Genomic DNA, 70,661 nt, shown 5'->3' with positions numbered 1-70,661 from the left:
GTTTGGACTCAATTTCCCATTAATTTTTCTGCCAAGCACCTTAATAAAAATGGATTAATTTAAAGCTGTGTGGAGAAAATATATATAGACTTTTACAGGAGCCCTTTCTTTAGCTGGACTTGTGTGCATGTTTGAATCATTAGAATAGCAATAAAAAGACCTGGTAATTACATTGCCTGTAAAAAGTCATTAGACAGGAATGGAAATACATAAACCCCCACAATTAATGGTAGATGAGTCCATGCACACACATACACAGATGGGCTTGGAAAAATATGAATATAAAGATGGGATAATATGGGCAGGGAAGGAGACTGGTCTGAGGTTTAAATGAGTGATCTTCTAAGTTTGTGGGTTCTAACAGTCCTGAGGAGCCTCATGCATAGAGTGGCTGGAGAGCAGCCAGGCAGAGGGACCTGGGGGGACTGAGGGACAGGAAGCTCAACAGGAGCCAACAGTGTGCCCAGGTGGCCAAGAAGGCCAATGGGATCCTGGCCTGGATCCAAACTAGCGTGGCCAGCAGGCCCAGGGCAGTGACCCTTCCCCTGGACTCTGCCTTGGGGAGGCCACACCTTGAGTGTTGTGTTCAGTTCTGGGGCCCTCAGTTGAGGCAAGAGATTGAGGGGCTGGAGCCGGGCCAGAGAGAGCAACGAGGCTGGAGAAGGGACTGGATGTGGCACTGAGTGTCCTCTTAAACACCTCCAGGGACAGAGAATCCCACATGTCTTGATCCAACCCCACTGTGATCACCAGCCCAGGGCACTGTGTGATCCCAGTGGGATTGGATCAAGGGTTGGACTTGATGATCTCAGAGGTCTCTTCCAACCCAACTGAGAAGAGCAACGAGGCTGGAGAAGGGACTGGAGCACAAGTGCTGTGGGGAGAGGCTGAGGGAGCTGGGGGTGTTCAGCCTGGAGAAGAGGAGGCTCAGAGGTGACCTCAGCACTGTCTGGAACTGCCTGAAGGGAAGTTCTGGCCAGGTGGGGGTTGGTCTCTTCTCCCAGGCACTCAGCAATGGGACAAGGGGGCACGATGGGCTCAAGCTCTGCCAGGGGAAATTGAAGTTGGAGAGCAGAAAGAAATTCTTTACAGAGAGAGTGCTCAGGCATTGGAATGGGCTGCCCAGAGAGGGGGTGGATTCCCCATCCCTGGAGGTTTTTCAACTGAGCTTGGCCGTGGCACTGAGTGCCATGATCTGGTAAAGGGACTGGAGTTGGCCCAAGGGTTGGACTTGATGATCTTAGAGGGCTTTTCCAACCCAATCCATTCTATGATTCTGTGATTCCTTAACAATGAAATTCCTGCAGTACTTGCTGGCTGGGAATACCCACACCCACAGCAGATCCCAAAAGCTGGATGAGGACTCCAGATGAGGAGGGGCTGCAGCATTTCTGTATCCAGACATAACACCAACTGCCCTCATTTCTCAAACAAGCTTTGTCCAAAGCGATGAATGCCAGGGCTTGACCTCTCCTGTCCACAGTCCCAAGCGCTGTGTCGAGTCAGGGACAGCAAATAAACAACCTGAGTGTGCCTCCCTGGGAGTATTTATGGGCCCAGACAGGCAGAAATCATCCTAGGGGTAATCTGGGAGCAAACACAGCCCCAGAGAGGCTTTTTTAGGCTGAGGAAAATGCAGTGAAACTCTGCTGACCCCTCGGGACTCCTCCACAGTGATGCTGCAGTTGGGTCTCACTGAGCCCCAGTTCCTGCCCTGCCAAGGGGTGTTGCTGGAATCCTGCACGTGCAGATGATGGAAAACCACACTGGGGGGGATTTAGTTGCAGTTAAGGGGTGGTGGGGCTGGAGGAACCACCCTCTGCCATGGGAGAGGAAGGTGGGAATTAAGCTACAGAAGAATCAGTGTCACCTCTGTTTAAACACTCAGCTTCAACCTCTCCAGAGGAACATGCTCAGGAAAGACAGGGATATATATTTCAAACTGGGGTCTTGTCACCTGGGAGCAAAGCAGGGAGACCTCCCAGTTCCACCACACAGAGGTGGTCCAGGCTGGGCTTGCTGAATGCATGGGAAACAAAAAGAAAAGGCCAAGGGAGAAAATCATCCCTCTCTCACTCAACCATCACAGGACAAAAGGATTATTCTTAAACCTCTGCTTTGAAAGCATTGTCAATCCTTGAGGTCAGTTACTGAATTTTAAAAGGAGCAGCAGCAGATGCTCCAAAGTGGAACAAGGGGGATCATTTACATGCTCAATTCAAAGAAAATGTAACGAAAAAAGAAAATCAAACTACAAGAAAAATAACCTGAAAGAAGTGAGATTTTCTTGCTGAAGTCATTGAAAGGATATTTTTCCCTCCTATCAGCTGCTCTTGTATCCAAGGTCAACGTTCTTTTCCCCCTTTTCAGGAGAGCTTTGGACTGACATTTGTTTATAATATCTTCTTAGAATTTACTAAAATATTTCCAATATAAGACCCGTGGCATCAACTCATCTTTCCTCACCGAAGCAACGAGCACAAGGCGTTGGGTTTCCTGTTTACATGGCAGGGCAGGGCAGGCTCATTCCTCCCGTGGATTCATCTCCCCTTTTCCCACATAATCCATAAATGAAGCCCAGATGGAAAGAATTAGCTTGAAATCTCTCCCTCCTCCTGACCACCCCCAGAAAAAAAAAAAAAACTGCTGGGAGAGGGGTTTTGGTAGCACTGATTACGCTGCAAAATTGTTCAGTGATTCTTTACATTCTTAAGGATGTTGCAATCTCCCCAAAGAAATGGAGGATTATAATGCTGGTGTGATATGTGATATCAGCACATGATATATTATGGTTTCTACATTATTCCTCTGCTTGCAAGACCAGGGATATTAAAAAGAAGCCACTGAAAATGGATGAAGCAAGTAGCTAGAGACTAACAGACACTAATCCAAGCTTAGGGAATTCAGTGAAGAGACTTCCCAACAAAAACATGGGATTAAACCTCTCAAAGTCTTCCAAAGCTCAGCTTGGTGTAGATGATAAGCTTTGACATTGTTTACATGCTTTTGACAGTGGTCTTGCTGGATAGAAGATTATGCTCTCTATTCCTTCTTTTGCAAGGGAAAAGCTTTCCTTGAGATGCCTTTTAGAGAGAGAAAGTTTGGGATGGCTGTTCCTTCCAGGACCTTGGCCAGGTATCAAACCATCAGATCACTGTTAGCAGATGGATTTCCATCCCACTGGCATTGCAGGGAATTTATACAATATCCACCACCTTCCAGGCTTCACAGGCATGTCTGGATCTCTTAGGACAGGGAAAAGTGGCCCCAAAGTTATGCCAACAGTGTTTCAGGATGGACAAGGGATTAGACCCCTCAGTTCAGAAAGGACATTGAGGGGCTGGAGCGGGGCCAGAGAAGAGCAACAAGGCTGGAGAAGGGACTGGAGCACAAGTGCTGTGGGGAGAGGCTGAGGGAGCTGGGGGTGTTCAGCCTGGAGAAGAGGAGGCTCAGAGGTGACCTCAGCACTGTCTGGAACTGCCTGAAGGGAAGTTCTGGCCAGGTGGGGGTTGGTCTCTTCTCCCAGGCACTCAGCAATAGGACAAGGGGGCACGATGGGCTCAAGCTCTGCCAGGGGAAATTGAAGTTGGAGAGCAGAAAAAACTTCTTTGCAGAGAGAGTGCTCAGGGATTGGAATGGGCTGCCCAGAGAGGGGGTGGATTCCCCATCCCTGGAGGTTTTTCAGCTGAGCTTGGCCGTGGCACTGAGTGCCATGATCTGGTAAAGGGACTGGAGTTGGACCAAGGGTTGGACTCGATGATCTGGGAGGTCTTTTCCAACCCAATCCATTCTGTGATTCTATGAAAAGTTCTGTCACTGAGAGAGTTGAGCATCAGCACAGGTTCCCCAGGGAAGTGTTGGAGTCACCATCCATGGAATGTTCAAACAATGAGTAGACATGGCTCTTGGCATCCCAGTTTAGTGGGAATGGTGGCATTCCTTTGCAGGTTGGACTTGATGATCCTGGAGATCTTTTGCAATCTTGATTCTGTGATTTTATCCTTCTTGATACTCTTTTCCCCACTTGGTCTTCTCCAGCCCCAGGGACGTCGTGTTGGTCAGACCTTTAACAGTGGGGATATCTCACAACATCAATTTTTCTGCAACCATAACTATGTCATGGCCAATTCCTGAGCATCCTGTTGGGAAGAGCTGAGCCTCCAGTGGGGCTGTGCTTCCACAAAGGCTTCCCAAACTGCCTGTGGATCCTCCCTGGCTCGTGCACACCACGGGAAAAACTCATCAAAGGCAGTTAATTAACTAGTCCAGCTACACCTTCATCCCATCCCTGTGGAAGTAAAACCTCAGCTACATCCTTTTAATCCTCAATTATTAAATTGTTTTAAGGACTTGACTGCACTGGAGAGCTCTGAAGTTGCCACATGCCCTGAACTGCTCCTGAATTCCTTCCCAAAAAACAGGTCATGCAGCAGGAGTTGGAATCCCAAGGGGAAGAAATTCATGTGCCAGGGGTTGAGGTGAGAGGAATATCAGCCAAAAAGGCACCTCTTGTTTGGTTTACACCATCACATTCCTTCCTGCTGAAGGTGGGAAATTCCATGGAGAAATGACTCTTTTTTTTCAGTGGATAATAAATAGGAAAAGCTGGAAGATCAGCATTAATTTTCAGGCAAATTCCATCAATTTTTAAAGGTTTTTATATGGGTGACTTTGGAGTTCTTTGGATTTTTTTAAATCTTATTTTATGAGCATTGCAATAGAAACAATTTTAAAATTTTTTTTGCAATACAGTTTTTTACTCTGAGAAATTCCCTTCTCAGAGAGGAAAGGGAGAAATTTGTGTGGGCAACAAGGAAAATGGACCCAAACTGACAAGAAAATGACAAATGAGACCAGAAATGAGGAAATGAAAATTACCAAAAATAGAGACATAAAAACAATGTAATAATTATCAATGGACTTCAAGAAGGGGGGAAATAGTCAGAAAAATCAAAATATTTGCAGGAAAACTTGCAATAAAAACACTCATCTCCACCCCACTAATCACTGAGGTAGGACCCAATGGAGGATTTTATTTCCCAGCCACAAATGCTCTGAAAAAAAACCCCTCAAAACTAATTTAAAAAAAGTTATGCAACTTTAGTCTGAGCAGTTAATTGGTCGAGGAAACAGAGTTTCCTCCAAGACTGATAAATACCAGAGGCTCTTTCAAACAACTGAGCAGTAAATCAAAGAGAAGTCCTGGTCCATTATACAATGAAATCAAAGTGATTTGCAGAACCCTCAATGTTTCTTCATTACCCTTAATCCTATCCCATTAAAGATGTGGGGAACTCTGATAAGCTTTTTCAGACAGGAAAATGATGGGCATTTTTATTTCCAGCATTTTCTCTTAGTGCTTTTGGTTTAAAATACAATGAAATATTGTAAATAATTTTATGAGGCTGTAATAAAACCCCCTGTAAATGAACCTAAAACTGTGAGCTTTGTCAAAAGTCGAGAGCAGGACCGAGTCATGAGGATATCCTGGATCAGAAAAACAAACAAATAAAGGAATATTTTATATGTTAGTGTGAATTTTGCATGCAGAATATTTAAAGAATAATGAGCCATCCGTGTTCAGTGGCACAGGGAACATATTTAGAATGTGGAGAACTAAAAATTAGTTTTTAATCAGTATAGAGAAGGGAATAATGAGTTATTTCCTTAAATCACAGATGCCATTCATAGTTTTGGCACAATATATAATAAAAACAGAGGGTACACTAAACCTCTATCATTTATAAACATATAAAGAATGACTTACAATGCAGTGCCAGGATAAAGATCATCCCTCTTTTGACACAACCCAATTGTGTGTGTGCATGACATGGAAATTCAGGCTGTGTTGTGTTCACTTTATGCCACAGAATAAATAACATCTGAATTGATATTTGCATCTACAGAGAACCACAGAATCCCAGAATGGTTTGGGTTGAAGGGACCTTAAAGATCATCTTGTTCCACCCCCTGGGCAGGGACACCTCCCACCAGCCCAGGTTGCTCCAAGCCCCGTCCAACCTGGCCTTGGACACTCCCAGGGATGGGGCAGCCACAGCTTCTCTGGGCACCTGTGCCAGGGCCTGCCCACCCTCACAGCCAAGAATCCCTTCCCAATATCCCATCTAACCCACCCTCTGGCAGTGGGAAGCCATTCCCTGTGTGTTCTGGCACTCCATGCCCTTCCAAAAAGTCCCTCTCCTGTCTGTATTTTTCTGCTGACACACAGAGGGGCATGGAAAGAAATCCAGAGCACCAGGCACTTTTCTCAGGAAGCTCTGTGGCTTCATTCTGGGATTTATCAGCTCCTGGAAGATTTTCACAGCAGGGAAAACCTGATTTTCTACATCAAATCAAAATGGGGCTGCATTGGAAGGGGCTGGCCAGGAGGTTTGGAGTCCCCATCCCTGTAGGTGCCCAAGGCATGGCAGGGTGTGGCACTCAGTGCTCTGGCCTGGCTGATAAGGTGGTGATGGGTCACAGGTTGACCTGGATGATCTTGGAGGCCTTTTCCAACCTTAAGGATTTTGGGACTGCCTGTAAGGTCTGAGCATCTCCTCCATCCACAGCACGAGGAGATCGCCAGCAAACCCTTTGACCTCAATGTGGACAGTTTATAAACCCTCACACTTCCCAATGTGGGGAATTGGGCTTTGGTTCTCCTGAGCTGGATGAAAAGGACCATGTGCTGCTGGAGGGGTGGCTGTGAAGCAGCTGCTGGACACAACAGAGCCATAACTCACTGCTACCAGTGGGCCTTCTGCTATTTATTTATTTATTGAGTTCAGCCAACAGACTTCGAAGTGATTTAGATGTTCCTCAAGATAAAACCAGCGTAGTAGTCAGAGTTTGTTACAAATCCAGACTGACATCAGCAAGGGAGGGCAGGGAGGGGGGAATGGCTTGGGTGGAAATGGGCACAGTTTAGTCTTTCTGCTCATCAGTGTTAGCAAAGACCAGGAGGTTTTGCTGCTCCTCAGACACAACTTTTATTTGGGTTGGTAGAGAAAAACAGGCAATAATTGTATGAAGGGATGGAGGGGCACAGGAGTGGAATGGGGACAGTTGTCTGAGATGCCAAGTAAAAAGAAAAGTAATAAATGACACAAGTCAAAACAAGGGAGGCTCAGGGGAGAGGGAGAAAATCAATTACTAAAGGGAATGAAAAGGTCACTGTCAGAGGGTGACAGGAATTCCTGCTAGAAGGGATTTAGCACTGAAGGACAGATTGCCCTTTTTCTTAGAGGCAAAATACATGTTAACTCTGACGAGCATTTTTGAACTCTGAACTCTCTGACCTTTAAAGCCTCCAAAATAAATCCTGACCAACTCCAAAGAAACAGCAGTAAACAGCCCAGTCAGTCCCTCAGGTGCCTTTGGTCACATCCCCATGGCATTGTTTGGCTGCACCCAGCACCACCCTGGTGGCTCCTGCAGACAGACACACAGACAGACAGACAGACAGTGACCAAGCCCTGCTCCTGCATCCCAGCCTCCAGCTGGGGTCACCTGGCTGATTTTTCCAGGATTATAGAATCATAGAATCATAGAATGGATTGGGTTGGAAAAGACCTCTGAGATCATCAAGTCCAGCCCTTGGTCCAACTCCAGTCCCTTTACCAGATCATGGCACTCAGTGCCACGGCCAAGCTCAGGTTAAAAACCTCCAGGGATGGGGAATCCACCCCCTCTCTGGGCAGCCCATTCCAATCCCTGAGCACTCTCTCTGTAAAGAATTTTTTCTGCTCTCCAACTTCAATTTCCCCTGGCAGAGCTTGAGCCCATCGTGCCCCCTTGTCCTATTCCTGAGTGCCTGGGAGAAGAGACCAACCCCCACCTGGCCAGAATTTCCCTTCAGGCAGTTCCAGACAGTGCTGAGGTCACCCCTGAGCCTCCTCTTCTCCAGGCTAAACACCCCCAGCTCCCTCAGCCTCTCCCCACAGCACTTGTGCTCCAGTCCCTTCTCCAGCCTCGTTGCTCTTCTCTGGCCCCGCTCCAGCCCCTCAATCTCTTGCCTCAACTGAGGGGCCCAGAACTGAACACAACACTCAAGGTGTGGCCTCCCCAAGGCAGAGTCCAGGGGAAGGGTCACTGCCCTGGGCCTGCTGGCCACGCTAGTTTGGATCCAGGCCAGGATCCCATTGGCCTTCTTGGCCACCTGGGCACACTGTTGGCTCCTGTTGAGCTTCCTGTCCCTCAGTCCCCCCAGGTCCCTCTGCCTGGCTGCTCTCCAGCCACTCTGTGCCCAGCCTGGAGCACTGCAGGGGGTTGTTGTGGCCAAAGTGCAGGACCTGCACTTGGCCTTGTTGAACTTCATCCCATTGGAATCAGCCCATCTCTCAAGTCTCTCCAGATCCCTCTGCAGAGCCCTCCTGCCTTCCAGCAGGTCGACACTCCCTCCCAACTTGGTGTCATCAGCAAATTTGCTGATGATGGACTCAATCCCCTCATCTAAATCATCAATAAAGATGTTAAACAGGACTGGACCCAACACAGACCCCTGGGGAACACCACTGGTGACCGGCCACCAGCTGGATGCAGCTCCATTCACCAGCACTCTCTGGGCCCGACCCTCCAGCCAGCTCTTAATCCAGGAGAGGGTACACTTGTCCAGGCCATGGGCTACCAGCTTTTTCAGGAGTATATTATGGGAGACAGTGTCAAAGGCCTTGCTGAAGTCCAGATAGACACATCCACAGCCTTCCCCCCATCCACCAGGTGGGTCACCTGATTGTAAAAAGAGATCAGGTTGGTCAGACAGGACCTGCCCCTCCTAAACCCCTGCTGGCTGGGTCTAATCCCTTGTCCACCCTGAAGGTGCTGGCATTGTGGCAGTGGGTGAAGGAATCAGGCTGGGGAGGCAAAGGGGTTTGTCTGTGCTTTACAACAGACACCACAAAAGGCACGTTTTGCCCCAGTTTGCAATTTTCCTCCCTCCTCCCCTTTGTCCAATGAGGTCCCAGCACTGCACTAATCACAGAATAACTCAGGCCAAGGTGTAAAACACCCAGAGCTGTTTTACAGCATAGAAACCTTTCAATCCTGCCCAGCAGAAAATAAAGCTCCTCTCAGTCACTCCATAAGCAACTCTGGGCCTCAGAGGAATAAAAATATCACCCCTTTTGGCAAGTTTCTGGGAGCAAATGAGACCATTTGCAGTGGCTTGAAGTGATTTGAATATTTTCTGAGCAGGGTTAGCCCAAGATGTTTGATAAGCACATGGAGGCACCTCTGCCTTGGCATCCCAAGAACCAGAAACGACAGGTTGTCCTTAAACCTCAACCTTTGCAAAGGTTCAGTACAAGGAAAGGAAAGAGTGAAAATCACACAGAGCAGAGCCCTCACCTCTTCTGCACTGATCTTGGGGGAGCATTTCTGAAGGAGAAAGGAAATCTGTGTTTCCAGCATGTCCTGAGCCTCACTGCTCCCTCCCCAACTGTCCCCTGTCCTCATACAGTATAAAATAGTGCCATCTACTGATATCACATTTTAGCAGCTCCTGAGTGCTCAGAAAGCTGATTTTGCTGCTGAAAATGTGCTGATTTTACCTTAAAATCTGATTTTTCTATCCCTTCAGCATTGTATGAACTCTCTAACCAGGGAATGCCACTCCAGTGGTACTAAAACAGGAGTAAACTGATCCTGGGAGAAAAGATACTCATGTTACTGGAGCTGTTGTGAGGGATGAAACCTCCTGGTGTGAATGCAAATGAAAAGGCAAAGATATTGTGCAGGTCTGGATTTTCCTTCTGTGAAAAGCAGGAAGGTGTCCTGGGGAATGCAAAGAGTTGTTTGCAGCAGGGCTCAAGATTCCTGTTGCTGTGTGAGATGCACATGAAATCCCTTGTTGCTGTATTTGAGACCAGAGGAAACACCTGAAAGGAAGGAGCAGAAATGAAGATGGAGCTTGAGGCAGTAACGGGAGTGGGGCCACCAGTGTCTTACACAGGGGGGAAGAAAAGCCTTTGGGGAGCTGCACAGCTGTGGAGGGGAGGATGTGACATCTCCTGCCACTCACTGTCACCGAAGGTGCTCCAGAGAAAGTTCCTTCACAGAGTTAACACTTCCCAGACGGGTTAAAAACAGGGGGAAAGGGAGTGTGAATTCCCCGGGCTGGAGATCTGTGGTTGGAACTGGTCAGGATTGATCTGAAGGGACTTGGGATCCCTTGGATCTTGACTTGGGACAAGATCCTGGAGTAAGGACAAGAGAGGATGGCCTCTCACTGGAAATGTGGAGATTTGGGTGGGATATTGGGAAGAAATCCTTCCCTGGGAGGGTGGGCAGGCCCTGGCACAGGGTGTCCAGAGAAGCTGTGGCAGCTCCAACCCACCCAACCCCAACCAGCCTTCCCTGCAGGGCCAGCAGTGCCCTGTGCCCTGCAACTCTGGCACAGCCAGAGGGGTTGAACCTGCCAGACCCTGGTGGGAAATCTCTGCCTCCATCACACTGTGCAGAACCAGCCTCTTCCACAGCCACCTGGAGAAACAAATCCCAGCTCCAACCCACCCAACCCCAACCAGCCTTCCCTGCAGGGCCAGCAGTGCCCTGTGCCCTGCAACTCTGGCACACCCAGAGGGTGGCAGATGATTCCACACCTCACTGCTGGGTGGCAGGGAGTAAAAAAGCAGCTTTTTCAGCCCTTCTGAAATCAGGATGCACTTCAGAACCTCGCCAAGCTCTGACTTCTCCAAGTGAGGTGACTTGTCTATGCTGAAGATCTTTCACCTGCACCAACAACCCTCCCTTCAATGTGATTTTTTGGGAGTGAGGTCATTACAATCATCCAGTGGAACTGAACACTTCACTTCTCTGCCCCTGTGGGAATTACTCCAGTGCTCTTGACTTTCTGCCTTCTGGAAGCAAAGCCACCAGGAGAGCACCAAGAAGAGAACAAAATCACAGGTTAAAAGAGGCTCCTGCACTTTGGTGAACACACTTGGGAATACGTGAAAATCCAATTCCAAGTTGTCTTCAGCAGCTCATTCCATGTCTTACCATGAGGGTCTGGGGGCAGAGGATCCCACAAGACAGAGACACATCCAGACCACCATGTGTTGGCACAAGGACTTGAGCCCCCTCCTGGAAATGGAGCTGGAGGAGGTGGGAGGGTTTGTGGGGAGGACAAATGCATTTCATAAAACCAAACAAGGAGAGAAGATGCTCGAGGTGTGAGCTCCATCTGGGAGATGGACCAAGTTCCACCTCAGCAGAGTTTGCTCTCCAGGAACACTGGATTTTCCCATCTCCATTCTGGTTTTCATAGAATCATAGAATCAGTTGCGTTGGAAGAGACTTCTGAAATCATCAAGTCCAACCCTTAATCCAACCCCACTTTGATTGCTAAATCATGACACTCAGTGCCACGTCCAGTCTCACCTCAAAAACCTCCAGGGATGGTGAATCCACCCTCTCTCTTGGCAGGCCATTCCAATGCTTGACCACTCTCTCTGTAAAGAACTTCTTCCTGATATCCAACCTAAACCTTCCCTGGCAGAGCTTAAGCTGTGCCCTCTTGTCCTACCGTTGGTTGCCTGAGAGAAGAGACCAACCCCCACCTTTTGCAGTGGGACAGACCATGTTTAACCCAGGGGGGTGGAAAACCAACCATGGCATCTTCCTTAGCCAAGCCAAGATCTGAGAGATGGAGGGTCACCAAGCTGTTGTTGTCAGATGTCCTCCCAAATCCTTGTCTCAGCAGATTTGGGTGCTGTTTCCCATTAAATTCCTGAATATTCAGCACACCTCAGATCTCTTCACCAGCTTTTCCTCCATGCCCAGCAAATTCTGTGCCCACACAGGGTGCCCAGTCCATGAAAACCTCACCACAATTTGAGCACCTTTGCCTTGTTTTCTTCCTCCAGATAAACCCGACTTGAAGAATTGCTGTGATAAACGAACAAGCAGCTTCATGACATGGAGGGTAATCCCTAAGAGGAGTGGAAAGGATGCAGCTTGGCAGTAAAAGTGGCCAGTTGGTCCATAAATTCCTCCCAGGCATGAAGACAACCTCAGGAATTGTCAGAAGCTTTCACACCTCCCATCAGGTGGAATGATTTCAATCTGTCTCCGGTCTCGGGGTCAAGATGTATTTCAAAACTCTGGGAGAAATCAAAGCCTGGGAGGTCTGGCTGAGGCATTTCAGGAGGCTGTAAATTTTATTTCAAAAGGAATTGCATAAACAGTGAAGCTTTTCCTCACAAAAAGCTGAAGCTTTTCACAGCATCACTTCAGTCAGTCATCAAATCGCCTTTTGTACTAAAAGAATGGTGAAAATCAAAATTATCTGCACATTTCAGGGGAAAACACCTACAGAAAGACTAAAATAGCAACAGAGGAAGCCTCAACAAAATGCCCCTTTTCCCTTGACACAACAGCCTGTGGATTTTGATAAAATCCATTTGTAGAGGCTTTATTCCTGCAAATCATTCCCATTCCCAAGAAATGGTCCCCACATACACAGACATTGCAGACACTCAGGACCACCAGGCACTTCACCAGCTGGAAGCTCATGCAAAAGTCCAAATAACAGCAGGAAAAATAATTTAAAGACAGGGAAAACTCTGACACACTTCCACTTAACTATTCCATGATCACATCCCAAGGACTTCTGACTGTGATCTTGGAGGACTTGAGCATCCATGTGTGAGAAAACAGAGAAATGCCCTGGGGAGATCCCATGAACATCTTTTTTCCTTCTCCTCATGTTGGTTTCACTGCTATTTGAGATTCTGAAAGGCTGGGGATTTTTTCTGCCAGACTATGGTCAACCTTAGGAGAAGGTTCTCCCATTGCAGGAACAGGGACTAGATGCCCATCAGGTTCCCAGAGCAATGGAAAACTGTTATATTCAGAAAAAAAATGGGAAATGATGACTATCCTTTGCTCTGAAGGATGGGGCAGGATGATCTCTGAGGAAGTTTCTACTTAGAAGTGACACAAAACCTTATAGGGGTGAGAGTGGAGTACAGGAGCTCCAAGCAGCAACTTAAATAAATTCAAGGGAAGAATGGTGGGTGCTCAGAGATTATTTTTTGAGACAGAAGATTTAAACAAACAAACAAACAAACAAACAAATCTGTGCTTACTTTTCCTCTGTGATTTGCAAAAATCACACCCTTGCTGCAAGACTCCCTGCTCCTCTCTCTGCTCTAACAACACCCTCTTTGTGCACAAGAGGGAAAATCTATCAATTCTCCAGCAGTTTTCCTGCACTTCCTCCCCCTGGAGTGAGGAGTCACAGGAAGGAACAAGAGGAATGTCTGTCATTCTGCAGGACTTACCTCAGTTTCTCCACCCCACTGCTGCCCCATCTTTGCCCCTCAGTCCCCCCAGCCCCAGGGAAGGCAGTTCAAGGCTGCAGCACCACCAGTTACAAAAAAAAAATAAAAAAATCTACATTTATTCATCTCCACAGCCCAATTGCTCAGTGCCAAACACAATTTGCACAGGGCAGAGGCCACTCCTCCAAATACCAATTTCATTGCTTTCTCCTTTCTTCTCCCCAGCCTGGGACAGCAATCTGGCTGCACTTGAAACACTTTGCTCCCCATTTTTCATCCCTTGGAAGGGCCTTGAGAGGTTTATTATTGCTGTGATCTTATCCCCAGCTACTCCAGCACAGCCCTTGGCAGCAAAGGGAGTGTCCCACTGTGGTTGGGATTGCACCATCCATGCAAGGGGTCCCTGCCCATCAGGAGCTTCTGAAAGCACAACTGCACCTACACCTATATTTATTTTATATATATTTATATGTATCCTGTTCTTTTCAATCACTGAAAGGTCACTGGAAGATTTTGATGGGATGTTTATGAGGTTTTTAACCAATTTTCTTAAAGCAAAGGTGATGTCACAGCTCACACTGAAAGCTCTTCCAGCTCAAGGCTGTGGGTCACTCACGGCAGCTGCAGCAAAAAGAAATTAATCTCCTTTGCTGATGACACCAAGTTGGGAGGGAGTGTCGACCTGCTGGAAGGCAGGAGGGCTCTGCAGAGGGATCTGGAGAGACTGGAGAGATGGGCTGATTCCAATGGGATGGAGTTCAACAAGGCCAAGTGCAGGTCCTGCCCTTTGGCCACAACAACCCCTGCAGCGCTCCAGGCTGGGCACAGAGTGGCTGGAGAGCAGCCAGGCAGAGGGACCTGGGGGGACTGAGGGACAGGAGGCTCAACAGGAGCCACCAGTGTGCCCAGGTGGCCAAGAAGGCCAGTGGGATCCTGGCCTGGATCCAAACTAGCGTGGCCAGCAGGCCCAGGGCAGTGACCCCTCCCCTGGACTCTGCCTTGGGGAGGCCACACCTTGAGTGTTGTGTTCAGTTCTGGGCCCCTCAGTTGAGGAAAGAGATTGAGGGGCTGGAGCAGGGCCAGAGAAGAGCAACGAGGCTGGAGAAGGGACTGGAGCACAAGTGCTGTGGGGAGAGGCTGAGGGAGCTGGGGGTGTTCAGCCTGGAGAAGAGGAGGCTCAGAGGTGACCTCAGCACTGTCTGGAACTGCCTGAAGGGAAGTTCTGGCCAGGTGGGGGTTGGTCTCTTCTCCCAGGCACTCAGCAATAGGACAAGGGGGCACGATGGGCTCAAGCTCTGCCAGGGGAAATTGAAGTTGGAGAGCAGAAAAAACTTCTTTGCAGAGAGAGTGCTCAGGGATTGGAATGGGCTGCCCAGAGAGGGGGTGGATTCCCCATCCCTGGAGGTTTTTAACCTGAGCTTGGCCGTGGCACTGAGTGCCATGATCTGGTAAAGGGACTGGAGTTGGACCAAGGGTTGGACTTGATGATCTTGGAGGGCTTTTCCAACCCAATCCATTCTATGATTCATTATTTTAGTTATCTGGGGCATTAATTGCTGGTGGGTTGTGTAGCCTCATGTATCAGTCACCTAAAAAATAAGTTTAAAGCCTGAGGAGTGAGGCTGAGAAAGAAAATAAAAAAATCTGAAAATCATCATCTCTCAGTGTGTTCAGCCCCACCAGCATCTGTTTAAATGGAGGAGGACACATTTTCATGTTTCCAGGAGTACAAATTCCCCAAGATTAAACACCAGGAACTAAATCCTTGTCTGAGGGAAGTGTTGATTTACACCTACCCAGGAGTCAAACCTCTGAATGCAGCTCTTGGAGAAAAATAACCCCAACAAGAGTGATTTGTTCTATTAAAGAAGAAAAAAAAAAAAAAAAAGCAAAGTAGATGAAGTGATCCATGGGAGGAGAAAGAGCTCCCCCATCCCAAATCAAAGCTCAGGGCAATGGCCAAAAAGAGCTGGTATCATTTAGGGGCAGATGAAAGAACCTGGAAGTTCACCATGATGTCATGGCTGTTTGTGCAGTTAAATGGCCCTTTATCATCCTGCAGACACAGAGGGACTTTGTCAGGCTCCCACTGGACGGATGGTCCTTCTCTGTAATAAATGTTGACAAGTTTTATATAAAACTGGAGATCATTTCCAGCTCCCAGCGCAGCCATTTGAACCCGTGATTAATAACCCCACAAATCTTATCTGTTCCAAAATAAGAGGAGCTGGGTTTGTTTCCTTCAGATTAGGGTTCAGGCCTTAACAACAGGAAAATTGCCTGCTGAGCTCACCCTGCTCTGCATTGGCACAGCAAAGCGGGACCCAAGAAAATAGGATTTAAAAATAGGATTTCAAAAATATTCCCTGCATTCCTATCACAAAGCAAATAAGATACTTCAGGAGGAGTGATAACATTGACTCGTGGGGGCTGTGACCTACCAATTGTTTGATATCAGGCAGAATAACTGCGAAGGGAGAGATAGGCCCTTGTACTTTTAAATTAAAACACTAATTGGGGCCGATAAGATGGAGCACGAAAAATAACACGCAGGTTGGAACTTCTTGGTGGGTTGGCAGACAGAGAGGAGGAAGCTTTGGGGAAAGAAAAATGGAGAAAAAGGTTTGGGGTGCCAGATCCAGGTTTGGCCTGGATAGAGCTGATATCCAGCATTTGAATAAAAGGACAAGAAGGAAAAAAAAAAAGAATAATTAAAACCCACATTGCTCCAGGGTTTCCTTGGTGTCTGAAAAATATCTTTATTGGGAAAATATGATGGTTTGCAGAGAGCAGAATAAGAATCTATTAAAATTGGTGCCAAAATTAGGCAGGGACAGGAGCTGAATAGAGGTGAATTTTCCTCTGAAATCTACTTAAAAATCTGCTTAAAATCTGTTTAGGGCACAAAATATTCCTTTGGGAGAAGGAGAGTTCCCTCTGAACCCAAACATCTTTATCTCCCTCTTCCCAATTCCCCCATTACATCTTTGCATCTACAACCAAAGCCACAAAGAATGAGGAAAAAAAAAATATTGCTGGTCCTTCCCCTTGCAGAGAAAGGGCAGAAAAGAATTCAAAAGGGAAAAGAATATTCAGCTGAAATATCGTTGGGTTTTTTTCAGCACACTGAAATTTTCCTGCGAAATCAAGAGCTTTTAATTTATTTTTGAAATGCAGCTTTCTGTCCAGAATTGCCAGTGGGTTTTCTCTCCAAAAAGCTCAGAGTTATTGCAATATTAAAAAGAAAAATTACCTTGTCTTGGCCTTGCACACGGAGGGGCAGAGACAAACACTGAGGAGTCTTTAATTATATCTCCTTAATATAAAACTCTTTGGCTGCCTTTAATTTTAGGGCATTTTCATGAGGGCAGTGGAGAAAACAGCCAATTCTCCATCTGTTTTTTGGGAAGGGAAAAACATCAGGGTCACCAATAATTCACCCGAGGGAGGAAAGGATGGAACGGGAAAATGAGGCAGATCATGGAAAAAAATGGAATAATCTCTGTGGAAAAAGCAATTTATGCCTGCACAGACATGGGAGTTTGGGGTAACATTCATCTCACAGGACTCACCTCCCTGGGTCCAACCAGATTCACACATTTCTTAGGAAAAACAAACTAAAAATTGAATGTTTTTTGATCAGTAAGTAAAAATTCAGTCACTGATTTATCTCTAAGAGTGGTGGATTTCAAGCATTGAAACCCCAGAAAGGTTCAGGAAATCCCAGATTTCTCTTTGGTTGATTGAAATGTTCTGCCTTAAGACAAAAAAAAAAAAAACCAATAAAAATGAGAGGGGAAAAGAGTCTATAAAATTGATGAATCTTGAAGGGTTTTTCAGAGGAGAAAAAAAAAATACCACATTCCAAATAATTTATGGGCAACAATAAATGTATGGGAATGAAATTTAGTGTTGATGGTTTAATTCTTCCCTCTGTAGCACCCACATTGTCTGACAAGTTAAAATATTAAGGAAAAACAAACCCATTTTGGTCCAGAGCAATTTGGCAGTGATGGGAATTGGGGGGATTTTCACCACTCAGGGTACAAAAGTCATGATAAAAATATTAATTTAAAAACAAGGCAAAGTGAGAAAGAGGAAAAATAATGTTCAAGATATTTGCTTGATCTTCACCACAGCACCAGAATCCACTTTTGCTTCATATAATAGAGAATAATATATAGAATTTTTTTAAATTGTAATAATTGTAAATAAATACAATATCTCTCCAAAATAAACATGTAACATGAAGGAAACAGATGTTTGTCCACGAGAGGTCTCCAGAGCCCTGATAATCACGGGATTTTTCCCTCTATTCCTGTTCTGCTGCTTTGAAAGGAGACATGTTTGGATGTCAGCAACAGGACAAGGGGGCACAATGGGCTCAAGCTCTGCCAGGGGAAACTGAAGTTGGAGAGCAGAAAAAAATTCTTTGCAGAGAGAGTGCTCAGGGATTGGAATGGGCTGCCCAGAGAGGGGGTGGATTCCCCATCCCTGGAGGTTTTTAACCTGAGCTTGGCTGTGGCACTGAGTGCCATGATCTGGTAAAGGGACTGGAGTTGGCCCAAGGGTTGGACTCGATGATCTCAGAGGTCTTTTCCAACCCAATCCATTCTATGATTCTGTGATTATATTTAAGACTACAAGTTGAGGGGATGAGGGTGAGGATTTCTGTAAGTCAGAGTCCTATTTATTGCATTCCATTCCATTCCATTCCATTCCATTCCATTCCATTCCATTCCATTCCATTTCATTCCTACTGGTGGGGAAAGAGAAGGAAGGACAGCCCTGATGTCTCTGTGGGAATGTGCCATGGAATAAGGACCTTGGTCTCTTTGGCTCAGCTGAGCAGAGATGGGGCAGGGACACAACTGTGCCCTGAAACTGTATCCAGAGAGGGGGTGGATTCCCCATCCCTGGAGGTTTTTCAGCTGAGCTTGGCCGTGGCACTGAGTGCCATGATCTGGTAAAGGGACTGGAGTTGGACCAAGGGTTGGACTTGATGATCTCGGAGGTCTTTTCCAACCCAATCCATTCTAAGATTCTGTGATGCTCATTCTCCAGCTTGTGGGGATTCTCATTCCCCTCTGGACTGGGCAGATTTTGGCCTTCCTTTCATGAGGAGGAGGAAGAGGAGGAGAAGGAGGAGGAGGAGGAGGAGGAGGAGGAGGAGGAGGAGGAGGAGGAGGAGGAGGAGGAGGACAAGGAGGAGGATGGGGACGAGGAGGACAAGGAGGATGAGGAGGACGAGGAGGAGGGCGAGGACAAGGAGGAGGAGGAGGAGGACAAGGAGGAGGAGGAGGAGGACAAGGAGGAGGAGGACGAGGAGGAGGAGGACAAGGAGGAGGAGGAAGAGGATGAGGAGGAGGAGGAGGATGGGGACGAGGAGGACAAGGAGGACGAGGAGGACGAGGAGGAGGAGGGCGAGGAGGAGGACAAGAAGGAGGAGGAAGACGAGGAGGAGGAGGACGAGGAGGAGGAGGACGAAGACGAGGACGAGGAGGAGGAGGACACTCCCCGTATCCCCAAGTGCCACATCCACACGGCTTTTAAACCCCTCCAGGGATGGGCACTCCACCCCTGCCCTGGGCAGCTGTGCCAACGCCTGGCAATCCTTTTGCCAAAGAAATTTTCCCAATATCCACTTTGAACCTCCCCTGGTGCAACTTGAGGCTGTTTCACCTTGTCCTGTCCCTTCTTACCTGCAAGAAGAGTCCAACCCCCACCTGGCTCCCCTCTCCTGTCAGGGAGTTGGAGAGAGCGATAAACACTGACAGAATAATTATAGAAAGGACAGTTTTGCTCAGCACATTCAGAAATCAAACATAATGACATGTTGGTGGTATAATTAACAACTATTTCTGCTTTGGCTGATTACTGACCAAGGAGCAGAAGAACTGCCAAATGTTTACACACTTTTGTATGTAAATTCCATTCCAAGAAGTCCTTGGAAAACAAACCTTGTCTGAAAGTGTTTATAGGGGGTGATGGCCACATTTGGAGGAAGATTTGGAGCATCTGTTCTCACAATTTCACAAGATTATGTTTCTTTTTGTTTGTCTCAACAACAAGCTGCAAATCATTGGCTGGTCCCATCATGGGATATTTTTCCTTTGGTCTCAGGAACTGCTTTTCTGAGTCCAGGTAAGATTAAACCCAACTATCATTCCCACAAAATAAATCTCCCTGCTGAAGAGCTGGAGCATTTTCAGCCCCTGGGGGTTCCTCTTACTGCCCTGTGACCAAAGACTAAAGCAGAAGACACATGAACAGCTCACTCAAAGACAGGGGGTTTGACTTTTGGAGCTCTTCATTGCCCTGTGACAGTCACAGTGACTGGGAATCACAGAGGGAATGAGTGGAGAACCTGAAGGGAAGGCTGGAACACACTGGATTAATGCTGGTTTTACCCCTTTGGAAAATCCCACAATCACTTTTGGCTTGGGCAGCCTTGGTGGCTGTTAAGTCTCCTCAAAGGGTGTCACGAGCAGAATTCTGCTCAAGGAGTTTTAAAGAGGAATAAATTTAATCTTTACCTCTTTCTTTACACACATTTCCCCAAATCCTGTTGGCAGGGCACAAATCTCCATGTCTAACACCTTGGAAATCTTTCTGCATTCCCTTACCAAAAATGGGAATATATCCCTGAAAGACAAACAGTGTGTGCCTGGGAGTGGAACTACCACCCAGCCCTGGACCACCACCCAGTCCCTCAGGACTGATTTCCTTGGAGTCTCCCTGAGTCTGGAAATCCCAGGGATCTGGGCTTGGAACAATGAATGCCTTAAGTGTGGGTTTCAATCTATTTTTTTTTTCCTTCTGATGTGTGGACCATTCCAAATGTTCCAGGGGGATCCAGGATATCCTTTAAAATATGGAGATTTTCTGTGCAGCACATGTGACCTCTCCTTCCTTAACTCCCCTTTCATGGAGTTCCCCCCCCAGGGAGCTGCTGGAAATGCCTGTCCTGGGAGATCAAACAAACCCGGGGGCTGTGACTCAGACAGGGGAAACAAATTCCAGAGACAAGGTCCTCCTGAAAACAAATTCCAGAGAAAAAGCCCTGCTGGAAACACCCTCTGGAGCCACTGGAGAAGATAAATTGGAAGTGCAAGTCCCAGCAGACTGAGAAGGGAGAGACAACAAAGCCATTCCCAGCTCCTGAAAGGAGAAAGCAGCATTCTGGAAGGAGCAAGGAGGTGGCCAGGGTGATGTTCTCTGGAATTGCATCCACTCAGAGGTGCAGAGGGGTTTTCCCCACAGCTCCAGTTCCCATGGAAGGCACCAAACCCATCCTGCTCCTGGGACCTGCACAAAACCACCCAGGTCTTCACTCCTCAGTCAGTGGGAACGAGAAATTTGCCATCAATTTCTATGAAATGATGTAAATAATGCCAACAACCAGCATTTAATTCAGATGGTCTGGTGTGAGAGAGGAAGGATTTAAATGAAATTAACTCATTAACTCAGTAATTAACTCTCCATGTAATGATTTGATATTTGGTCAAGTCCAGGTAAAACAAGATGCAGAATCATCAAAGCAGCTGAGAGAGAATGAGGGAGAAAGAGGTGGTTAGAAATGGGTCTTCATTATCAGTTTATATCCAGTTACAGAAGAGCCCCAAGCACCAGCAGAGCTTCTCTGTACTCCAGAATGTCCCAACATTACGTGAGCCTTTGAAGGGCTTGGGATTGGCCAAAGTCAACTAGAACTGAAACCAAACTCCATAAGCACTTCCCATGGCAGAAACATTTGAGTATTCTGGTTGCATCAGGACTGGCTGACCCAGGGAAAACCATCATGGTTTGGAAATCAGCTATGAATGCAGATCCTGAGTCTTTTTGTGAGCATCTCTCCATTCCTGCTGGTGTGTAGAGCTGGATTTCCAGTGGAAGCAGCTGGTCACCAGTGGTGTTCCCAGGGGTCTCTGTTGGGTCCAGTCCTGTTTAACATCTTTATTGATGATTTAGATGAGGGGATTGAGTCCATCCTCAGCAAATTTGCTGATGACACCAAGTTGGGAGGGAGTGTCGACCTGCTGGAAGGCAGGAGGGCTCTGCAGAGGGATTTGGATAGACTGGAGAGATGGGCTGATTCCAATGGGATGGAGTTCAACAGGCCAAGTGCAGGTCCTGCCCTTTGGCCACCCCAACCCCCTGCAGCGCTCCAGGCTGGGCACAGAGTGGCTGGAGAGCAGCCAGGCAGAGGGACCTGGGGGGACTGAGGGACAGGAAGCTCAACAGGAGCCAACAGTGTGCCCAGGTGGCCAAGAAGGCCAAGGGGATCCTGGCCTGGATCCAAACTAGCGTGGCCAGCAGGCCCAGGGCAGTGACCCTTCCCCTGGACCCTGCCTTGGGGAGGCCACACCTTGAGTGTTGTGTTCAGTTCTGGGCCCCTCAGTTGAGGAAAGAGATTGAGGGGCTTGAGCGAGTCCAGAGAAGAGCAACGAGGCTGGAGAAGGGACTGGAGCACAAGTGCTGTGGGGAGAGGCTGAGGGAGCTGGGGGTGTTTAGCCTGGAGAAGAGGAGGCTCAGAGGTGACCTCAGCACTGTCTGGAACTGCCTGAAGGGAAGTTCTGGCCAGGTGGGGGTTGGTCTCTTCTCCCAGGCACTCAGCAATAGGACAAGGGGGCACGATGGGCTCAAGCTCTGCCAGGGGAAATTGAAGTTGGAGATCAGAAAAAAATTCTTTACAGAGAGAGTGCTCAGGCATTGGAATGGGCTGCCCAGAGAGGGGGTGGATTCCCCATCCCTGGAGGTTTTGAAACTGAGCTTGGCCGTGGCACTGAGTGCCATGATCTGGTAAAGGGACTGGAGTTGGCCCAAGGGTTGGACTCGATGATCTCGGAGGTCTTTTCCAACCCAATCCATTCTATGATTCTATTCTATGATTCTATGAAGATGTCCCACCCATGGAAGTGGGTTGGAACAACATGATTTTTAAGGTCCCTTCCAACCCAACCCATCCTGTGAATCTTTTCCATGCTTTGCCACTTTGTTCCTTTCTCTCCAAGGCAAATGTGAAAACATGGAAATAAAGTTTAAGGAAAAATTTATCCACAGCTCATCAAGATGAGGGTTACCTTAGGTAATTATCACTCGTTTCAGTGCTCTTCTATCATTCCTAGAACATCAGATTATCTGGGAATGAGGTGCTCCACCAAACATCCAGACAATTCCAACTGTGTGCTCGAGCTGAACAATCCTCACTATGAAACCCAAAATCCAGCAGGGAAAATGTTGGTATGACCATCATGGCATATTCATAATGTGCATTAAAACTGAGGATTCTTCATAGTCCAACAGAATTCCTCAAAAACTCTTCATTGTTCTTTGCAAACAGAGTTTTAGCTGTTTCATTGGGGGCAATTGCTCAGCATTTCCATGATGCATCACCCACCAGGTACCTCCAGTGGGTGCTACCAGCTTTCATTTACAGCTTTTTTTGCAGATTTTCCCCCCTTTTTTCCTCTTGCCTGCTCTGTGTGCCACCCCCAGAAAGCCCCGAGGCTGCTGTAGGTCTGGGCAGAGCTCACAGGAGGTCGTGACCAACATAAACTCAAAGAATCTCGCTGTGGAATCGGCCAGACAGTTCCTTCCCCTGGGTTTTCCCGTGGGGAAAAGACAACCCAGAGCTCTTCCTTCCCATGAAAGGCACTTTGATCTCCCTTGCTGAGATGCTTTATGGATTTGGGGAGTTGAGTGTAATTGGCTCAGAGGGCTCAGAGCTCTTCCCCATCCCCAGAACTTGCCCTGTGTCGGTGTTTGCTCTGAAAGCCTCACACAGCACGAGGTTTCTCTGAGTGCACAGCACATCAAGAGGAGCATATTTATGGCTTTGGGAAAATCTCAGTGGAGAGCAGATAAAATGCTCCCTCTTCATTCTCAAAAGCAGTTTGTGTGGCTGCTCTGCCTTACCAGGAGTGTCATCAGAAAGCTGCCCTGACATGTGTAATTATGACTTGCTCACCAGAGGGCTCAGGAATGTCTGATGGGATTTATTCTTAGATGTTTGGGCTGAACATGATGTCACTCCTGCTGTCACCACTGAGGTTTGCCAGCCCAGCAAAGCACTGGTGAGATCCCAGAGCCCCCCCAAGGACAGAGTGTCAGGAGAGCAGAACATTCCTCATCACACAGAGATGCACAGACTCATCTGCCATCAGCACCTGGACCAAGAGTGTTTGGTTGCTTTACTTGAGCCACTCAAAACTTCCAAGCCAAATAATTGTTTGGTTGGTTTTTGTTTTGGGATTTCTTTTTGTGATGAGAGAAAAAGAAACCAAGTTCCACTCAAGAAATTCTTTCTACATCTTATCTTCTTTGACCTGGACAATTTTCTCACCTCTCCCTGAATTATGACATTTATTCCCAACTATTGTTTTGGTGTGGAGAGCATGGTGAGCAAAGTCACTTCTTTTGTTAATCTAATAGAGGAAGGAAAACATTCCTGGTATTATGGTTTTATCAGCTTATAAACATTTGGGAGAAACCCACAGGCCTTGGAATAACAGCAGGAACAAGACTGGGAAAGGAAACCCTGAGATCTGGATGCTTTAGTAAAGACAAGCAGCAGCACAGCACATGGTGTGACCTCAGAGCCTTTCCCACTCCTCATCTCTGCAAAACACTATTAAATATTCCTAAACTCTGTAATTAATTTTTTTCCTTTCTTTATCAACCAATTATCCAGCCCTTACTCGAAGGACAATTCAGGACAAAGCAACCAAGAGTGGAATTTCCTGTGCTTCATCCAAAAAGGAGGTTTGAAGGTTAAAAAAAGGTTAATCAAAAGGTATCAAGTGGGCACAACTTGGGCTGGTTTGCAGAAGGAAAACACTGGGATCCATCATCTGATGGAGCTCCTTCTCAAATCCATTTCTGACACCTACAGAAGCCTCTCCAGGAGTTGTGACAAAGACCTCAGCCATGAACCATTCTCAGGTTTATTGTGCCCAGGACACACATTTTTAGGCCACTTAGACAAAAATTATTGTGCCCAGGACCATTTTTAGGCCACTCAGACCAAAGTTATTGTGCCCAGGACCATTTTTAAGCCACTTAGACCAAAGTTATTGTGCCCAGGGCCAATTTTAGGCCACTTAGACGAAAATTATTGTGCCCAGGACCATTTCTAGGCCACTCAGACCAAAGTTATTGTGCCCAGGACCATTTCTAGGCCACTCAGATCAAAATTATTGTGCCCAGGACCAATTTTAGGCCACTCAGACCAAAGTTATTGTGCCCAGGACCATCTTTAGGCCACTGAGACCAAATTTATTGTGCCCAGGACCATCTTTAGGCCACTTAGACCAAAGTTATTGTGCCCAGGACCATCTTTAGGCCACTGAGACCAAAGTTATTGTGCCCAGGACCATCTTTAGGCCACTTAGACCAAAGTTATTGTGCCCAGGACCAATTTTAGGCCACTCAGACCAAAGTTATTGTGCCCAGAACCATTTTTAGGCCACTCAGACCAAAATTATTGTGCCCAGGACCAATTTTAGGCCACTCAGACCAAAATTATTGTGCCCAGGACCATTTTTAGGCCCCTTAGACCAAAATTATTGTGCCCAGGACCATCTTTAGGCCACTCAGACCAAAGTTATTGTGCCCAGAACCATTTTTAGGCCACTCAGACCAAAGTTATTGTGCCCAGGACCATTTTTAGTTCACTCAGACCAAATTTATTGTGCCCAGGACCAATTTTAGGTCACAGACCAAAGTAATTGTGCCCAGGACCATTTTTAGGCCACTTAGACCAAAATTATTGTGCCCAGGACCATTTTTAGTTCACTCAGACCAAATTTATTGTGCCCAGGACCAGTTTTAGGTCACAGACCAAAGTTATTGTGCCCAGGACCATTTTTAGGCCACTTAGACCAAAGCCTTTGAGGTCAACACTCAAGACAGGCTGTCCCAAGCAGAGCTACCACCAGCTGTAGGAGGACACTCCAACTGATCCCTCCATTCCTCCTTTCCCTGCTACATCATTCCTGGAAAACATGACAAATAAACAAGCAGAGCTGCTGGGACATGTCAGATCTGCAGCTCCACCCCCATTCTGTGGATTAAATAAATAAAAAAAAAGGTCATTGAGCATTCAACATATTTGGAAAGTCTCCTGTGCACAGAGCAGGCACCTCCAGATGTCTCCATTATTTAGCTGGTTGTAATTAGCTGGTTGGGCTAATTGCTCCTGGAGGGATTTAACTCCACTGAGAGAGCTTGACCAGGGCCCAACTGTTGCAGAGCAGGAGCTGCCACTTCTCCCTTTGATTTACACCCCTCATAAAATTTTATGGCCAGATTAGAATGAACTTCACTTGCACTGGGGTTTTATTAAGGAATTTTTTTTTTATGCTGAATAAAAGCAATCAGTGCTGTAATTAATTACAGCTTCAAGATGGACAATCCCTTGGAAGAGTAGGACCCAGCAAGCCCTCCAGAAGAGATCCCTTTGGAGGACCTGCCTCAGCCACCTGAGCCTGGAGTCGTGGGAGAGCAACCATAAAAAAGATACAGCTCAGGGTAGAGTAATTTTGGACAAAGAGGTGCATTTTTATGGCAAACAAGAGAGAACAGGAGGGAGTTGGGGTTGCAGTAAATGGGAGAAGGGAGTGCTTGGTTATCAGTCACTTTGTCTGGAATGTCTTTGAGTTATTTGACTGCTGAGCACGTTCTTATGGAGGGAAAAGTCTATTTTTGAAATAATGAGTTGCTTTGCAGAGATAATTTGGCCACGTAGTGCATTTTTTTTGATAAATTACAGAGCTCCCTGGGCTACACTTCCCTTCACCAACTGTAAAGCTACAACATAAATCCTTTTTTTTTTTCTTCCTTTCTTTCTGCCAGTGAAATACACCCCTGAAAATGGCCTTTAGATCTATACTATGAACACGTGAAAAATTGCAAAGAGAATAAATAAGAGCAATGAAATATTTACCAATTTAGACATCAGTAGCTCAGGGCAGATTGATGGGAAGTGCTTAGATGGGGCTGACAGCCTTTCAGTGACCTCTTGGAAGGTCCTGGATCTTGGAATTCCACAGGCATGTGAGCTCCAGTGGGACCTGGGAGCATCTCAAGCGAGGATTTGGGAATTCCAGGTGTTCAGTGCCTCCCAAGGAGGCTCCAGCTGCCTCCCTTCATGCTGGATGGGAGCACATCACATGCTACATTTCACTCCTGGCCAGGACTTCCCTGCATTTATTGCCTTTTTTTTTTTTTTTTTGTTCTCAGAATTAATGTTTTTGGGCTGCAGAAGCACTTCCCAAGATGGATTTTTCCACTGAGAAGGGCCACTTCATATGGTCAAAGCGTGGGGTTTGGTAGATTTATTTTAAATTAAATAAGTTATTCCATGTGTCCTGGACACAAGCTCTCCATAAAGTAATTTGAAATCCAGGGAGAAAACCCCCAACAGTCTATTTTTTTCAATCCTTGGAGCTGAAATACCGAACCAGTAGTTCATCACCTGGCAAATAAACCTGCCAGCACAAAAGTTTATCCATCATTTTCTGTACCCTGCTTGAACTTCTCCAAAGGGAACTCAGGAGTGCTCTAATTCTCCATCCACTGGTACCAAAAGAAATGAAGACAGAGGACAAAAGGAGGGTGATGAAGGCTATGTCATCTTCCTCTGCCTCCTCCACTGCAGGAACATGAACTTCAGAGCCCACAATTTGGAGGAAAAATCTGCCTTTTCCCCCACAGCATCCCTAATTTGTGGCCCACTTTCTGCAAGTTACAAACAGCCAGACCAATCCCCTCCTTGCTGGGATTTTTTTTTTTTAATTTTTGGCTTGGACAGGGTATTTTTTTTTACAGCAATTTCTCAAACTGTCATTCCAGATTAATAATTACCAATTTTTCTCATTATATACATTCTCTGACACCTCCACAGACTTTGCTTGATGATGTGCCTGTATTGCTCCTTCTAAATGGTAACGTTTCAGTCTTCAAGAAATAAAAGAGAGGGAAGGAGATGAAAAAAGGAACAGCTGTTCCTGAGATCATGGCAAAACAAGCCCCACACTTAGCAGGACCAAACTGTGCTGTGTAACACAGTTATTTTCCTAACTTTTCTAAAATTACCTATTTCCCTGATTTCTTATGTGCAAAAAGAGGCACAAGGCCTTTCCCCCTGTCAAAGTACCACTGTCTGAAGTAATTTAGAAGCTCCTTGGTTGGGCACAAGGAGACCACAAGTGCACAGACAGATTTAAGACATCTCTGAGTTTGTGCAAGGCTCACAAGAATGTGGTTCTTAAGACCACTGTAACCAGAGAAGTGTTTATAGAAGTCCAGCTAAAATCCAAAGCTCTGAGCCAATGACCACCCCAAAAGCAACACAGCTGGGAGTCAGCTTGGCACATGTGCCAGGGTGGTTTGGGGGGCAAGGAGGGGCACCAGTGGTGCTCACAGGCACAAGGGTAGAACAGGGACAAGGTCAGAAATCAGGCAGTGGGAATCTCTCTCACAGCTGCTGGAGACACTGATAAACCAGCCTGGTACATCACACCTGGCACATCACACCTGGTACATCATACTGGCACATCACACCTGGCACATCACACCTGGCACATCTCACCTGGTCCATCACACCTGGCACATCATACCTGGTCCATCATACTGGTACATCACACCTGGTACATCAGACCTGGCATATCAGACCTGGTACATCACACCTGGCACATCATACTGGTACATCACACCTGGTACATCAGACCTGGTACATCACACCTGGCACATCTCACCTGGTACATCAGACCTGGTACATCACACCTGGTACATCAGACCTGGCACATCATACTGGTACATCAGACCTGGTACATCATACTTGGTACGTCACACCTGGTACATCAGACCTGGTATATCACACCTGGCACATCACACCTGGCACATCATACTGGTACATCAGACCTGGCACATCATACCTGGTACATCACACCTGGTACATCACACCTGGCGTATCAGACCTGGTACATCATACCTGGTACATCAGACCTGGCACATGATACTGGTACATCAGACCTGGTACATCATACTTGGTACATCACACCTGGCACATCATACTGGTACATCAGACCTGGTACATCATACCTGGTACATCATACTGGTACATCATACCTGGTACATCACACCTGGTACATCAGACCTGGTATATCACACCTGGTACATCACACCTGGTACATCACAACTGGTACATCAGACCTGGTACATCACACCTGGTACATCATACTGGTACATCATACCTGGTACATCACACCTGGTACATCAGACCTGGTATATCACACCTGGTACATCACACCTGGTACATCATACCTGGTACATCGGACCTGGTACATCACACCTGGCACATCTCACCTGGTACATCAGACCTGGTATATCACACCTGGTACATCACACCTGGTACATCATACTGGTACATCAGACCTGGCACATCATACTGGTACATCACACCTGGTACATCAGACCTGGTGCATCACACCTGGTACATTATACCTGGTACATCACACCTGGTACATCACACCTGGTACATCAGACCTGGTACAGCACACCTGGCACATCTCACCTGGTCCATCACACCTGGCACACCACACCTGGTACATCACGCCTGGTCCATCATACTGGTACATCACACCTGGCACATCACACCTGGCACATCACACCTGGTACATCACACCAGACTGGTGCTGGCACCATCCCAGCCTTGGCCAGTGCTGCATCCCAAACTGGAACATGCAGGAATTGGGGTATGCAGGTGGAAGGATTTTATACTCCTGCACTTATTCTGCATAAAATACCATTGTACAATAAGTGTAAGAACTGTCAGAAAGGAAAAAAATCTTCTTTATATGCTATTAAAGTTTCCTCCAATGTCAGCCTAAGCAGGGCTTATAAAAATACATATATATGCACACAGATTGTACTATTTCCTTAAATGGAGGAATTTCTATGGCATTATAACTAGAAGGCACCTTTCCTTCATTTCTCCTCTCCAGATCTTTCACTTAACTATTTTTTTGCCATGTTTTAAGTCTGTTTAATTTTCAGTATTTAGTGGCAAGGTGCATCTAGGCAGGGAATGCACCGCAGGGCACTTTGGGCCAGCAGCTCTCACTGACTGATGTGGGTGCTGGATTGTTGAGGCATCTGCAAGGGCATGATGAGAAATTCAGAGCAGTCTAAATTGGACTCCCAGGCCCTGGTTTTCCCCCAGACAAGGGGAAATTGTGTCTGTACCACTTATTTCACTGACCATTAATGCTATTCCTAGAGGACCCCTCATTCAGATGTGCTTTCTCCTGCTTCTTCCACTCCATCCCTTAGACAAGACTGTGTAGTTTCCTGTAATAGCTTTTTCCCACGTTTTAATGGCTGCAACAACCAGAGAAGTCAGAAAGATACAGCTTTTATTTCAAAAATACAGATCTGAAAGAACACAAGAGGGGCTGCATTGGGTCAGAGCTCCACACAGGCTTCGTGGTGGGGAGCAGCTGCAGTTTAGGGACAATTTCAAGGGCCAGAGCGTGGAGTGATCCCTCCCACTGCACTCCTCCTGCAATCAGCTCCTCTCCTCAAAGACCACCATGGTTTAGCAACCACTGAGAGCTGCACTAATCAAAATATATCTCATTTCTCTCCAAAATCCTTTCATAGCCTCGACCTCCACGGCATCCGGTGACGAGTTCCACACTCCAAACATTATTGCAGGGAAATAATATTTCTTTGGAAAGCTGCTGCTTGCTGACATTGCTGGGACAAGCCTGGGAATGCTCACGGGGGAGAGCCAGGGGTGGATCCTTCAGTTCTGGGACCCAGCTGCAGATTTGGAACCAGCTGGGCAGGCTCATCCCTGGAAGAAAAGCAGCGATGCTGAGTCGGCATCTCGTGGCCAAGAGGGACAACCAGACACTCACCCTTCCCTTTCTGACATGGCTTTGGTTTGGAAGCAGATATGAGATGGGAACTTTGCCAGTATTGCCAAATGAAGCCTTCCTGGGGTGGATCCAGAAAAAGCCAGGACTGTCTGGGCTTGCAGAAGGTGCCCTGTGTGGGTTTTATCTGAGATTTCGGTGCTGGGTCATTTCCTCTCCCCCATGAAGGTTTGGACAGTCAGCAAAGGGAGAGGAGCAGCCACCTGGCAGCAGCTTCACATTCTAGTTCTGCCAGGGATGGTTTGGCACTTCAGTGGCCTGTTTTATGTGCTTTAAGTGGTTCTGGTTTTTCAGAAGCAGCTGAGCTCTCAATCTCCTGAAGGCATTTCCTCTGACAGCCAAAGATTTGTGTTTATTTTAAAAAAGCAAAATGAAAGTAAACAACAAAATTTGCTTTTTTTTTTTTTTCATGAGAGAAAAGACTCCATAGAGAAAAAGACTCCAGTAAAAGGCTGTGGGGTAGAATCAGGCAGTCTCCAGAATGGATCATCCAACTCCTAAACCTATATGGAGACCTGTATAAAACCCTTCATAGACCTTTATAACAAACAAGTGCCCAGAGTTGGCTGCAGGTATGAAGTGCTGGCACAATTATTCCTTTCCAAATAATATATAGAGCATTTGTCAACTTAATAAATACATTAAGAACCAAATGAACAACATTTCTTTACATCAGGTAAAAAATCTGTGCCATTTCTGCTTCAAATACCTACAGAGCTGTAGCCACACAGGTCAGTATGGAAGGATGGGAAGTTCTTGGCCCCTTCTTGCCTCTCATTATTTTACCTGTAATAAAACTCCACCAAGCCCCAGCCTCGAGTTGACCCATTCAGCTGGAAATCTGCAATGCACTCATGGAAAACTCCACTCCCCACCAGGCCATTGAACACCACGGGGCAGGTCTGCCTGTCCAGCAAAGCAGAAACAGCAAACGTCTTGCCACCTTGGAGAAGAGAAGAAAGGGAACAATGTCACCAGCCTTCAGTGGTGGTTCAGCTCAAAAATCCCAGTATTTCTTGTATTTGTGAATGGTTTCCTCTTAGAAGAGGTGACAGGTCTGTCTGCTTTGTAATTTCAGTAAAACCTTTGCTCAACTGTATTTTCTGCTGAATCCACCTCAGGATGTGTGTTCTGACACCCAAAAACTGAAAATCAAGTAATTTATGTGGACAAGCACAAGCAAGAGTCAGCACAAAGAGAAGGTGCAACTCTCCCTCTGGGAACAGTGGCCTGGAATGCTGATCCTGCAGTGCACACACTCAGTTTTACCTGTGGCAAACCACACCTGTAACTTCATTTTACCCCATGGTACAGAGGAGGATCTGGATGATCTTTAAGGTCCTTTCCAACTCAAACCATTCCATGGTTTTTTGATTTTAAGTAAATTTTTTTAAGGTGTAAGGTGTGTTATGGGTTCACATATTCAGCTTTTGGATTTGCTTTTAGGATCAAAAGGAATTCCAGTGAAGATTCATTGAGGTGTGTTGTTGGTTCATACATTCAGTTTTTGGATTTGCTTTTAGGATCAAAAGGAATTCCAGTGAAGATTCATTCAGGTGTGTTATTGGTTCATACATTCAGCTTTTGGATTTGCTTTTAGGATCAAAAGGAATTCCAGTGAAGATTCATTCAGGTGTGTTATGGGTTCACACATTCAGCTTTTGGATTTGCTTTTAGGATCAAAAGGAATTCCAGCAAAGATTCTTTCCTTCCCTAAATTAGCTGCATCCCACCAGGCTGAAGGCACTTGGGGCACCCTGAGCTTACCAGCAGTGAAGCTGACTCCATACTCCTCCTGGATGAGCCCATCCTCAGCCAGGGCAGCCAGGGAGGCGTTGGACCACTCGATGCCAGCCTTGCTGCCATCAGGGAAGAACACGTAACCCACAGCAAGGCTGGAGAGGAGACAAATGGAGCAGAGCTCAGGTTCAACCAAAACTCCCCTGCACCAGCACAAAGGTTGAGAGAATTGGGATTGTTCAGCCTAGAGACGAGAAGGCTCTGGGGAGACCTCAGAGCAACTTTCAGTCCCTAAAGGGGCTCCAAGAGAGCTGGAGGGGGACTTGGGATACAGGATGGAAGAGACAGGACAAGAGGGAATGGCTTCCCTCTGCCAGAGGCAGGGTTAGATGGGATATTAAGGAGAAATCTTTCCCTGTGAGGGTGGTGAGACCCTGGCACAGGCTGCCCAGAGAAGCTGTGGCTGCCCCATCCATGGGAGTGTCCAAGGCCATGGTTTGATGGGGCTTGGAGCAACCACGGGCTCAGGGCCATTGGTCTTTAATCTTCTGGATGAACAGAGCACCAGTCAGCAAGGCTGGGCTCCCTGTGGAATGCTCCTGCAGTGGGACACACCTTCTTGAACCCCTGGAAGTGCTCAGGTGGTGCCTGTGAATCATCTGGACAGTCAGAGCAGCAGCTGCACCAGCCCAGAAGGGACTCAGGGCAAAGGAAGCCATGGAGGACAAAAACTGCCCTTGGGACTAAATGCAAATGGAAAATTGGGTGAAGGGAGTGGGGAGGAACAAGAGGATGTGGATGCAAACTGGGCTTCAAGGTGCAAACAAGGATGTGCACATTGGTGTCCTGCAGAGCAGCTTCTGCCACCTCTAAGAGCTTTTGTCACCTTAAGTGCTTTTATCTTTGGTTACTTACTTAGTTGTGGTAGCTGGAATATTAATGACTGTTAAATGTGTTGCAGTCCCATCCTGCAAGAGATAAAGAGAGGAAAACCAGCCAAATTTGGGCAGATTCATCTCTGTGGGTCATTCACTGGCTCGAGCAGTGAATAGAACTCAGGTTATGCAACATGCTCTGACTTCATCCTTTAAAACCCTCCCAGCACATCTTCCATGGAAGTCTGGCTGCAAATGAGAGTTCAAGAACATAAACCAAAAGCATTAAGGATAAACTAAGGACATTAAGGACAATGAGAGGAGGGAAATAAGGTTTATGTCCAAGAACATCAACCAAAAACATTTAAGGATAAAGTAAGGACATTAAGGACAACAAGAGGAGGGAAACAACACCTGCAAAGATGTGCAAAAGTGATGGGCCCTTCTCTCACCAGACATCTAAGCTACATTCCATGCCTGAGAACAGCATACAGGAAAAATATTAAATAAGAAGGAACAGGAATCTTGGAGTTTTTCTAATTTCTCTTCTGTCTTTCAGTCTGGATCCCTTCATGCTCCACTTGGGCTGCTCTGAGGCAAATTTAAGCCTACTCTCTGATGATATAAATGTACAGACACTCAGGGTATGAGGACTCCAAACTTCAAACAGCAATAAAGCTCTTAGCAGAGTCAGATGGCTTTTAATTAGGAGAAGAACAGCCACAGTTCCTTTAAGTCCTGACTAGCTATGATGAAATGATGGATATCTGATTAAACTCCTCCTGGTGCCACAGCACAGGTTTATTAAAAGGTACACAGGCACATGTTAAATCCTGTTAAATGCAAATATGTGGCATATTTTCCAAGCTGTGCTTTAGTGTTGGCCAGCACATATCTGGGAAAAGGACTTTTGTTCTGAATTCAGTCCTAACTCCTGCCGTGCTGCCTCTAATGGAAATACAGATTTCCTCACGCCTGGGTTGGCAGAGGAAATGCCATTTGAGGAGCATCTGGTGGGCTTGGCTGGCAGCTGGCAGGGCCAGCCCTCAGCATTTCCCTGGGCTGTGCTCTGCCAGCAGCTCTGACTCTGCTCCAGCACAGTCACAAGGGCAAAGGGAGACTCAGAGCTGAGCACAGGCAGGAATATTTGCTGAGTGCTGTCACCAAGGCTCAGGATGCTTCAGACACCTCAGGCTCCCAATTAGTGGGAGGCAGCACTGCAGGGACTGGGGGCTGGGGACTGGCAGCAGCTGAGAATCCATCCTGTAAAGCTGCTCATCTCATTTGATTTGAAAAAGCCAAAACAAACAGTTTCAAGTCACCCAAACGACTTTTGGTTTCACAGACTATTCTGAGCTGGAAGGACTCACAAGGATCATCGAGTCCAACTCTTCAGTGAGTGGCCCACACAAGGGATTGAACCCATGACCTTGGCATTATTACAACCAAGTTTTAACCAATTGAGCTGATCTCAGGGTTCAACCAATGTGGGAAAATCTGGTTTTATACACACAGCTCTGCTTTTGAGAGCTGCTCCCAACACTGGTAAGTGCTGCTGATGGCACCTCATTGCACACTGAGTGCTCCCAACACCTTCTTTCTGGATACCTAAATATGCCTGGCAAGCTCAGAGACAATTTCATGGTCAAGCAGCACAAGTTTAGTGTGTTAATACCCACTTCAAAGTGTGCCAAAATCATGACATAACGGTAAATCTCAGCCCAGTTCCGGACACCTGCAAAAAGAGAACAGAATCACACAATCCAAAGCTCCCAATTCCTGGAAAATGTCAGGTCCTAGTATTTGATTTGACATTAACTCTGGAGAAAGAACTATCCAATAACTGAGAGCATTATAAGCATATCCATGTCCCCAAACTAGTTAATGGTGTTTCCTGTGAAATATCCTCATGCCCAGTGATGAAAGTGGTTATTTTGAAAGCTAATCCTGGGGGAAGACCCTACTGAAGGTATTCCCAAGAGAGGGAATTCTCTGTGCTGCTGTTACCATAGGAGTGACTCCGAACCCCTCGCAGGGAAAGCTCAGTTGGGTCCTGGGTTTCTATTTGGATTTTTCCAACGGACTGACCCCACTGCTCGTGTCGGAAATGCTGCTCCCTTTGTCTGGAAGAAAAGAAAGAGAAAAATCAGCACAGGTCAAATCCCCAAGCCTCCTCAAGAAGCCACTCTGATGGATTTACAGCCCAAAAATGAAGATTTCAGAACATTTGGATCACAGCCCTGCCAGATTTTACACACTCGGTGCTTGTGATTGACACAATCACTTTTACATGCTCCAGTTTTGCCAAATAATGAGACACCTGAGGAGGAAACAACAGCAAATTCCCACCTGACAGACTATAAAAACACCCTTTATTTGAAAAAATGCTGGGCTGCCAAATTGTTGCTGCTTAGAATCACAGAATCATAGAATCGATTGGGTTGGAAAAGACCTCCAAGGTCATCGAGTCCAACCCTTGGGCCAACTCCAGTCCCTTTACCAGATCATGGCACTCAGTGCCACGGCCAATCTGTGTTTAAAAATCTCTAGGGATGGTGAATCCACCCCCTCTCTGGGCAGCCCATTCCAATGCCTGAGCACTCTCTCTGTAAAGAATTTTTTTCTGATATCCAACTTCAATTTCCCCTGGCAGAGCTTGTGCCCATCGTGCCCCCTTGTCCTATTGCTGAGTGCCTGGGAGAAGAGACCAACCCCCACCTGGCCAGAACTTCCCTTCAGGGAGTTCCAGACAGTGCTGAGGTCACCTCTGAGCCTCCTCTTCTCCAGGCTAAACACCCCCAGCTCCCTCAGCCTCTCCCCACAGCACTTGTGCTCCAGTCCCTTCTCCAGCCTCGTTGCTCTTCTCTGGCCCCGCTCCAGCCCCTCAATCTCTTTCCTCAACTGAGGGGCCCAGAACTGAACACAACACTCAAGGTGTGGCCTCCCCAAGGCAGAGTCCAGGGGAAGGGTCACTGCCCTGGGCCTGCTGGCCACGCTAGTTTGGATCCAGGCCAGGATCCCACTGGCCTTCTTGGCCACCTGGGCACACTGTTGGCTCCTGTTGAGATTCCTGGCCCTCAGTCCCCCCAGGTTCCTCTGCCTGGCTGCTCTCCAGCCACTCTGTGCCCAGCCTGGAGCGCTGCAGGAGGTTGTTGTGGCCAAAGGGCAGGACCTGCACTTGGCCTTGTTGAACTTCATCCCATTGGAATCAGCCCATCTCTCCAGTCTCTCCAGATCCCTCTGCAGAGCCCTCCTGCCTTCCAGCAGGTCGACACTCCCTCCCAACTAGAAATCAGCAGCTCTCACCAAAGACCATATGTTATTGGTAGATATGTCTCCAGCATTTATTTAGACAACACACTCCTGTTTTCTTCTCATTTTTTAGCACTTAAAAGCTTGTATAATAATTAAAACACCCACTTTAGCTCTTCTTTCACATAATTATATTTAATTTTTTAGTTATACCTGAACCATTGACTTTGGAAACTGCCTAAATCAAGGAAAAAAAGGCAAAATAAATATTCCAAATGGCCAAGGTTTTAGGGAGCAAAACTCTGGGCAGGTTTGTTCATCCACATCTTTGGAAGATCCTGTCTCTGTGTAGGACCCTCCTCAGAGGCTGCCAGGTCTGGTGTGGTATTGAAACCAGGAGACACTTCAAATTAAACCCACTTCCTAAAATCAACTATAACACACAACAGACCTTGAAGAGACCTGCAGAAAAATTGCTGTTAACCCCAGAGGACATAAATCTTGCCTCTCACTTTTTGACCCTCTGGAAGAGCTCCATGGTCCACGGTTCCTGGGCAAGAGCTCGTGCAAATGTGCCTGGGTGACTGTCAACATTAAAGTTAAAAACTTCTGTGAAGTTCTCCCAACTAGGAAAAGAGGGGAAGAAATAAAAAAAAACATTATTAGCTTTCAGTTCACACCATGCCAAGTTGTGCACTTGCTACTCTGTCAGAGTTAATCTTTGTATTTCATTGGAAAACTCTGATTTTTGGCGTTTTAAATGAACCATGAGCTGACTGTACAACCCAAAGCAAAGGGGAAACACTTACTGCAAAGTGAATTTAACTGGCACAAGTTCACCTTCCTCTTCACTCCACTGCTGTCTGTAGGACCCTTTCCTGGAAGAAAAGCACCATAATTTTATATCACTCCTAAACAACCAGCAAAATGTTCCTCACATGTTTGGGAATGGATGGAATGGACAACAATGCAGAAAAATGATGTTATTGTGTGCTAAGGTAGAATGGTGATACCACCAGAGATATTTACAGTCCTTGAAAATCAGTCTGTGTTAGTTACCAAATGGCTTTGGGTTCAAGTTGGTTAAATAGAATTCCAGAGGGTGCTGACAAAGCCTTGGCCTGAAGTGTAGATAAATGGAAGCTGAGAATGCTGCAATACCTGAGCAATCCATCAAAGCTGATTTTCCAGCAATTTGGGGCCTCCAGGTATTCAATGGTGAGGCCTCCACCACTCCAGGCCTCTTCAGCTTCATCCTGCACCATCATGTTGGGATGTTGTGGGTGCTAAAAAGAGGAAACATTTCAGGTAAATATTGGTTTGATTCAACTGTGAGGATGCAACAGGAGTGGATTCCTCCTCTGATGGTCCTCTGCAGGAGGAACAAGGGGTTGAATTCTTTTCAGCTTCAATTTGATGAAACTCTAGAATGATTTTAATGCATGAAAGCTCCCCAAACTCTTCATCTTCTCTCTGAAAAATATGCCTTGTTCCCCTCTATAAAAGAGTTTCTGCCTCTTGCTGTACAGAAAGATCCCAGAATATCTTGAATTTGGCTGTCAGTTCTAAGAAACAAAGCTACAAACTATCTTATTATACTAAATATTACTCAAAACTTCAAAATAATGCACATCATTCTTCTCTTCTTTTTTTTTTCTATATTCTGCAAATAGGATTTCTCCTGCTTTTTCTGGTCATGGCTACTTAGCAAAAGAAATGTGTGCATAGAGATAGTTGAGTGTGTCAGATTTTCTCTGCTTTCCTCAGTAGCCAACTATTAACAAAAAAGGAAAATCCACAGGCAAAATATGTGATTAATACAGTTTTCTTTTCAGCAAGAATGAAGTAGATGTGCTTTAAATCCCTAAAATCTTTCTGGTTTAGCTCAGTTGGTTAAAACTTGGTTGTAACAATGCCAAGGTCATGGGTTCAATCCCCTCTGTGGGGCATTGACTTAAGAGTTGGACTTGATGATCCTTGTGGGTCCTTCCAACTCAGAATAATCTGAGATTCTGTGATATCTGTAAAGAGGCAATTCCACAATGTTTTTTTACAGCATTGACTCATTAAAAAGGGAGGAAAAAAATCACTACAATGTAACTAATTAACCATGTGCTGCACCTCATGGGAAAGGCTGGATGCTCAAATTCTTATCAAGCTATTTTTTTAGAAAATATGCTGGGTTTTGCACATTATGGGAAAAAGGGACTGAGTGGCAGATGCTACTGAAAGCAAAATGAGACAGAATCATCACTCTGACAGGCTCCACCACCGTCCTTGGACACAGCACTGGTGGGATGGCAATGGGGGAAAACACAGCACTGGTGGGATGGCAATGGGGATGACAATGCAGAGAACATTAAGATTCCCTTGGGATCCTACCAGGGGTCCAAGAGAGGAGTTCAGCCCTGCCCCTGGATGTCACACACTTACTTCAAAGTCCCCTATGCCCTCCAGCCTGAGGAAGAGCCACATCTCACAGATGCCAGCGGGGCGCTTGGCCAGCCGGGCGATCACAAAGCTCCGGTTGGTCTCTGCAAAGCCGGTGAAGTACACGGAGTCCAGAGCCTGGGCAAAGGGAAATGCAGGTCAGCTCCAGTTGCAGGCAGGAAAGGGAGGGCAGAAGTCAGGCAGTCTTTTTTTTTTTTTGCCATAGACTTCTTAAGAATCCATTTTTACTTTCAGTTTTGTACTCAAGCAAACAGACATATTGTAAGAAGCAGAGAAATCCCAAGACTGGACAGCTCAGGGTTGGACTCGATGATCTTGGAGGTCTTTTCCAACCTAATCTATGATTCTATGATTCAAAAATTCCTCAGATCCACAACATTCAGATAATAATCACAAAAGAATTTTTCCTTTCTTTTTTGCCCATTTCCTCACCAAGGCAAAGACAGGGAGCAGAGAGGAACAGAAGAGAAGCAGTTCCAGAGGGGGAAGAAAATCACAGCATGATAACCACGGACAAGATGAAATATTATCCTGAACTAAGATGATTAATTGGTAACAAGAAGCTCCCTTGACCAAAATCCTTATAAAGTGTGTCCTCACAAGGAGTGTTTGTCAGGATGAAATTCAACCATGAAGATGCTGTTTTTCCACCAAGCTCCAAACTGTGCATGGGATACTTTACATGTAGATGAAACAGAACTGAAAAGGAAAAAGGATAAGAAAGAAGGTCATAGGAAATGTAGGATTTTAACATGGTCAGAGGCTGAGTTGATGTAGGGAAAATCTTAATACTGCTGGAACAGAAGGGTTCAAGTGCAAACTCAGATGTGCATTTGTGGAGAACTCTCTCAAAGTGAAGTTCTAAGAGCTGGAATGTGGAAATTAAGATTTCTGGGCATAGGTTAAGTTCACCTTCTAAAACATTAGCCTTGTAAAATGATATAAAATCAGATTATTATGCATAAAGGTAAGGGGGGGATTTTGAGGGCACAGAATCTGGAAATGAATACAAAATAAAACTCTAGTGGAAAAATTTAGAGACACCAGCTCTGGTTTTAGGCCTCTCTTGGAAGTGTTGGAGGAGCAGAGAGGAAAGCACAGACCCCTTGGCTCTGTCTCAAAGCACCCTGGGTGTGAGTTGGATTTGGAAGATGTTGTCACTCCTGCCCTATCAAATCTATTTGAGACTGGTACATTAATTCAAACCCTCCAAGCAGCAGTTTAATTAGCAGAGAGGAAAAGCTGTGGGAAAGGGTTTCTTTTTTCTTAAAGGCCAAACTGAAGCCTGAATGCATTTTATAAATAATATGACTTAAGAATTCCCCGAAAACTCCAGGAAATGTGAGCTGATTTTTCACTGAAATTACCTGGGATCAAAAATCTCATTTTGGCATTTGCAAGCTGAATCTTGATGAGGAAAATCAAGGGAAATCCTGTCTCATGAGCCTTTCTGCTTCCCCCTCTTACCAAAAAACCCAGCACAGCCCACCCAAAACTCCCTTCTGGGCACAGGGAATATTTTGGCTGGACATGGGCAAGGTACAGGTATCAGACAGAGGGTTTATTATTTACTAAGCAGACAAATACACTTGTAAAATTAGATTCCATTCACTAAATGTGCTAAATTAAAATGCTTCTGTGTGCCATAGCACATCTGCTTTTTCCCACTGACAGCAGCTGGACTGACTAGAGGTGACCCCTCTCCCTGCAAGGTGATGTCCCCTGGATTGATGGAGGGGAAAAGGATGGGGGTGGTGAGGGATGCCAGGTGCCAGGATGCAGGGAAGGGGGGCACCTGAGGGATGGGGGTCCCAGGGGTGGCATGCAGAGGATGCAGAGGGGTGGCAGGTGGAGATGGGGTGGGTCCAAGGATTACAGATTCAAAGGGAAAGGGCATTTCAGGGGGACATGGGTACCATGGGATGCTCGTTCCAGGATTAGGGTGCCAGGGGATCAAGGGGGTGCCGGGCAGGGATATGAGGACAGGGGAGACAGAGGTGCCAGGCAGCGGGAATGGGGTGTGGCAGAAGCAGGTCCCGGGACGGGGGGTCTCAGCATCGGGGGGTACCCGGACACTCACGTGCGGGTCTGGCCGGAGCGGGCGCGGCCGGCGCGGCTCGGCGGTGCCTCCGGAGGCCGCCCGCTGCCTCCAGGCGCCGTGGCAGAGCAGGAGGCAGCCCAGGACCCAGCGCTTGAGCGGGCACCAGGCGCCGGGCGCGGCCGCTCGCCCAGCCCCGAGCAGCGCCAGCAGAGCCCCGGCCACGAGTGCCAGCAACGCGGGCAGCGCCGGCATCGCGCACCGCGCCGGGAGCGGCTCGGGATGGCACCGGGAGCGGCTCGGGATGGCACCGCACCGGGAGCTCTCCGGGACCGCGCCGGGAGTGGCACGGGATGGCACCGGGAGCGGCACAGGATGGCACCGCACCGGGAGCGGCTCGGGATGGCACCGCACCGGGAGCGCTGCGGGACGAGTAGCGCTGCTGACTCCGGCCCCGGCCCCGGCCCCCGCCCCGGCTCCGGCCGCTGCCAAACCCCGCCTCGGGACCGCTCGACGCCCCGTCCCGACATCGCGCATTTCCGCGAGGGGCTTGTCCCGGCCGCCGAGCTCAGCCCGGGAAGTTGCATTCGCTCCTCTTTTAATCAAAGGGAAGTTCAAGCAGCTCCTCCTGCAGAGACGCAGCCGAGTTTCCAGGGAACGCTCCGGGATGAGCGGTGGGGTTTGGGATCTCATCCCTGAGGATGAAAGCTGGGGATGTTCCCAGCTCTTTGGTACGGATGGCTGAAGGAGAGTCAATTTGAGATACGTGAAATAAGTTTTTTACACTAAAGGTGGTAAAACACTGGCACGGGCTGCCCAGAGAGGTGCTGATGCCCCATCCCTGGAAATATTCAAGGCTGGGGTGGATGCAACGTTGTCTAGTTGAAGATGTCCACGGCAGGGGGGAGATGGACTAGATGACCTTTAAAAGGACACTTCCAAATCAAACTATTCTGTGATTTCTGATGCTTTTTATTGGCTCTCGGTGTAAGTGGGCCCTTTGCTTCCTCTCCCTGATGGCTCCAGCCAGCTGGCAGGGAAAAGGCTCAGCACATATTTCATCAAAAGCACCAAAAACCCCCCAATCCAGAGAAGGCACCTCTCGTAGGTACCATTTCTAGCAGCTCTATTAGTCTCCTTTCCCCACACTAAAACAAACCCAACCTCTCAGGAGAGGCTGAAATGCAGCTGATCTCGCTTTGGAGAAAGTTGGGGCTCCCAGAACCCACACTGAGTGGTTTTGACTCCCTACAGACTTCTCTGTTACTTGAAAAAGCATTTATTGCACATTTTCATGCCTTGGTTCAATTGTCCTCAGTTTGGTTTTCTAACCACCTCTGCTGTGGTTTGTGTTTAATGGATCAGTGCTTATGGTTCTTTTGATTTGCTTCTCTGAATTTAACTTGTTTTTTTGTAACCTCCTGAGCTCTGCTGCTCCTTTTTTGGCCTTTATCTACTCTTTGCTGATACTGATGTGCACTTGCATTGCCTCAGTGATTATGTTTCCATTGTTTCTTCAAAAGCTTTTAGCATTTTAGATGTTCTTAAAGTTCCTCAGTTTTACACAGTTCCTCTTTTCTGAGACCAACTCCAACAGTTCTGTGTTTCTTTATCGCTGCCCATGGACCACATCAAATCAAAAGGAGAAGGGCAGAAGGAACCAGAAATTAAGACAATGAGATTCAGAAATTAATTTCTGTCAATCACCATCGCTTCAGTTAATGTCAAAGGGGTACATCTTAAAATTAACCACGTAGGGTAGGCAGAGAGCCAGAGAGAAAATAAGGTTATTTTCTCACTTCAGTGTGTTGTGGAGGGATTGAAAACAGTCTAAAAATAGGAGATGTGGCACAATGTTATCGCCCTGCACCTGCAGCACTGCAGATGTGGTTCAGTCCAGAGAAAGGCTGCAAAGGGAATGGATTATGAAAAACAGCTTTTCTTTTTAGCTGTGATTAGTTTGAATTTAAACACCTTATGACACAAAGCAGAATTCAGTGGGAAAATATCCACACAAATGATAAACCTTTGGGACTTTACAAACATGCACATAATTAAACCCTCTGCCTGAGATGGAAGGGGCTACAACAAATGACAGATTCCTCTAAACTCATCCTTTTATTTCCCAATGCACCCAGGACCAGCTTTGCTGCCCTTTGCCAAACTGTTGGGAGTCCTTCCACAAACCAGTTGAATTTCAGGATTTGCATTTCTGAGGGGAGGATAAATGGGGCGTGAAGATTCCATATGTTGCTCTGCTATGTGAAGCATTCCAGAACTCCCCGAGTCTATGTGAAGGCATTGTGTGTGTCTCCATGGAATCTGGAACACAGATAAGCTCCTGTTCCTTCCTAGGAGGACACGAGACATGGAAACGATTTGTTTTCGTGCAGAGTTGTGTTTCAACAATTCTTAGGTAATTTGTTTGAGGACCTGAAGTTATCTCTGGCAAACAATTTATCTTGGCAATGTTGTTGGTGGTGGGAATGGGTTCCAAACCACCAGGACTTGTAGAAGAACCAAAGTCCTGACATGTCTGGGGATGATTTTTGCATGGATGTTTTTACACTGTGTGTATTAGAACAGGTCTAAGAGCTGCTCCCCAGCTTAGCAAAAGTGTGGGGAGGAAAATATTCAACTGAGTGGTTTATTTTTAAGATCAAGAGGAAACCAAAAACCTGTGACTGATGCACAGCACTAAAATACAATTAAATTAGCTGAATTGAAGGCTTTCTAGTTAGCATAAATTTGCTGGCTTGCTCCTAAACATCTGCAATATTGCCCATCACACTTCTCACTGTGCAGGGAACACTTTAAACAGCACTGCCTCTTTTAAATCCAGCTGCTTGGCAAAGAAAATGGATGTGATAGGACTATATTCCATCAGAAAAAAAACCCCAAAACACTTTGACACCCTCAGAAATCAAGGGCCTGCTAAATCAGATGAAGTGCAGCTCCAAGGTCCAACTTGGTTCTCAAGGTCTTTGCAGTGTGGTGAGAACTGACTGTATTTGCTGTGCAAAACTATCAAGTCTCTCGAGGAGTGTTTGAGCAGAAATCAAAGCCAGGAGAAAAAAAAAAACACATAATGGGCTGGATTTTCAAAACTACATCAGAAATAGCAGCTGGACTCACATCTGTAGCACAAGCTCCAGTTGTGCCTGTGCTTCAAGAAAGTTCAGATCTGGGAGAGAATTTCCTGGTTTCGGTCTGTATCAAAGTTATACGTCATTATATGTGATGTTTCTTTAAAAAATTGCCAAATAACCACCTTGTCTATGCACCTTCTCTCCCCGCGTTGGCACCTGGAGGTGCTGTTAGCCCGTGCCACTGGGTGAGGGTGGCACTTTAGGCTGCCCCGGGGCTGCAGGAACGAGCCATGCACCATCCAGTGGCCAAAGGCTCTACCTACACTCAGGAGAGGAGTTTTCAACATCGGTTCCACCCAAACCGATTGCAAAACTTCCTCTGAATTGGAAGCTCTCATGGATGAGCAGGTGTGGAACTGCTGAAGGTCATGGCCTCTGGCACAACACACACAGTCCTGTTATGGAATCACAGAATCCTTCAGGTTGGAAAAGTCCTCTGAGAACAGAATCCAACTGTTCTCCAGCACTGCCAAAGTCACCACTAACCCATATCCCCAAGTGCTTTTAAATCCCTCCAGGGATGGGGACTCCACCAGCACCCTGGGCAGCTGTGCCAGGGCTGGACAGCCCTTTCAGTGAAGAAATTCTCCCAATATCCAACCTAAACCTTCCCTGGCACAGCTTGAGGCTGTTTCCTCTTGTCCTATTGCTTGTTATTTAGGAAAAGAGATCAATTCCCCCCTGGGTCCCCCTCCTGTCAGGGATTGCAGAGCCAGAAGGTGCCCCCTGAGCCTCCTTTTCTCCAGGCTGAACTCCCTCAGCTCCCTCAGCTCCCTCAGCTGCTCCTGGTGCTCCAAACCCTTCCCCAGCTCCATTCCCTTCTCTGGACATGCTCCAGAACTTCAACAGTGTTGCTGATATTGCAAAAAAAAAAAAAAAAAAGACAACACAGTAGCTTACTCTTTTTTTGTTAACTCCTGGTTAATTGTGGTATGTTGGCCATAATAATCTAAATTTCACTTTTATTCTTGGATAAATGACATAGTAGTTACATTAAGGAAAACACAGAGGGAGAAGGAAGTTTTAGAAAAAGATTAGCTCTTATAATTTTGTGTCTGCAGATGTTTACGTGTATTTGAATAGCAGAGACATTGGCATCGACTGATTTCTGAAATCAGTATGTGAAATCCAGCTGTTGGAAAACAGGCTGCACACAGAAAGAAGCTTCCTGAAGTCCCCAGTATTTCAGAATAGAAGCAGGAACACACACAAGGCACGAGAGCAGCTGGATTTTATTGCATTTACCAGCACACACAAGGCACGTGAGCAGCTGGATTTTATTGCATTTACCAGCACACACAAGCCCTTATGCACTGGCTGCCCATGTCCCACTAGATGGTGGTCATGCTACAAGAAAAGAATCCTGCACAAGTGTGCCCGAGTTGCCATCCTTTCTGTTATCCATCCTTTCTGTTATCCATCCTTTCTGTTTGTCATCCTTTCTGTTTGTCATTCTCCAGCTTTTTTATGTGTTTTAAAAATATCCTCAGCTCACACACTGCAAAGTTTGCTATTTTGCATCTAATTTTGAAAGCTACTAGGTGTGTATTTTTCCCAATACACAGTGGAAAATTCGGAATGAGTGTCATGTAGCATTATTTCCATATAAAACAATGTAACTACTGATGTTGAAGCGTAACTTGACCAAATTTAGTGAAGAACTGCTGAACATGCTGTTGAGTGAAGTGCCAAATCACCTTCCTGAGACTCCCTGAAGTGGAACTGTAGAATCGTGAAATGGTCTGGGTTGGAAGGCACCTTAAAGCTCATCACATTCCAACCTTCTGCCATGTGCAAGGGACACCTTCCACCAGCCCAGGTTGCTCCAAGCCCCATCCAACCTGGCCTTGGACACTTTCAGGGATGAGGTTTCTATCTCTGTAATGAGGTGATGAGAACCTGTAATGAAATATCACCATGAAAATAATGGGTAGACATAAAGCAAAAACCCTTTATAAAGTAGAACTCACTGCACCTGCATTCAGCCATCACAGGGCAGGTCGAGGTGCTGCTGTTGGGGATGGAGACTCCAGGGCTGTGCCCAGTTCCTGCTACCCCAGGGAAGCAGGAACACCGTGAGGTATCACTCAGCACCTACAAATCCAATTTTACTCTCAAATCGTTAGTGTGCCCACAGGAATCTCATGTGCTTTAACACTACCAAGTTCTGGTGCTGCACCTGGGCCAGGGATCAGTCCAGGCTGGGGATGAACTGATGGAGTAGCCCTGGGGAGAAGGACCTGGGGGTGCTGGTGGGGGACAGGCTGGACATGTCCCAGCCCAGAAGCCTCAAATCCTGGGCTGATCCCAGCAGGAAAGGGGGGATTCTGCCTCTCTGCCCCACCAGGTGTGATCCACCTGCCCTGGGGCAGTACAGGAAGGACATGGAGCTGCTGGAGAGTCCAGAGGAGGCACCAGGATGGTCAGAGAGGATGGAGCAGCTCTGCAGGGAGGAAAGGCTGAGAGAGCTGGGATTGCTCAGCCTGGAGAAGCTTTGGGGTGACCTCATTGTGGCCTTGTAGGGCCTGAAGGGAGTCTTAAAGGATGGAGGCTTTGGACAAGGGCATGGAGCGACAGGATGGCTTCAGAGCAACAGCATGGCTTCAGATTGACGGAATGACTTTGGAGTGACAAACCGTAGGTTTAGATTAGATATTTCGGAGGAAGTTCTTCCCTGGGAGGGTGGGCAGGCCCTGGCACAGGTTGCCCAGAAAAGCTGTGGCTGCCCCATCCCTTGGCGCGTCCAGGGCCAGGTCGGACGGGGCTTGGGGCAACCTGGGCTGGCACAGGCGTCCCTGTCCATGGCAGGGGGTGGCATTGGGCACCCTGTACTCTCCGCACCCAGCCCGTGTGTCGGTGCCGGACCCTGAGCTGTCCCTGCGCACCCGCCCTGCCCTCAGCCCGGCCGCCCCAAGGCCGCTCCCGCCCCTCCCCGCCCTCCGCGCCTGCGCGGGGCCGCTCGCGCCTCTTCCGCCGCCCGCGGAAGCGCCGCCTTTTCCTTTCGCTTCCCTTTCCTTCCCTTCCCCTTCCCTTTCCTTTCCCGTCCCGTCCCGTTCCATCCCGTGCCGCTTCCGGGCTTCGAGAGCTCCGCGGGCGCCGTGGCGGCGGGTTCGGGGCTGCAGCGGCGGGGGCGCGGCCCCTCCGCGCCCACAGGGAGCGGGGCAGCCCCCGCGGCCCCTCATGGTGCTGCTGCTGCTGCCGCTGCTGAGGTACGTCCGCGTCCGGGGCACCCTCTGCGTCCCCTCATGGTGCTGCTGCTGAGATAAATACCCGCTGCATACCCTTGTGCTGCTGCTGCTGCTGAGGTGAATCCCCTCCTGGGGCACCTCCTGCATCCCCTCATGGTGGTGTCACTGCTGAGGTAAATACCCCCTACATCCCCTCATGGTGCTGCTGCTGAGGTAGATCCGCGTCCGAGGCACCCTCTGTGTCCCTTCATGATGCCGCTGCTGAGGTAAATACCCCCGGCATCCCCTCATGGTGCTGCTGAGGTAAATCCCCTCCTAGGGCACCCCCGTGTCCCCTCATGGTGCTGTCACTGCTGAGGTAAATCCCCTCCTAGGACACCCCCCGTGTCCCCCCTCTTGGTGCTGCTGTCACTGCTGAGGTAAATCCCCTCCTAGGGCACCCCCCGTGTCCCCTCATGGTGCTGTCACTACTGAGGTAAATCCCCTCCTAGAGCACCCCCTGTGTCCCCCCTTCGTGCTGCTGTCACTGCCGGGGTAACTCCTCGCCCTTCCGCGGTGGCCCCGGGAAGGACGGACGGACGGACAGGGAAGGTTGGTGAGGAGCCGAGGGCCGGGCGCTGCCTCTGCTGCTGCTGCAGCCTGGGGTCATTTATTACGTTTGGATCGGGGTGTCCTGCTGCTTTTCACGTTGTTTGCACAATAATTAGAATAATCTGCCGGCAGCCATGCGGCTGGATGTGTCCCCGTGTCGCTGAGCCCCGGCGGGATGCGGCTCCTCGGGGCCCTCCCAGCCGTGCTGGGCTGATTTCCGTGTGCTGCTGGTTCTTCCTCCTTTCCAGGAGGGAAGGACGGAGCTTGCAAGGAGTGGGAATGCAAATCGCTCCCGAAGGAGAGGGTGGGTTGGCACAGCGCGGGGTGTGTGTGATCTGTGCCGTAAAAAGGGGCTGGGAATGCGCCCCTGTACTGAATTTCCATACTGGATGTACACTGGTGTGATGGTATCAGGATGTGGAATTGCAGTGATGCAACTGTTTGCTTTGCTGGAGACATAATTAGGTTGAAGTCGCTGTGACTGTTCACATTAACAGACTTAAATTAGACCTTTTGAAGTGGATGCTCTCTGACTTTGTGAATCTACAGATAAAAAGGAGCTGTTGTGATTCATTAGGAGATGAAACATGTGAAATATTAACCGTCTGAGATTAAATAGCTGAAAGCTCTTTTGTGGCTAAAAGGAACTGATAATACGTTTCATCGGTCTAAAACTTCTTTGGTTTCTCTTTAACAGTATATTTTGTATCATACAGATCTGATGGTTTTCCCTTTCATGCCTTTTATGAGGACAGAGAACTCTTAAGGAAAGTGAACTGATAGAATTTTGCAGCAGTTGAAAGGCTGAGGCTGAGAAACAACAAGGAAATGTGAGACTTTATATGTGTCTGATGTGAGAAACCACTGAAACAAAGGCTTTACCATTTTTGTAACCAATATTGAAAGTTGGTAGTGAAAATAGTTCAGCTTTGACCTATAATGTTGTTTTTTGGAACCTGGAAGGAAGAATCATGTGTGGATATAGTGGCTGACATAAAAACCTGCTTGGTGTGCCAGTGCAGGCAGTGTCTGGGATACCTGAGCTATCTTCACTTGGGGGAGGACAGAGCAGGTACTGATGAATGCAAAAATTAGAATTCAAAGTTATAATCTAAAGTACAATACGATTCCTCCAGTTGCTGTTGGCAAAGGAGTAAAATTTCCAGCTCCCACATAACAATGCTGATATAAGTCTGAGCTTTCTGGAGTCTAATCTGAATTTGAGCCTGTGGCCCTGTTCCAAAGGAGATAGCACAGATTGTGTTTGTGTCCTTCTCAGGTGAAGGTTGTTCAGTCCAGAAGTGTTTTGTCCTTGTGCTGTACCTCGGTGAGCTCCTGGTGTATTGGATAGTGTGTTTCTTTACTGGGCACCAAAGTCTTGTGAAAGAATCATAGAATGGATTGGGTTGGAAAAGACCTCCGAGATCATCGAGTCCAACCCTTGGTCCAACTCCAGTCCCTTTACCAGATCATGGCACTCAGTGCCACGGCCAATCTGTGTTTAAAAATCTCTAGGGATGGTGAATCCATCCCCTCTCTGGGCAGCCCATTCCAATGCCTGAGCACTCTCTCTGCAAAGAATTTCTTTCTCATCTCCAACTTCAATTTCCCCTGGCAGAGCTTGAGCCCATCGTGCCCCTTGTCCTATTGCTGAGTCCCTGGGAGAAGAGACCAACCCCCACCTGACCACAACTTCCCTTCAGGCAGTTCCAGACAGTACTGAGGTCACCTCTGAGCCTCCTCTTCTCCAGGCTGAACACCCCCAGCTCCCTCAGCCTCTCCCCACAGCACTTGTGCTCCAGTCCCTTCTCCAGCCTCGTTGCTCTTCTCTGGACTCGCTCCAGCACCTCAATATCCTTTCTGAACTGAGGGGCCCAGAACTGAACACAACACTCAAGGTGTGGCCTCCCCAAGGCAGAGTCCAGGGGAAGGGTCACTGCCCTGGGCCTGCTGGCCACGTTATTTTTGATCCAGGACAGGATCCCATTGGCCTTCTTGACTTTCTTTGACTTTCACATCTGCAGGGGGAAAATGTGTTATTGGAAAGATGTTCTGCTGCACATGTCTGGTGTTATTTCGTGCTTGTGGAAAAGTGACTTGGTACCACAGATCTATTGGTTCTATTTCTGATAGCCAAGCTCTTTAATGCTCTCTATAAATATGTGGTTTGAATACATGCATAGGGTTTTTTTCTTTAATTTTTCATAACTTGTTTTACCCTGAATTCTCATTGCTGGTTTTTGAGGGTGTTTATAAAAATGCTACTGGCATAAATCATAGATTGGGTTGGGTTGGAAGGGACCTTAAAGATCATCTCATTCCAACTCCCCCATGGAAACATCAGCTATTCCAGGTTGCTCCAAGCCCTGTCCAGCCTGGCCTTGGACACTTCCAGGGATGGGGCAGCCACAGCTTCTCTGCCCAACCTGTGCCAGGGCCTGCCCACCCTCTCAGGGAAGGATTTATTCTGTGTATCTAACCTAAATTTTTTCTCTTTCAGTTTGAAAAAAAGACATGAGTAATTAGATGACCAGCAGCACTTCTATATATCCTTTTCCTGAGATTATTTACAAGCAACACATCCCCTTTCAAAGCTGAAAAGAAACAATCCCAGTGTTTCCTGAGGGGCTGGCATTTGCTGTGTGATAAGAGACTGGCCTAAGGAGAAACTTGTCTATGTTAAAAAGGTGCTTGCTGAAGATTCTGTTGAATGTGTTGCATGTCACCAGCATCCCATTAATTCTGTGTTCCCACTGTGTGGTGTCACTGTGTGCCTGCAGCAGAGCAGGTATGGACCAGCACAGGGAAAGGACTACAAGGCATAAATGGGAAATCCAAGAGATAAATACAGTACAAGATACATTAAGTTAGAGCAAAAGCAACAAGGATTTAGAGGTGATAAGCTGTGCCACTGAGGGTATGGCATTGATTTAGGGAGAAGTTGATAACACTTTGGGATTGTGTCCCAGGTCTCCATCCTTTTCCAAAGTCCCAGGTTCCTGAAACTGGGCAGATACCTTGGTAATTACAGACAGCAGAAATTGAGTCTGTTGGTAGTAAACTGGGGTTGGTGTTGATGGACTGGTCCTTCTGAATCCCCATGATTGCAGCTGTTGTGGTTGCTGGGAAAGGTGGATTTGACACCACGGCAGAGGGTCCTGGTACAGAGGGGGCTGAGCTAAAGAGCTTCCAGTGCCTTTACTGGGTGATGGAGTACTTTGTTGGTTTGCTGGGAGGGGGTTTGCTAGACCAGTCACTGGGAAAGAATTGAAATAAGCCACAGTTTACTTGCTAAATGGCTTTGCAGTTTGGCTCGTCTGGATGTGTAGTAAAAAAGGAGGTTATTCACCTAAAGTAGGTGTGACTGTGTACAGTCGTTATCTGATGGATGTTTATCTGCCAGCCCTCAGTGCTCCAAATTGCCCAGGGAATTGGATGCAGTAGAAGGTTTGCCTCTTAGGTTTCCTTAAAATTTCTGCAGTTACTGAAGTTAATGTTTGTGCTGTAACCTTTTAGTGAGTTCTGTGATTTGATTTGCCACCAGTGCTGTGGTTTTTAGGTATGATATATGTAGGTAAGCACTGCAGGGTTATCAGTCTACTGTGCAATATGTGTTAGCAGCCCTACAACTGTTGATTTACTGATAGGCCAGCAGAAATGTTGAAACAAAGGTGTTGTCACTCTTGGTACTGTCTGTGGTGTAGCTTGAAGGAAAAAAGTATCCAAAAAAGATTCAGGCTTTGGCAGCTGATGGATTTTTGGCCTTTATAGAAATTTGTACCTGTGTATCTGTTTAAAGAAAATACAGATAAAATAGAGTTTTTTTCTGCAACAGTGCTTTTCCTTTCCTCCTCAAAAATAGCAGGGAAAAGGACTGTGCTTAACCCTGAAGTGCCTCTGTTTTTAATTTAATTTAATTATCAGTTCAGGGGCCCCATGATATGATTAGTTACGTTGTGCCATTTGTCTTCTTAGTGCCCTTGGAAAGCTTTGAGCAAGCCCATTTCAGGCACAGTCATTTTACAAGCCCATGTTTCCAGTGCTCATGAGTTTATAGTGCAAATTCTTCTTTTTTTTTTTTATTCCAATAATATATCAGCATTTTAGGCTTTGGTTTCATTGTCAGTGAGGTGTGGGTCAGATGGGTGTGGGTCAGATGGCACATTCTCAGCCTGAAAATTTTGGGAAACCCTGAAGAGGGGAACTGGATTGGATCAGGTTTAATATACCCATCTGTGCAAACAGATGACATTGTGCACGAAGCATTGAATAATTTAGTGTTATCTTCTAGTGCTTGATAAAGGTTTTTAAAAGGTCAGATTAAAAACTATTGCTTGGAGTATTAGATTGAAGAGTAGTGCTTTGTCCTTTTGTACTGGAAGTACACGACAAAGTCTGTAAATTTGGCCAGGACAAGCATTGAAGCAAATAAATAACAAACTAGCAGATAAATTAAGAGGAGAGGAGAGCTGGGAGCATCTCAGTGGGGATGCTGAGCTCTTGGTCAGTCTGAGAGCTCTCAAACATCGATGCTGCCCCCCTGGAGGAACCAAAGGAGAGGGGACTGGTGTGGGGAGGTGGAGGGAGAGGGGGAAATCACATGAGAATGACTAAATCTGTTGTTATTCTTGTAACAGCTGAACTGGAGTGGCACTTCCACATAACCAGAGACTGGGATGAACACAAGCTTTGCATGGGAACTGACTGAACAAATCCTGTCCCATTCTCATCAATAATCCTCTGTTAACAATTTCAGCTGATTACTCTGACTCCGATATTTCACCTGCAGAGGCTGAGCAGTGTCACGTCCTATTGCTTGTCATGCCCAGCTCAGAGGGTGGGTGACACTGCAGAGCAGGGTGACACACTCGCTGCTGCTGCTGCTGCTGCTGTTTGTGCTCAGCTGCCACAGAAAGCCGTGGCACTGACAACTTAATGACTGGGGGCTCACAATATTGTGAGGTTTGACAAAAATATAAAAGCTTGTTTATAATCGAATGGAAAGCAACCAGTAGCTTTGTGGAGTTGTGTGTGCTATAAGGGGTGATGGTTTAAACTAAAAGAGAGTCAGTTTAGATATAAAAAAGAAGCTTTTTTTTTTAATAAGAATCGTGAGGCCCTGGCACAGGTTGCCCAGTGAGCACAGGTTGCCCAGTGAAGCTGTGGGTGTTCCATCCCTGGAAATGTTCAAGACCAGGTTTGGGGCAACCTGGGATAGTGGAAGATGTCCCTGCTTATTGCAGGGGATTGGACTGGATGGCATTTAAAGGTCCCTTCCAACCCAAACTGTTCTGTAATTCTGTTACGTGCATAATAAACATGTTGCCTTTTAGTCTGGCAATGGAACAGAGGAGGTTGTTCAATAAGGCAAGAGGCTTCTCCTTTTCAGAGGAATTGCATGGGTATAATACCCCTTGAACTGGGAAGATTTGAAAATGGATACTGAGGAACTCCATCAGAAACGTTGTATTTGGAGGATCTTTTTCAAACTGCTTTCAGCAGCTTTGCAATAAAATGACTTTGTGTTTTCCATAGTTCTTCAATGTCAGCATCCTTATGTTACTCTCAAAATACAGTAATTTAAATTAACCTTCCAAACAAGAGAGATTTCCATGTAACAAAAATTTACTTTAAATCCTAGAAAATCAAACCAACTGAGGAAACAAACCTGGGTACTTCTTTAGCCAGCTTTAGTCAGAGAGAAATTCAGGCCCACACCTCTTCTGTTCTCTTCCCCAAATAGAAATCTCACCCAAGGTTTGTGCTGCAGTCCTGCTCCAAATGCCATGTGGTGACTTCCAAAAGTTAACAGCTAAAAATTTCAAGCTTTCAAGTGCCTGTTTTTTTAAGTAAAATACAACCTTTTTCATTGTCAGTCCACGCAGGGTATTTTAAACTCCTGCTGTTGGTGTCTATTATTTGTATTTAGCACAGTTTTCCTGAGGGAGCTTTGCTAATGAGTTTGGTGCTGATGTCTTTTCAGATTACATCAGATATGACTGAAAATGTGAATAGCCTGGGATAGCCCAAAGGAGGGACAGAATGTCACAATAACATACAAAACATTTGAGAGGTATGTGGGGTTTGTTTTCTCTTGTGCTAAAAAATTCCTTGGTTCTCTGTAGTGAATACAGTAATTTTGTGCCATTCCACCCTTAAAACATTTCTTAAAAGTTCTATAAACCCATTTTGGATGAAATAATGGCTGATTTGCCTTGTTATCTTCACATCCAGCTGTTTGTGGATTTATGAAACTTGAATTTCCCTGAGCACACAGGGTGGTGGATGTCCCAAAGTGCTACTGAACTTAATTGGCATAGATTGTAGTTTTAATTACAAACATTTAGGAAGATTGGGATAATTTCAAGTGGCTGAAAAGAGGACCTTATCTGGGTTAAGTTATGCTTGAATTGCTTTTAAGGGAGGTGAAGTTTGTTAGTTTTAAGGTATTTTTCTAGTATGTGACCACCTTCATCCATGGCTTAGTAGCTGCATTGTGGTAAGAAGTCCATAAAAACCCCTGATATGTGGACAGAAAACACAATTTAACTGTAGAAATTGTAACAAACCCAAGCACCAGAGCTGGATTTCTGTTTCCCTGCCAGGGAATGTGTCCTTCAGACACTTCCCTGTGTCCCAGGAATTTCCCAGCTATTCCAGCAGTTCCTTTTAGGCCTGTGCTACAACTGCATACACTCATTTTCATTCCTAGTTTCTTGGATTGTTCCTGCCTAGTTCTAACATTGAGAATCAGAAGGATTTACTGGGAAGAATATATTTATCTGATTCCTGATAGTTTTTAAAGATTTTAGGCCCACCTTCATCCAAAACTCTCTCAGTGTGAGTCTTTACCTGGTAATGGTCACTTGGAGCATTCTAGGAGAACAAAGTGATCCCATATCCAAGGTCTTGGGATGGAATTGAAGTGCCACAATTCCTACCAGTCCTGTGTAGGCTGCCACTAACAAGGGGGAAGAACAGAGAGCTCTGCATGGCTGTCATAAATCAATAGAAATGCTCTCAAGTTTCTCTCAGACATGGCCTTTAATAGCATGAATCAATATGATTTTTAGAACACATCATACTTTTAAAGCAGCAGGGTATTCTTGAGGCATAATGTTGAAGCTTTAATTTGTCTCCTGTTTGTTGATGGCACTTCAGCTCTGCCATTCTGTATCTTTTGAGAGATGCCTGGAAAATAGTTCTGTTTTCATGAGAACTCTTAAAGGTTTCAAGTCTTGTTTTTGCTCCACGTTGGAACGACAACAAAGCCCTAAAAGAGTTTTCACAAAATGAAATTAATTAATGTGTTCTTTGAAAATCTGATTCATGTCATCCATTGCCATGCAAATTTAACCTCTGCCATTTATTTCCCTTAAGTTTAGTCTGATCTGAGACCATTTTGTGAGTTATCCAATATATCTTTGTAACAAGCTTGTGGTTTTCCCAAAACAATAGCACTTTTGTCAACAAATTTAGCTGCTTTCTAACTTGCTGTGTTGTTTGTTGTGAGCAATGTATTAGAACAGCTTTATTTCCATTCTGTTTTTCCTTTCTGCTCTTCTCTCAGTTGCTGGAGCAGAATGAAAAGTCAACAGTCTGGTGCCATAATTTGCTGTTTTCGGAGACACATGAGCTGGAATTTAATGAAGACTTTGCCATTGTAGTTTGAGATAAAAGGGGGTGGTTGTGTTTTTTAACAGAAGAGAAAGAAGGGTTTGTGGGCACAGCAAGGTGGAAATGAAACCAATTCTAAAATCCCTTTGTCAGGCATTGAAGCTGCATGTTTGTGGTGGGGTGACCCTGGCTGGATTCCCACCAAAGCTGGGCTGTGACTCCTCCTCTTTGTTGCACAAGGGAGAGAAAACACAACACAAGGTTTGTGGATCAAGATAAGGGCAGGGAGAGGTTGCTCAGCAATGACCATCACAGGCAAAACAGGCTTGACCAGGGGGAAATCAGCTTAGTTTATTACCAATAAAATCGGGGTAGAATAATGAGAAATAAAAACTAAAAACTGAAAAATAAAAATCTTAAAACTAAATCCCTTCTTTTATATTTCATCCTTATGTAGTCGTAGGATTGTTCAGGTTTGGAGCAACACAAATCGCAGTGTTCTGTTTTGAACTTGGATACGTTTTATCTTCCAGAAACAACAAAGGAGAGCCACCTGTATTTCCAGTTTTCTTTTTAATAATAATAATATTAATGATAATAATGGTCTCTTTGGCTCCTGCAGGGCAAGGCCAGCAAACCATGCAGTCATCAGGGCACAGGTTCCGGGATGTCGAGCACCACCCGCTGCTGGCCGACAATGAGAGCTACGACTCGTCCTCGTCCTCGGAGGCCGACATGGCAGAGAGGGTCTGGTTCATCCGGGACGGCTGTGGCATGGTCTGTGCCATCATGACATGGCTCCTGGTTGTCTATGCAGACTTTGTAGTGACTTTTGTCATGTTGCTGCCTTCCAAAGACTTTTGGTACTCAGTGATCAACGGGGTTCTCTTTAACTGCTTGGCAGTGCTGGCGTTGTCGTCGCATCTGAGGACGATGCTGACGGATCCAGTGAGTATCCAAGAGTTCCTTGGAGTTGGATTGTGACAAGAAGAGGAGGGGCAGACACTTATCTCTGTGCTGACCAGGGACAGGACCTGAGGGAATAGCCTGAAGTTGTGCCAGGAGAGGTTTAGGATGGATATCAGGGAAAGATTCTTCCCCCGGAGGGTGGTGGGCGCTGAGCAGGCTCCCCAGGGCAGTGGGCACAGCCCCAAGGCTGCCAGAGCTCCAGGAGTGCTTGGATGACACTGAGGCACATGGTGTGATTCTTGGGGAGGGTCCTTTGCAGGGCCAGGAGTTGGACTTGGTGACACTTGTGGGTCCCTTCCAGCTCAGCATCTTCTGTGATTCTGTGATTTGCAGAGAGGTTTGCAGAAGCCATACCAGTCTTGTCCTGCTGGGAAAAATGGTGTTAGATTCAAAACCCCCAAGGTGAAGGCATGATAGCTGTGCTTGTCCTGTTGTTCTGTTAATGAAACCATAAAGGAGCAGTCAAGATAAAATCATTTTATGAGTATTAGAAATACAGTTTAGGTGTTTGGAGTCAGAGGGAAGGGAGATTTAAGTTGAACACAGACTGAAACAGTGTAGGTGTAAAAGGTCCTGAAAGTGCTCGTTTCATAAGACCTTTCAAGACAATAAATAGTTTTATTTTGTACTAAAATCTAGGGAATAAATCCAGGGAAAGCAAGCTGAGGGCTAACCCATTTTGAGACAGTAACAGTGTATAGAGGAGTCATGTGAGTGTTCAGAAAACCAGCAGGGTGTTGTAGTTAATGATTTTCTAGGTCCCTGATTTACTTCTGAGCCCACACCCAGTGATGAATCATTACAGCTTCTACAGACTGTGACAGTAAGAAAGTTAATGGTTTAAGGAAGGACTGCTTAAAAATATATCCTGATAAAACTGAGTGTCTTTCTAGACCAGTGTTGTTCTTTATGGATAAAACATGATACAAATTGAGATGAGTCACTACTTTTTTCCTCTGTTCCTTTTCTGCTGATTTCCAGAATGGCAGACACGACTGTGTGATAGAAACTAAGACTGAAGGAAGAAAGGAATAAACTGTCTGAAAACATATGTGAATTAAATTTACTCTTATAACAATGTTTTTTTCATAGAAAGGAGTTAGTGACTATCTGAGACTGTGACAGGTGTTTGTGAAATAGCATATTTTTGTCAGCAAAATGCTAAAAAGCATGGCCTGAAGGTGTCATCCTAAGTGACAGGTGAATAGGGCAATGTGAGACATTTCATAAGCCTAAATTTACCTGGAACAACAGAACTCTGTGCCTCAGGGGTTCTCTCAGATAATTCCCCTCGTTTACACCAAAGTGATCACCTCAATGAGAACATTCATATTGCAAATACACTTCAGGAGTACAACAGGAGTGTTTAAGGAACTCTCTCAGTTTGTGCCCCTTCAAGGGCCAACTGGCTCAGGTTTGAAGCACCACTTGGCCAAAGAGCTCATCTGGTGCAGGGCTCGGGCTGTCTCTTGGGCAGTACAAACAAGTTTGTTATTCCAGGCCACAGGCAACAAAGAATTCCTGCCTAAGCAGAGAAGTGTTTTTCAGTGGCATCTGAGTGCCTGCTGGCTTCTTAATTCTGTCCCAAAGCTCCTTCAAGATGGCTGTGTAAAGGAATGATGTTGCCACTGGACTTTTTTTGAAGGAGAATGAAGTGTTGAACGTTGCAGTGGATTTAAGCTGACCTGGAGAAGGTTCTCCCTGGGTGAAGGAAGTGCTGACCTGGAGGGGTTGGTACAGAAAGGCCACTGCACTTTATCACATCCCAGCTTATTTCACAATCACTTCCTCTCCCAGATAAGCCTTGGCCTCCATAAAGGAGCAAGGGGACAGTGGTGCTGTCCTTTCTCTTCTTACTAATCCAGAGTTAGATTTAGAATTAATAATGTTCCTGGAAGGATCAATTCCTGACCATCCTCTTCCTCACTATGTTCAAACAGCAGCTCAGAACTAATCACTAAAAATTAATTTCTTTTCCCAATGGATTGTTTTTCTTCTGAATCACTTCCTTCACCTCTTCCCCATGAAGCTGCACAAACCTTCCCAGTAGCAGAAGGTAGCAGGGAATGAGAGATGTGGAATAAAAGAGCCAGTGGTGGTCATTGCCAAGTGTCCAAGGTAAAAGTGTAAGGAAATAAAGGATGACAGTTGGTTCTCAAAAACTTGTGTGCCTGGGGCAGGTGGCTAAACCCTGAGTTCAGAGGCTTGAAAGAACATTTTTCAAGGAGTTGCTGATTTAACTCTTGTGGGTGGTTTGGCCCAATAATCAAATGTCACAACAAACATTGAGAGGAACTTCTCAGCAAATAATGTACCTGCAGGTAGATGTGTCATTTCTATAAGCTGGTGACTCTACATTCCATGAGGATTGTGCTAATACTTGTCCAGAGATAAGTCTTGCTGGAATGAAGCTGAACTTGAGGTCAGGCAGAGGTAATTTATTCATTTGGAATTGATTCTGGCTTGTAGAAGACTAGCTTTGAATAAATGAACTTTTTCAGCAATTATCCTGAGGCTGCTGGGATGAAGTCTATCAAATGTATTTTTAAATGCTCTCCTGCCATTTAAGAAGCTTTCTCTCCTCTAATTGAAATGATTTCAGGGGGCTGTGCCCAAAGGAAATGCCACTAAAGAATACATGGATAATTTGCAGCTGAAACCAGGAGAAGTGATCTACAAATGTCCCAAGTGCTGTAGTATCAAACCTGAGCGTGCTCACCACTGCAGGTATGCCAGGGGGGTCTGGAAAGCAGGAATGCATATGGAATCAGGGAATGGCATTCCTCATATTTATGTGTTATTTTTTTTCATCCACAAATTCCTTATGGTATCCAATAAACTTTCAAATTCATACATTGCAGAGCATTTTATAAATATAATATGCTCTGGCCAAAAATGAATGTGGATATGGGGAAAGAAGCAAGAAGCTCAAGGACTTTTTAACAAAAATTGTGCTCTGGTGTCTTAAATACTTTTTGATCTGTGAATATTTTTTCCTGTGCATCATTCCCAATTATTCTTAAATTTCTGAGAGAGGCTGCTGTAAGAAATTACTCCTGCTATCTTAAATTAACAAAATACAGAGTAGTTTATAAAACTCACTTTGTGTCCTCTCTTCTTCCTGGTGCATTTGTGGTTTTATGTGAATTGGCAGATTATTTTCCCAAGATTCTGTGAATAATCGGTTAAATTAGAAATTCATTTTAGAGAGGACAGAAGTGATTATTACTTGAGCTAAACATGCTATGGAAGAGATAGTAAATGTATCCATTTTTAATTAATTCTCAAATCTCTTGAGTTTCCAGGCACTGTGGATATGCTTTTGTAGTGTTTATTGTGTGAGAGTTGAAAATAGCATTGCCTGCATAATCAGGATTTACATAAATATGTAAATGTTTCTGGTAGCTCTCTAGGTGTGGGGAGTGATGTGCATTGAATTGTGAGGAGTATTAAATTGCAGCCTCTCAATTAGTGGCTGTCGAAAGCACAAAAGTCCTGCCAGGACCCTCAGAGTGTTCTGGAGGTTTGTGGTTTCTAAGTGCAAATCTCCCTGCGTGTCACTAAATCCGTGTGAACGTCACGCCTGGGCACCTCTTCCCATTGTAAACACTCAGCCCTGGCACTGGCACCTTGTTCTTCTCTCAGCTCTGAGTGGGTTTGTGCATCTGGAGTGTGAAGGCAGAAGTTTCATGGGGAAATAGTCAAGGATGGAATTACTTTCAGGAGGTCTATCTGTGGTTTAGGCTGGATGGAGCAGGGCTGCAGATCCCAAGGCTACCAGATCCCAGGGCTGCCAGATCCCAGGGCTGCCGGTCCCAGGGCTGCCGGTCCCAGGGCTGCCGGTCCCAGGGCTGCCGGTCCCAGGGCTGCCGGTCCCAGGGCTGCCGGTCCCAGGGCTGCCGGTCCCAGGGCTGCCGGTCCCAGGATGCCGGTCCCAGGATGCCGGTCCCAGGATGCCGGTCCCAGGGCTGCTGGTCCCAGGGCTGCCGGTCCCAGGGCTGCCGGTCCCAGGGCTGCCGGTCCCAGGGCTGCCGGTCCCAGGGCTGCCGGTCCCAGGGCTGCCGGTCCCAGGATGCCGGTCCCAGGATGCCGGTCCCAGGGCTGCCGGTCCCAGGGCTGCCGGTCCCAGGGCTGCCGGTTCCAGGGCTGCCGGTCCCAGGATGCCGGTCCCAGGATGCCGGTCCCAGGATGCCGGTCCCAGGATGCAGGTCCCAGGGCTGCCGGTCCCAGGGCTGCCGGTCCCAGGGCTGCCGGTCCCAGGGCTACCAGATCCCAGGGCTGCCGGTCCCAGGGCTGCCGGTCCCAGGGCTGCCGGTCCCAGGGCTGCCGGTCCCAGGGCTGCCGGTCCCAGGGCTGCAGATCCCAGGGCTGCCGGTCCCAGGGTTGCTGGTCCCAGGGCTGCAGGTCCCAGGGCTACCAGATCCCAGGGCTGCCGGTCCCAGGGCTGCAGATCCCAAGGCTACCAGATCCCAGGGCTGCCGGTCCCAGGGCTGCCGGTCCCAGGGCTGCCGGTCCCAGGGCTACCAGATCCCAGGGCTGCAGATCCCAAGGCTACCAGATCCCAGGGCTGTCAGATCCCAGGGCTACCAGATCCCAGGGCTGCAGGTCCCAGGGCTACCAGATCCCAGGGCTACCAGATCCCAGGGCTGCCGGTCCCAGGGCTGCAGGTCCCAGGGCTACCAGATCCCAGGGCTGCCGGTCCCAGGGCTGCCGGTCCCAGGGCTGCAGATCCCAAGGCTACCAGATCCCAGGGCTGCCGGTCCCAGGGCTACCAGATCCCAGGGCTGCCGGTCCCAGGGCTGCAGGTCCCAGGGATGCCTCCCTGCACAATGAGTGAGTGGTGCTTTGGCTCCATTAGCTCTGGAGTGTTCCACGGGCACAGCTGTGCCCATGGCTCGGGAGTGGAACAGTACAGCTGCTTTCTTGGGGCACCACAGGAGCTGTAAATCCCTGGGGCCCCAAAATAGCAGCGTGCAGTCTGTCCAGATGGCCTGGCATCGTGTCCATGGCATGTGCTAAAGGCCACCTGATGGCCTTGGCAGAGCGTGGGTTGGATCAGGGATCTCACTAATTTTCTCATCTCATTTTTAGGCAGATTCCCACAGAGACTTTGCGGGTATCTCTGTAAAGTGTTTCCCACATCTTCAGTCCTGGTGGGATTTACTAATTTGGAAGGAGCCCTAAATGAAGACATCATATGTTGAAGTCTCGATATGAGAGGGAAAAAAGCTGGACTATCAGAGAGCCTGGAGCTCAAAAACGTTGTTGATAGCAGGAATTTGAGCAACATTTGTTGTTAAAGCAGAGCAAGAATGGAGAGTGTCTACAATAAAGGAAATCTCTGATATTTTTGAAGGGTTTGTTTTCCCTCAGCACCTGTCTAGGGACCCAGCTTTGTGTGTCTTAGGAATTGTTCTGTAAGATGTTCCACATGAGGGCAGAGAATGTGTTTGGGTGCTTGCTCAGGGCAAAACTGGTTCCACAGAACATGTGAAAGAGAAAGCCAGAGGCTGACAGTGTGTTTGGGATCCTTTTGTAAGGCTGCTCTCATGTTTTTCTCAGCAGCTGGATTTCCAGTTTAGTTGTCTTTGTTTCTGTTAATCTGATTCTTTGCCCTTGATTTATCACTGCAGAAGTTACCAAATAGAAAAAAAGGTTTGTTTGATTATACTGCCAACGTTTTATTGGTTTACAAACCCATTCCAAAGACATTAAAAGTATGGTCTAGTCCCAAGTATTTAAAGTGGCAATTTGCTGATAGGAGAGCCTTGAAAATGGAAATTGAAGTTGGTTCCTGTTGGGAAATACTCTCAAAGCCACAGTGCATGTTTTGAGTAGTAAATTATTAACAGAAGAGACTCTTATGATGTAGTTATGAAAATTGTTGTGCAACACTGCAACAGAAGTTCTTTGAAGGAAGAAAAATAGTTTCATAATACACATTATTGATGGGGAAAAGGACAAGAAATTCTTATTTACAGCTAAGTATCTATGAACTACATTAAACTGAGGTTTCATTAAGCAGGTAACATGTTCACCATGAGGAAGAGTGAATGGGATTTAGTTTGGACTGAAGGAGCACAGCTGTCAATATTGCTGCCTGTTCACAGTGCCTGCATTTGGGGGGTGGGATTGTTACTGATAATCAAGTCACTGAGCTGTTTCCATCAGTCTTCCTGTGGATATCTGTTATCCACACCAGTTTCTCCTGGGTCTTTAGCTGTGTCTTTCTCAGTGTTCCCTCTGGCATTCAGAAGTGCAGCAGCACCTGCCTGAGCTCCTGCAGCTGCAGGGCCCAGCTGGAGAGGACCTTCCTTCATCCACAGCTCCTTGTTCTACCACCAGAGCTGCTCCTGCCTCTTGTGTAGGGTGTGATGCTCCTGCACAGTGGAAGGACCCAGGATGCAGCTACAGGAGTGATTTCCCCAAACTCCACCTGCACAAACATCTGTGCTTGGGCAGTGGAAGGAGTCAAGTACAAGTGATGGGGCAGGAGGAAAGCAGAACTGCTGTGAGTTTGTTGGGTGTGAGATTGGGAAGGAAGGCAGGGTTCCAGACATCTGATATCTTGGAGAGCTTTGTGTGGGCTTGTGAGAAATTCTGAATGAGGAGAAGTGAGTCCTGCCCACCTCACATCCCCCAGTGCTCGGCTTGCCTGAGTCTGGATGTGATTTTACTCAGAACTTCACATTAATGCTGTTTTTAGAGTGATGGAATAGGCTCTGTATGGCATTAGGAGTCTTGCATAGTGTTGGTGCCTGCAGTTAACTGACCTTCCCACAGAGCTCAGGAAAATGAGAGGCTGAACTTGCAGCAGCAGGTGATGGAATGAAAGTCTTTTGAAGAGCCTCCTGAATGTCTTCCCGCGAGTGATTCCTGTTTTTTCTGTGCCAGAAAGGTGTTGCAGTGTTTAATTCTGTGTGTAATTAGGATTTTCACATGTAACAGGCACTGTTTAAAGTCATTTGCACCAGAGGATGAGTGGTCTTTAATATCCATAAAACAAGAGGCAGTGGGAATGCAGGGCTGGGTTATGATAGCTCAGATAGCTCAGGGCAAAGGAGCTTGGGAGGAGCAGGGAGAGATTTGCATATAACCTGCACAGTTGTATGTTCTGCCTCTTCCTGAATTACCTTCTAACCATTCATATGTGATGGCTTAAAAATTGTTTTATGCCTCAGAGCACTGATTTGCCACCCACACCTCCCCCTTTCTTCACTCCTCTTCAGGCAAATCTGGAATGCTTTGAGTGTGTGGCTGTCTCAAGTACAAAGCTGGGAAATGGAATATCAGCATTGCTTAAGCTACTGATTTGACTGATTTTTACTGATTTATGGAGGAACTTGCACACATGTTGCAACTCTTTTGTTTTTCATGTATAACTCTTCATCTTTGGCTGCAGCTGGAAAGAAATGAGCCCTCTGGTGCTGCATGGCCTGGCAGATGTCAAGTGGACTTAACTGGAGTGTTTGAGTCAAGTAACCTTGACCCAAAACTGAGCAGGAACTAAGTGATCTAGCAAAGAACAGGAGTGTTTAAGTATTGGGGAACAAGTGGACACACGATGTGTGCTGTTTATAGTTTCAATGTTTTTGTTTTCCCTTGAGGAAGGGAGATGTGACTTTGTAGGCTGAGATTTCGATTGCGTAAGTTTCGAATTTTATGACCAGTTGAAACCTTAAGAGTGACAGTTTCTCTCTCAGAGATGTGAACTTCTTGTTTTCTTTCTGATTCACAAACTAAATTTACAACTTGAAACAATAAACTTTTTCTTTAGGAGAAGCTTTTTTAGACAGAGATTTTTTAATACTGAATCTGAAGAGCGATGAAGGTTTGCTCCTTCAGTGCCCCAAGTGTCTGAAGTGCCTGATTGTGTGGTTGGTTATGCAATAATTCTCATGTTGATATTGGTGGGGGTTTTTTTGTGAAGAATATCTTATGTACAGTCACTTTTGTACCAACCCAAAGCTGAGAGTTGTGAGCGAGGGAACAGTTTCTACAAAGAAATGCAAATAAAATCCCTGTTTACAGTTTGTCAGGAAGCATTTCAGCACACCACCACATGCCCACTGGATGCCTTGTTTCTGCATTAACATGTGCAGAACAGTTTCCCAACTTCCCAACAGAAGCTGCTTTTCCCTTTCCTTGCAGTATCTGCAAGCGCTGCATCCGCAAGATGGATCACCACTGCCCCTGGGTGAACAACTGCGTGGGGGAGAAAAACCAGAGGTTCTTTGTGCTGTTTACGGTGAGTGCAACTCAACAGCAGCTCCACTGCACCCTCAGCCCACCCTGAGTGTAATTTTGGTGGTGCTTGGTGCTGAGGAATGGCTTAAAGGCACAACTCTGGTGGGTTTTTAACTCCTGTGCTACGTATTTGAATCCTGTACAGCACTGTTATTTCAAGCAGTCTTGATTTTTGCTGGGTTTCTGCAGTGCAATCTTGATTTTGCTGGGGTTTCTGCAGTGCAATCTTGATTTTGGTGGGGTTTCTGCAGTGCAATTTTGATTTTGCTGGGGTTTCTGTAGTGCCATCTTGATTTTGTTGGGGTTTCTGCAGTGCAATCTTGATTTTGTTGGGGTTTCTGCAGTGCAATTTTGATTTTGCTGGGGTTTCTGTAGTGCCATCTTGATTTTGCTGGGATTTCTGCAGTGCAGTCTTGATTTTGCTGGGTTTCTGCAGTGCAGTTCTTGATTTTGCTGGGGTTTCTGCAGTCACAGGCAGTGAAATGGTGCTCTCTCTTGTTTCCAGATGTACATAGCCCTAATTTCAGCTCATGCTCTTGTGCTCTGTGGGTTCCAGTTCTTCTCCTGTGTCCGAGGGCAGTGGACTGGTAAGCAAATCCTTCACATTATCATAATCTAGCAGGTATTAAGGAAAAGCCATAGCATTCCACCTATTTCTGTCTCATGTAGGAAACATTACAGGACTTACCTCTTTAAGTGAGGTCCTGAAAGTATTTTACTTCTCTGTCTTGTTTTTCTTTTGTTGTTTTTTTCCCCTCTTTCCTTTAGACTTTCACTGTAAGAGCTGTGGCTGCCAAGGGTGTTCTCTCTCCCTTTACACACAGTAGTAATTTACTATCTCTGTATTAGGAAGGAAACAGGGCTGGTCCTCAGCCACCTCAGCACTGCATCACCTGAAGCTGCCAGCTGGGCATTGTGTGTCCCACCACAGTTCTGTGATTTTCAGCTGCACTTTAAACTAATTTCTCCCTCATTCTGCTCCTGGAGCCAACTATGAGGCTCTTGTAGAAAAGCAATTTCCCAAACTGTGCCAGGTTTTTTGTTTAGGCCTCTGACTTGCATTTCTTGATGTTCCAATGTGCTCATTCTGGCCATGAGCTTTTGACAGAAGCTGGTGGATTATCTGTTCTTCCTGCTCTCTGCAGCAACAAGGGTATCCATGTGACACTTTGTTTTGCTGAATATTTCACTAAATGGATGGAATCTTAGTTCTTTTTTTTTACTTGGAACATTCAGCTTCCTTTATATATCCCATCTCTTCCTTGTTTGAGTATAATTGAGTTCATCAGTTGATCAGAGGATCTCCAGAGATGTCACTGTTAAGTGTGAGGCAGAACCTGATTAATTTGTGTGGTGAGTTAAAAAAAGAGTAATGAAGCAATCACAGCCAGATGGAACATCTGCATTAACTGGCAAGTCAGAGCTGACAGTGGGGATGGTTTTTCCAACACCTGTCATGGATGGAACTCCAGGCTGCTCTCACATGCAGTTCTGAGCACTTAAATCACTTCATGTGCAAACATTTAGGTGATATCCCTGAAACACCCAGGCAGGATTGCAGAATTACTGCACTGTGTGCTTTGCAGGAAGCCAAAGTGTTACTTCCATAAAACTCTTTTATTTCCCTGATCAGCAGATAAAGCTGCTGCAGTGCTAGAAATTAGAAGTTTGTTTTAATTATGAAATATTGTCTAAAGTATCAGACATGTAGATTTGTTGTTGGGGTGTTTTTTATAACTACCTTTATAATTTCCACAGAATGCAGTGACTTCTCCCCACCTGTAACTGTGATCCTGATGATCTTCTTGTGCCTTGAGGGTTTTCTGTTTCTCACTTTCACTGCTGTCATGTTTGGCACCCAAATCCACTCAATATGCAACGATGAAACGGTAACAACCCTCCTTTTTTGTATCCTACAAGAGTTGCTCTGAGGAGATGTGATTAGATTTTGTTTTATTGCACGAGTTAAAAATGCAAACCTGAAACAGCTCATTTTTATTTTCTGCAGTTGCAAGGATTGAAATATTTTCTTTGTAACCGAAGTTCTTGCACTGTTTGCTCTTCTGGCACACATTTTGTAGTTAGGTTTTCAATGGCAAAGACTGCACAGCTCCTGACTTCAGTTTTGACTTCCACTTCTCATCTCTCACACACTCCTGATACATGTCATGCTTTTCTCAGGTTTACACTTAAAGTAGCTGTTTTGTCTCAGACCTTCACCCTTCACTTTGATACACTTGGTTAGAGGATAAGCTTAGTTTGGGCCTTTAGATCTTGCCCTCAGATCTGCAGACTTCCCTTGAGGGGAAGTTTGGGGATGGACAATTAATTGGAAACACCAGGAATTTGAATCCTGTGACTCTTCAATATTTTCTCCTGTGAGACTGTTTAAAAGTGTATCTCTGTACTGAGGAGTAACTGTGAAAAACAATTGGTAAATATTGAGCCTTCATTAGTGAGAAGTACAAAAAATCATCATCAAAATAATGCATTTGGGAGAGTAATCCTGATTCCAGTAATTGCAGTCTGGGAGCCTCATTGTCTGCCCTCATTAACTGAGTAAACAGCTTGTAGTGGAGGTTTATTATATGTGGACTCTCTACTGTAACATCAGCTTTTCTGGTCATTTTATCTCTTAGCTTGAGGGGTAAAGAGGCAGAGGTGGCCAAACCTTCTTGTGCACATTTAATTAAAGTTGTGAGGCTCAGAGGTGACCTCAGCACTGTCTGGAACTCCCTGAAGGGAAGTTCTGGCCAGGTGGGGGTTGGTCTCTTCTCCCAGGCACTCAGCAATAGGACAGGGGGGCACGATGGGCTCAAGCTCTGCCAGGGGAAATTGAAGTTGGAGAGCAGAGAGAAATTCTTTGCAGAGAGAGTGCTCAGGGATTGGAATGGGCTGCCCAGAGAGGGGGTGGATTCCCCATCCCTGGAGGTTTTTCAACTGAGCTTGGCCGTGGCACTGAGTGCCATGATCTGGTAAAGGGACTGGAGTTGGCCCAAGGGTTGGACTCGATGATCTCGGAGGTCTTTTCCAACCCAATCCATTCTGTGATTCTGCCCTGCACCCACAGGGCTAAAAAAGCTCCTAATTTCATGTAAGAAACTAACGAGCTCAGCAGCTCTCCAGTGAAAACACACAGTCAGGTTTGCTGACACCTGTGAGATGTTACCGACCTCTGGGCTCACCTGCACGTGTTTCTCTGCAGGAGATCGAACGCCTGAAGAGCGAGAAGCCGACGTGGGAGCGGCGGCTGCGCTGGGAGGGGATGAAGTCGGTGTTCGGGGGACAGCCCTCGCTGCTGTGGATCAACCCCTTCGCCGGGTTCCGCATCCGCCGCCTCCTGCTCAGGGCGAAGAAGGGAGGGCCCGAGTTCTCTGTCTGAGCCTAAAGATGCTGGAACTTGCAAGAATAGTATATATTATTTATTTTGGGGCCAGAGAAGGCTGTCTGCATATAATCTGTGACCAGGTGAAACTGATACGAGACATTTGCTTGTAGCAAGCAGAGTTTTCTACGTTTCTTGTCACAGACATCTCATTAATTCAGAGACATGAACTGGATCTGCAATGGTCTTGACAGCAAGAAACCAGAGGAGGAGCACGTGGTCACACTAAAGAAGCCAAATGTTGTCATGCTACTGTAATTTATTTTATGAGATTACTTATCCATTTTTGTTAAACCCTTTTTATTTGATAAATGTTTGGGGAATTACCTGTGTTTTTATAAAATAGGTGCAGTTGTCAATCAGAGGGAGGAGCATTATGGTGGAAGTTGATCTCCAGTGAGACTTAGCCTTCTAAATCCAGATTTCAGGGAATAGTGCTTTGTTCAGTTCTCATTTCTATCTCAGCTTGTCCTAATAACCAGAGCTGTTCTCCTGTGTCCCACTCCAGGCACGTTCCTCATATGCAAGGGATTGATTCCAAGGTCTGGTGCCCCCCACAGCACCCCCTGGTGCCCAAGGTCTTCCCAGGCTCACTGCAGCATGGCTGGTGTTTGGCAGTGCTCATCTCCTGTGGCATTCAGGGAAATGCTGAACCTTCAGGAAAAACCACTTGTAACTCCTGGCTGTGGGCCAGACCCTTCCCTTGATTGTGCCCCTCCAATCCTGAGGGCACAGATTCCAGAGGAACTGGAGTGGGCATAGTTTGTGGCTATCCTGTGTAGGGGGGAGTGGGACCAGTGGCTTTATCCTGCTGGGTGAGATTAAAAGAATGTCCTGTAGATTGGAGATAATTCACTCAAAACGTTGTCTTTGGTTGGTCTTGCTCTGTCCCTTTTTTTAGTGTACAGACTTTTCCTAGAAGGGAAGCTGTTCATGATCCCTTAACAAAGACATCAGGAGAATGAGGGAAGAAGTTGCTTCTTTCTCAAGTTCAACACACCTTAAATGTAGAAACATCTGCAACAGAACAAATTATTTTGAATTTAACCATTTCCAACCAAAACTACTTTGAGGAAATGAGAGCAATATAGATCTAGAACTGCTTTCTGTGGGCCTGACAAACAACAGTAGTGCTAAGAAATGTTTATAAATCTGCAAGTAATGAAATACAAGCTGCAATTCATAAAATTCAGCTAAAAGTGGATTCTTTAAAAATTACATTTCGACTATTTTTTTGGTATTGTGAATCTGTCAATCACTGACAATAGAAAGGATAAAGCAGGAGCCTTGATGCATAGCTTGAAATCGTGCCTAGAAAGTAAATAAATAGCTCCCTGTTTTGGGACTTGCCTTAAAATTGTCCTGTTCTTGCTTTTGCTCAGCCAGCAGCACTGATGACCTGCCCCACCTCCAGCAGTTCCATGTGCTGAAGAATCTTCCATTACAATGTTCAGGCACTGCACAAGCTGGACTTTCTTTTTCTTTTCAGTGCCCTGTTTCTCCATCTCTTTGTAACAGTTTGTGGCATCTCAATTCAGCTTTGTCAGGTTTTGTACCACTGGGTGGGTGAAATTCCTGAGGGATCCACGTGTTACCTACAGCCCTGAGAACAAAACTGTGCAATACTGTGGAATGTGTGCCCTTTTGGGAGGGGGGAATGATGTGGAATGCTGGAGAATTCCTGGGTGGAAATCCACTGAAACTGCAGTCAAGGAACAAAACTGTCTCGTGTAGCTGGGAGGGGAAAAGCTGGAAGTGCCACAAAAATCTGTGCATATTCAGTTGCACACCTTAAAGACTGAGGGGAAAAAATGTGTCTGGCTTTCTCATGAGGCTCTTAATGTGTATATTGTTTAATGCTGGGAATCAAAATATCACTTCAAGCAGTTGAACCCTGTGACTTAGCCAGTGTGTGTGTGTGTGAAATCCGGGTTACTTGGCTTTTCAACCCCTTCTGTTGTAATTTTTTTAATGTAAAAAAAAAATAAACTAATGAATTGAAGTCTTAGTTGATTAACTTCTCTCTAAGTGACTCTTTTGGCACATCCATGTGTGTATTCACATTCAGACTGAAGCAGCTTCAGGGTAATTGTCTCGCATCTTTTTGCTTGTAATTTGTATTTATTTCTATCAAGTAACAGGTGATACTGCTCCAAATTAAAGATGCTCCTCTGTTTATGAAGGGGTTTAAGTTGCACTGCCTGCTCAGCTCTTGGGCATTTCCTTTTCTGCATCCTCTGGTGTAGCTAATTACAGAACCATGGAATGGTTTGGGTTGGAAGGGACCTTAAAGATCATCTTGCTCCAACCCCATTTGTCTGAGGAGAATGGGGAAAACAATTCCTATGTGAAAACTTCTCATGGAACTTCAGGCTTTGCATTTCCAAAGTGTTTGTGTAACATGCAGGTTTGGACTCCCCAGTTTCTCTGTGCAAATGTGGCTTTTTCCAGTGGTTCTGCAGCTTCAGGTGCAGCCTGGAGAGGAGCAGATCACAAGGGTGAGGAGGACCAAGATTTCCAACAGCACTGAAGGATGGAGAGACTGGAAACAGGTTAGTTCCCATTTGCAATAATCCTGAAAACTACTTTGCTGTGTTCTCTGGGTCACACTTTCCTACACTGCTGTTTCTGTAGAGAAAATTACCCCAGACTTTAGGCCAGAGCTGCTTGTGTTTATAAGCAGGTTAATGATTTGCTGATGTTTGTGTGCCACAACAGTCGGGCTGGGCTGTGTTCAAACGGCTTTTTTTGTTTACTCTCCACAGGGAACAGACGTCTCTGCAGATGGATCCTGCCAATTTACCTCCTTTTCATTTTCTTGTTTAATTTCTAGTAGTAATGTCAATATTGTCTCATCAACCCTGGGCAAGCAGGAATTCATTTGTGGGCTATTTTCTGCCCATGCTGTGCACAAGTGTTGTGTTTCTACAGTT

The 70,661-nt window shown here is 46.4% G+C and overlaps 2 protein-coding genes across 5 annotated transcripts; one reads left to right on the top strand and one right to left on the bottom strand.

Moving 5' to 3' along the window:
* Positions 1 to 29,690: 29,690 nt before the first annotated feature.
* LOC139677412 (uncharacterized) lies at positions 29,691 to 41,041 on the bottom strand. Its single transcript, XM_071567343.1, has 11 exons — positions 40,625 to 41,041; positions 38,527 to 38,661; positions 37,255 to 37,379; positions 36,903 to 36,971; positions 36,606 to 36,719; positions 34,849 to 34,964; positions 34,521 to 34,576; positions 32,882 to 32,934; positions 31,994 to 32,121; positions 31,013 to 31,169; positions 29,691 to 30,144 (listed from the first exon to the last, which is right to left on the bottom strand). The coding sequence occupies exons 1-11, from the start codon at positions 40,835 to 40,837 to the stop codon at positions 30,066 to 30,068; spliced, it is 1,245 nt and encodes a 414-aa protein (XP_071423444.1). The 5' UTR covers positions 40,838 to 41,041; the 3' UTR covers positions 29,691 to 30,065.
* A 5,680-nt stretch (positions 41,042 to 46,721) lies between these two features.
* Positions 46,722 to 69,741, top strand: ZDHHC7 (zinc finger DHHC-type palmitoyltransferase 7). 4 transcript variants are annotated; one of them, XM_071567429.1, is made up of 9 exons: positions 46,722 to 46,940; positions 50,011 to 50,197; positions 53,494 to 53,583; positions 55,750 to 56,075; positions 58,699 to 58,823; positions 64,248 to 64,344; positions 64,849 to 64,930; positions 66,102 to 66,232; positions 67,549 to 69,741. In XM_071567429.1, exons 4-9 carry the CDS (start codon positions 55,767 to 55,769, stop codon positions 67,723 to 67,725), a joined length of 921 nt encoding a protein of 306 aa, XP_071423530.1. In that variant the 5' UTR covers positions 46,722 to 46,940; positions 50,011 to 50,197; positions 53,494 to 53,583; positions 55,750 to 55,766; the 3' UTR covers positions 67,726 to 69,741. The 4 variants fall into 4 exon arrangements, with proteins under 4 accessions (XP_071423530.1, XP_071423528.1, XP_071423529.1 ...); XM_071567427.1 differs by lacking the exon at positions 50,011 to 50,197; XM_071567428.1 differs by lacking the exons at positions 46,722 to 46,940; positions 50,011 to 50,197 and adding an exon at positions 47,087 to 47,185.
* Positions 69,742 to 70,661: the final 920 nt, after the last annotated feature.

The sequence above is a fragment of the Pithys albifrons genome, chromosome 12 (assembly GCF_047495875.1).
Source record: "Pithys albifrons albifrons isolate INPA30051 chromosome 12, PitAlb_v1, whole genome shotgun sequence".
In the NCBI taxonomy this organism is placed as follows: Eukaryota; Metazoa; Chordata; class Aves; order Passeriformes; family Thamnophilidae; genus Pithys; species Pithys albifrons.
The sequence above is the reverse complement of the archived record's forward strand: the minus strand, read 5'-3'. Positions and strand labels throughout refer to the sequence as shown.

Bases quoted from the DNA above. Each gene is read 5' to 3' on its own strand.
- LOC139677412 (XM_071567343.1), bottom strand. From the start codon at position 40,837: ATGCCGGCGCTGCCCGCGTTGCTGGCACTCGTGGCCGGGGCTCTGCTG. The intron at 38,662-40,624 runs GTGAGTGTCCGG...CCCTTTGCCCAG, and splicing joins CGCTCCGGCCAGACCCGCAC to GCTCTGGACTCCGTGTACTT. The intron at 34,577-34,848 runs GTAACAGCAGCA...CTCTTTTTGCAG, and splicing joins GGTTCGGAGTCACTCCTATG to GTGTCCGGAACTGGGCTGAG.
- ZDHHC7 (XM_071567427.1), top strand. From the start codon at position 55,767: ATGCAGTCATCAGGGCACAGGTTCCGGGATGTCGAGCACCACCCGCTG. The intron at 64,931-66,101 runs GTAAGCAAATCC...TAATTTCCACAG, and splicing joins TGTCCGAGGGCAGTGGACTG to AATGCAGTGACTTCTCCCCA. The intron at 66,233-67,548 runs GTAACAACCCTC...GTTTCTCTGCAG, and splicing joins CAATATGCAACGATGAAACG to GAGATCGAACGCCTGAAGAG.